The 72,089-nt window shown below is 48.3% G+C and overlaps 3 protein-coding genes across 4 annotated transcripts; 2 read left to right on the top strand and 1 right to left on the bottom strand.

Moving 5' to 3' along the window:
- Positions 1-32,342: 32,342 nt before the first annotated feature.
- On the bottom strand, positions 32,343-42,648 carry SLC2A10 (solute carrier family 2 member 10). Of its 2 annotated transcripts, none has more exons than XM_069952794.1 (6): positions 42,587-42,648; positions 41,190-41,268; positions 38,584-39,834; positions 37,510-37,632; positions 36,888-37,023; positions 32,343-32,550 (listed from the first exon to the last, which is right to left on the bottom strand). In XM_069952794.1, exons 2-6 carry the CDS (start codon positions 41,221-41,223, stop codon positions 32,433-32,435), a joined length of 1,662 nt encoding a protein of 553 aa, XP_069808895.1. In that variant the 5' UTR covers positions 41,224-41,268; positions 42,587-42,648; the 3' UTR covers positions 32,343-32,432. The 2 variants fall into 2 exon arrangements, with proteins under 2 accessions (XP_069808895.1, XP_069808896.1); XM_069952795.1 differs by having other exon boundaries at positions 41,220-41,268.
- Positions 42,649-48,346: 5,698 nt separating this feature from the next.
- TP53RK (TP53 regulating kinase) lies at positions 48,347-51,178 on the top strand. The gene is made up of 2 exons (XM_069952614.1): positions 48,347-48,626; positions 49,918-51,178. Exons 1-2 carry the CDS (start codon positions 48,383-48,385, stop codon positions 50,385-50,387), a joined length of 714 nt encoding a protein of 237 aa, XP_069808715.1. The 5' UTR covers positions 48,347-48,382; the 3' UTR covers positions 50,388-51,178.
- A 4,540-nt stretch (positions 51,179-55,718) lies between these two features.
- Positions 55,719-66,639, top strand: LOC138772848 (signal-regulatory protein beta-1-like). The gene is made up of 7 exons (XM_069953568.1): positions 55,719-56,691; positions 56,844-57,188; positions 58,085-58,405; positions 60,838-60,942; positions 62,239-62,595; positions 65,633-65,941; positions 66,221-66,639. The coding sequence occupies exons 1-7, from the start codon at positions 56,559-56,561 to the stop codon at positions 66,637-66,639; spliced, it is 1,989 nt and encodes a 662-aa protein (XP_069809669.1). The 5' UTR covers positions 55,719-56,558.
- The last annotated feature ends 5,450 nt before the right edge of the window (positions 66,640-72,089 follow it).

Genomic DNA, 72,089 nt, shown 5'->3' with positions numbered 1-72,089 from the left:
CTCTTACATAGTGTTAGTGTACAGTTCTCTTACATGGTGTTAGTGTACAGTTCTCTTACATGGTGTTAGTGTACAGCTCTCTTACATGGTGTTAGTGTAGCCAATCACAAGATGTTTCGGTCGCTTTTACCTTTTTCAGCCAAGTATACAATTCCATGGTGCAGAGAAGAGAAAATGAATAGAATGGCTGAGATGTGTATGAATCAGCTAAGATGGTGGCCGGAGATGGTATTAGTGATGGTGGTCATGATGATGATGATGATGATAAATATGATATTAGTGGTGGTGGTGGTGATGATGATGATGATAAATATGATATTAGTGGTGGTGGTGATGATGATGATGATAGAGATTATATTAGTGGTGGTGGTGATGATACTGATGATGATTATAGAGATGATATTAGTAATGATGATGATTGATGATAGAGATGATGTTAGTGGTGAAGATGATGAAAGAGATGATGTTAGTGGTGATGATAATAGAGATTATGTGTGTGGTGATGATGATGATGATGATGATGGTGATATTATTGGTGGTGGTGGTGGTGGTGGTGATTATAATAAAGATGGTATTATTGGTGATGATGAAGGTGATGATAGAGATTATGTTAGTGATGATGATGATGGTGATATTATTGGTGATGTGGTGATGATGATGATGATGATGATAATAGAGATGGAATTATTGGTGGTGATGATGATGATATAGATGATGTTAGTGATGATGATCATGATGATAGAGATAATATTATTGGTGATGATGATAGAGATGATATTAGTGGTGATGATGATAATTAGTGATAGTTATAATCTTAGTTCAGCTGGTGTCAGTGATGATGGCAATGATAGTGATAGTAGTGTAGATACAGGTGTTGGCGGTGAGTGATGATATATGGAGAGTGATTATAACAGTGGACATAGCAACAATGATGGTAATGGGAAGGAAAATTGAGAAATTATTGTGGTGATGTCAGACATGATAATGAAAGGAAAGATGGTGGTGATAATGATGATAATAAAACTGATGATGATGATGATGATGATAAGGATATTGAAGGATATAGTGGTGACAAAGATGATGATATGGGTGATAAAAGTGATGATACTAATGGCAGTAATGATAATGAAGGTGATATGGGTGATGAAAGTGATGATACTAATGGCAGTGATGATGATGATGGTGGTATGGGTGATGAAGGTGATAATACTAATGGCAGTGATGATGATGGTGGTATGGCTGTTAAAGCTGATGATACTATTGGCAGTGATGATGATGGCGGTATGGGTGATGATACTAATGGCAGTGATGATGATGTTGGTATGGGTGATGAAGTTAAGGACACTAATGGCAGTGGTGATGATGGTGATATGGGTGATGAAGGTGATGATACTAAAGGCAATGATGATGATGGTATGGGTGATTAAACTAATGGCAGTGATGATGATTGTGGTATGGGTGATGATGGTTGTATGGGTGATGATGATGGTGGTATGGGTGGTGAAGGTGATAATACTAATGGCAGTGATGATGATTGTGGTATGGGTGATGAAGGTGATGATACTAATGGCAGTGATGATGATGGTGGTATGGGTGATGATACTAATGGCAGTGATGATGAAAATGGTGGTATGGGTGATGACAATGATGATGGCTTAGGTGATGAAGCTGATGATGCTAATGGCAGTGATGGTGTTAGTATGGGTGATGAAACTAATGGCAGTGATGATGGTGGTGGTATGGGGGATGAAGGTGATGATACTAATGGCAGTGGTGTTATGGGAGATGAAGGTGATGATACTAATGGCAGTGATGATTATGGTGGTATGGGTGATGAAGGTGATGATACTAATTGCAGTGATGATGATGATGATAATGGTATGGCTGTTAAAGCTGATGATACTAATGGCAGTGATGATGATGGTGGTATGGGTGATGATGGTGGTATGGGTGATGAAGGTGATGATACTAATGGCAATGATGATGATGGTAAGGGTGATAGGGGTGATGATGGTCTTGATGATGACATACAGCAGCTGTGGACAGACTATCCTGCATCTGTGTTACAGGAACAGATTATCTGGCAGATTATTGAAGCCAAAGCCAGTAATGGATCTGTAGGGAGGAGAAATCTCAGTCTTTCCTTTCTGACCTGTTCTGTGTATAGTCTGTTCCTGGCTTTGGCTTCAATGATCTGTCAGCTATCTAGCAGGTCCCTTAGTATGCTGCCCTGTGTGTGCTATGTGTGATGGGGCCCGGGTGATGCTGGGGCCCCTGCTGGCAGCCATCACATATGAGTGGGCATCTGGTTGTGCAGGAATGTTGCTGTACTCCGCCTCTCTGGCCGCCCCATCCTCATGTGTTTTTCTTGGCAGTGGTGGGTCCATTTGTGAGACCCTCGCAGCATTTGGCTTACGGCTCCGGCACTAATTAGATTATAGCATTAATGTGGCTGATAGTGCGGCAGCGGCTGTGTGAGGAGCGAGCGCTCCGCCATGCAAATCCGCACCTAATCCTTCCCAACCCTGTCAGTCAGCACCACACAATCTGCAAGATCCATGAGGGGAAGCCGGGCCAGGAAAAACACACCTGAGACATGCCAGCAAGGGACGCACTGATTGGTTCCCTGCACCGAGGTCAGAGGTCACCTATGGGGCCCCAAATATGGACAAAGCAACACAGATGAGGGCCCCATCTCCATTATCCCGCACCCAAACCCCATACAGAGTATCATGACTTATGTATATACGCTCCACCCTGTATATACTGTACCTAAGCTCCTCATATATACCCCTCTAATATATCAGCTCCACCCTGTATATACTGTACCTAAGCTCCTCATATATACCCCTGTAATATATCAGCTCCACCCTGTATATACTGTACCTATAGTCCTTATATATACCCCTGTAATATATCAGCTCCACCCTGTATATACTGTACCTAAGCTCCTCATATATACCCCTCTAATATATCGGCTCCACCCTGTATATACTGTACCTATACTCCTCATATATACCCCTCTAATATGTCAGCTCCACCCTGTATATACTGTACCTGTCCTCCTCATATATACCCCTCTAATATATCAGCTCCACCCTGTATATACTGTACCTATAGTCCTTATATATACCCCTCTAATATGTCAGCTCCACCCTGTATATACTGTACCTATAGTCCTTATATATACCCCTCTAATATGTCAGCTCCACCCTGTATATACTGTACCTGTCCTCCTCATATATACCCCTCTAATATGTCAGCTCCACCCTGTATATACTGTACCTAAGCTCCTCATATATACCCCTCTAATATATCGGCTCCACCCTGTATATACTGTACCTATACTCATATATACCCCTCTAATATGTCAGCTCCACCCTGTATATACTGTACCTATAGTCCTCATATATACCCTTCTAATATATCAGCTCCACCCTGTATATAATACTGTACCTATCCTCTTCATATATACCCCTCTAATATGTCACCTCCACCTTGTATATAATACTGTACCTATCCTCTTCATATATACCCCTCTAATATGTCAGATCCACCCTATAATACTGTACCTATCCTCCTCATATATACCCCTCTAATATGTCAGATCCACCCTTTATATAATACTGTACCTATCCTCCTCATATATACCCCTCTAATATGTCAGATCCACCCTATAATACTGTACCTATCCTCCTCATATATACCCCTCTAATATGTCAGATCCACCCTATAATACTGTACCTATCCTCTTCATATATACCCCTCTAATATGTCACCTCCACCTTGTATATAATACTGTACCTATCCTCTTCATATATACCCCTCTAATATGTCAGATCCACCCTATAATACTGTACCTATCCTCCTCATATATACCCCTCTAATATGTCAGATCCACGCTATAATACTGTACCTATCCTCCTCATATATACCCCTCTAATATGTCACCCCCACCCTGTATATAATACTGTACCTATCCTCCTCATATATACCCCTCTAATATGTCAGATCCACCCTATAATACTGTACCTATACGTGGTGTACCCCCAGGGTGTTGTGTCAGAGGAGCTGCCAGTCACTTGCTAGGTGGTGAAGTGTGACGCCACTCCGGTGGTGGATGGCCGAGATACAGCCGATCCTTAAGATGTTATGTCATAACGCCAGTGCCGGTTGGGCACACAGGTGTGATGGCACGCCTGCTTTTAGTTTAGAAGGCCGGTTGTACCTCTTTCAAGTGGTGCAGTGACTCCCGGACTCTTGGTACCGTCACCCACAGAAAGGGAAAATGTCCCAAAGATGTAGTGTGCAATGTGTTGGTGCTGGGTGAAGAATCGCAAAGTCTCTTTATCATAAATAATCTCTGGTTTACTGTGAAAGTACTGGTGTGCAGCAGAAAATACAGTTTTCTCTTGACAGAATATGGTTCTCTTGAGAAAACACTTGATAGTACACTCGGTAGGACACTTGGTAATACAGGACCCAGTTCTGTGATAGGAGTATAGTGAGAAGTACAGTCGTGCTCAGGGTCGGACTGGGCCACCGGGGGACCGGGGAAACCCCCGGTGGGCCCCGAGCAGGAGTAGGCCCCGCCCCCCAGTCAGTGCACACGGTCCCCCGCAGCGGGGGCCCCTGTGCTCCTGGGGGGCCCACTCAGCTGCCGATAGCTGGCCCGCACCATCCATTCCTTGTGATCGCAATCTTGCGATCACAAGCGTGCTGCCGCCGCCGCCGCCCCGACAGATGAGCAGCTGCTGGTCCCGGCAGCGTCATCACCACTGAGCTCTGTGCGGCTGCTAGGACTTCCGGTTCACGTAGCGCATACCGGAAGTCCCAGCCGCTGCGGCGCGCATGGAGCTCAGTGTTGATGGCGCTGTCCAGGATCAGGAGCTGCTCATCTGTCGGGGAACAGAGGAGAAGAGACCAACGACGGGGGAGTGTGTTGACAGGTGAGTTGTGTTTCGGTTTTGTTTTTTTATCATAGGGGGGAGATGGACAACATGAGGGGGGTGGGGGAGAGATGGACAACATCAGGGGGGAGAGATGGACAACATGAGGGGGGAGAGATGGACAACATGAGGGGGGAGAGATGGACAACATGAGGGGGGGTGAGAGATGGACAACATGAGGGGGGGAGAGATAGACAACATCAAGGGGGAGAGATGGACAACATGAGGGGGGGTGAGAGATGGACAACATGAGGGGGGGGAGAGATGGACAACATGGGGGGGGGAGATGGACAACATGAGGGGGGGGAGATGGACAACATGAGGGGCGGGGGGAGATGGACAACATGGGGGGGAGATGGACAACATGAGGGGGGAGAGATGGACAACATGAGGGGGGGGAGAGATGGACAACATGAGGGGGGGGGAGATGGACAACATGAGGGGGGGGGAGATGGACAACATGAGGGGGGGAGAGATGGACAACATGGGGGGGAGAGATGGACAACATGAGGGGGGGGGAGATGGACAACATGAGGGGGGGAGAGATGGACAACATGGGGGGGGGGGGGAGATGGACAACATGAGGGGGGGGGGAGATGGACAACATGGGGGGGAGAGATGGACAACATGAGGGGGGGAGAGATGGACAACATGGGGGGGGAGATGGACAACATGGGGGGGGGAGATGGACAACATGGGGGGGGGGAGATGGACAACATGGGGGGGGAGATGGACAACATGAGGGGGGGGAGATGGACAACATGGGGGGGAGAGATGGACAACATGAGGGGGGAAGAGATGGACAACATGAGGGGGGGAGAGATGGACAACATGGGGGGGAGAGATGGACAACATGGGGGGGGAGATGGACAACATGAGGGGGGGGATGGACAACATGGGGGGGGAGATGGACAACATGAGGGGGGGAGAGATGGACAACATGGGGGGGGAGATGGACAACATGAGGGGGGGAGAGATGGACAACATGGGGGGGGAGAGATGGACAACATGAGGGGGGGGAGATGGACAACATGGGGGGGGGGAGATGGACAACATGAGGGGGGGGAGATGGACAACATGAGGGGGGGAGATGGACAACATGAGGGGGGGGAGATGGACAACATGGGTGGGAGATGGACAACATGAGGGGGGGATGGACAACATGAGGGGGGGAGATGGACAACATGAGGGGGGGAGATGGACAACATGCGGGGGGGGAAGAGATGGACAACATGAGGGGGGGGAAGATGGACAACATGAGGGGGGGCTATGGGGGGATGGACAACATGAGGGGGCTATGGGGGGAGATGGACAATATGAGGGGGCTATATATATGGGGATGGACAGCATAAGGGGGGTACCTATATGGGGGATGGACAATATGGGGTGCCATTTATAAGGGGGACAAGACAGGGGGGACCATATACTGTAAGGGATATATATAGATATATATATAGAGTGAGGGCGTACAGGGGCCAATACAGATGTGCTCTTTGTAGAGAGATGAGGATGGTGACATAGTGAGGAGCCTAATATGTTTCTCTGGCAGATTCTGTGGATTCGTGGCTCATAGAAGTTCTCATAATGGCCCAGGACGGATGGAGAAGATGATGAAAAGGAAAGAACTCCGATCAGAAAAGACGTCTCCTGTGAGTCACCTGATATAACTGCACTGTAATGTATATGGTGTATAGAGCCTGTGTAGAGCTGGGGCCACCTCTATATGACTGGATGAGGTGATGGTGATCTGTGTACAGTGAATCTTATTCAGTAGCAGCGGTGGTGTTAGTCAGTATGTAGTGGTGTTAGTCAGTATGTGGTGGTATTAGTCAGTAGCAGTGGTGGTGTTAGTCAGTATGTGGTGGTATTAGTCAGTATGTGGTGGTATTTGTTGCTTGTAATCCGGTACTGTGTTTTATTGGTCTTAGTATACTAGATTTGGTCAGTAACAATATAGGGATGGTATTGGTTGTGGTGTGGCGGTAATATTTTCCCCTTGTATACTGGTATTATTGGTATACAGGATTTGGTCAGTAACAGTATGGCAGTAATATGTATGGTGATAATATTTCCCTCTGATATACTGGTATTATTGGTAATATCACTCTCAGTATACAGGATTTGGTTAGTAACAGTATGGCGGTAATTGTGGCGGTAATATGTATGGTGATAATATTTCCCTCCTATATAATGGTATTATTGGTAAAATCAGTCTCAGTATACAGGATCTGGTCAGTAATAGTATGGCGGTAATATGTGTGGGGATATTTGCTCTTTATATACTGGTGTCATTGGTAGCTGTATGACTTTTGTATCTAAGTATACAGTGTTATCATACAAAGGAAATTGTCTTATAGCCCAATTACACCGGCCAATTATCGGTAACAAGCGCTCCTAGGAAGCCCCATGTAAAAGTGTCAGAGATCAGCTGACAAGCAAATACCCGATAGTCGGCTGATTTGATCTTTTGTGCGGCTGTAAAAATCATTGCTGTCGGCTGCACATCTCTGTGTATTCCTGCCCTGCTGATTAGCAATCGTTTGCACCCCCATACTGCCCCATATCGTGCCGTGTTAATGGACCCTTATTAATGTTACCATAGATAAGTGCGGTGGCTGAAGGGTGGGCCCCAAGAATGATTTCCCCTGGTGGCACAAGGCACTCCAGTCCGACACTGGTCGTGCTGACTAAGTTGCGTGCTGAGAGATACAAAGAATCAGAGTAGCAGAGAGGAGGATGTCATGAGAGTCCCAACTCAAGTAGTGGAGGATGAGGTAGAGGAATACTTAGAAGAAGAAGAGAATACCTTGTGCCCGTGTTTTGGTGGGTCTTCGCACCACCAAATGCCCACCAGTGTCAGGTGACCCATCCTATGAGGGTTACACATGGCCCCAGACCTTGTTACCTGGGATGAGCAGAATGCTGAGGGTTCCCAGCTTATAACCGTGCTGCAAGATAGAGTTTACTCTATCCGGATCGGTTTCTAGCTTACTGCTGTCTGTGGATACTGTCCTGCACTGTGACTCTTCTAGTCCACGGCGTGGGTTGGCGTTGTCTCTGACTTGTCCTCTCCTGTGAGGAATTTAACACTGCAAAGTGTTGTGTAGAATAGACTGAGAAGAGACTCTTAGCTGTGTCCTGTCTTGCTTCCTACCCATACGAGGATCTGACTAAGACTACTCTTCAAGCAAGGGAGACCTGGCAGAGGGCGCTAGGGAGCTTTCTAGCTTGTGTCCTTCCTCTACAATGTCCAACACAAAAGACTAATACACTTCCTCCACCCATGTGACTTCCTTCCCCAGCGTATCTAAAGTGCGCTATGAGTGGGTGAAGAGTGCATCAGAAGAAGTAAAGAGAGAGATGATAGGAGAGAAGAAGAAAAGACTCCTATAGGTTCACAGAACCACGCGACACACAAATAAACAATAACCCTTTACATACTTACACATAGCTATAACAGCGACATCTAGTGGCGAAACTTTATCACTACTGACTAACAATAAGTACAGGCTTTTACGAGGGGTGTAACCAATAGCAACACCAGTGGTGGGACACCACATATATACCCCTCTAATAAGTCAGCTCCACCCTGTATATACTGTACCTATACTCCTCATATATACCCCTCTAATATGTCAGCTCCACCCTGTATATAATACTGTACCTATAGTCCTCATATATACTCCTCTAATATATCAGCTCCACCCTGTATATACTTCACCATGCGGTTGTTGTGGATGTGGGGTCTCCTGTTCCGCCTGTGTTAGTTGTAGGTGTGATAATGTTTTTGGGGTAATGTTCTCGGTGTTCCCGGGGTCGGCGGCTCCAGCGACAGCTGCTCCTTATCTCTCTAATTAAACGCTCCACGTTCTCGCTGTCACTCTGACCTTCGGTTGTTTATTTTTTCTAAATCTCATTTATTTTAACAACTGGATTTTTGGGAGCCCCCAGGGATCCGATGTTTTTGGAGGCCGGTTATTTCATTGTGACACGGGGCTCTGTAAAGCTCCGTCTTCCTGAGGATCCTGCCACATATAATATACCTCTTATAAACACGCTCCACCGCCGCAGCCGCCGTCATGTGACTGAGCAGTAATCGCATCCAGATTCGCAGGAATGAAATCACCTCTAATGGGCGGGGGGGGGGGGGGGGGGTTACGTAAATTTTGCGTCTACTTCTTAGATGGAGTTGCGCTATTGTTTCTGACATCTCAAGCACTTTGAGCATTCCCACCATGTTTTTTTTTATAGTTTGTGCACATACACTTTATACACTTTACTCAGTAGGTGGAATAAAAAAAGGAAAGAAAGCAGAAAAGTGCAAGTAAAAGAATGGCAGAAAAAAACATAAAAATATTGGTGCGTGGATTTCCCAGCGTTATCCCCGGAGAGTCTTTCTGGACAGCGGCGGTAAATTCCAGCTCCCATTTTTAATATACTTTTTTCTGCGATTACGACTACGGGCCCCTGCTGGGAGCATCCCGTCTGTGGTACATCAGCTGCTTTCGGTCTATCAGACGCCCCGTTGACCTTTCAGAGCTACATTGGACCAAGGGATCGTATAAGCCCATCTACCCCCTGCGGACCAGCTGGGGGGGGGGGGGGTTCATAAAGCTCAAGGGGCAAATAGGTGAGCAAATATACACCCCTCCTAGGGTAATACACAAGGCCCATGGGCCCTCTCTCTTTTTTTTCTCTCTCCTCCTACAAAAATGTGAAAATTTATTATACAATGCTCGACAACTTGTGCAACTAAAACTGAAGAGAGTGCGAGCAGCACAATAACAGTGTAGAGATCCTCAGTGCAGTAACAGTGTATTCAGGGAGGATCCCATTCACCTTTAAAATCTGAACACTGCTAACACAAGACACACCTATCCTGTACACTGTTACATCACCACCACTAGACACACTTGTCCTGTATACTGTTATACCACCACCACTAGACACACTTGTCCTGTATACTGTTATACCACCACCACTAGACACACTTGTCCTGTACACTGTTATACCACCACCACTAGACACACTTGTCCTGTATACTGTTATACCACCACCACTAGACACACTTGTCCTGTATACTGTTATACCACCACCACTAGACACACTTGTCCTGTATACTGTTATACCACTACCACTAGACACACCTGTCCTGTACACTGTAACACCACCACTAGACACACTTGTCCTGTATACTGTAATAGCACCACCACTAGACACATCTGTCCTGTATACTGTTATACCACCACCACTAGACACACTTGTCCTGTATACTGTTATACCACCACCACTAGACACACTTGTCCTGTACACTGTTATACCACCACCACTAGACACACTTGTCCTGTATACTGTTATACCACCACCACTAGACACACTTGTCCTGTATACTGTTATACCACCACCACTAGACACACTTGTCCTGTATACTGTTATACCACCACCACTAGACACACTTGTCCTGTACACTGTTACATCACCACCACTAGACACACTTGTCCTGTATACTGTTATACCACCACCACTAGACACACTTGTCCTGTACACTGTTACATCACCACCACTAGACACACTTGTCCTGTATACTGTTATACCACCACCACTAGACACACTTGTCCTGTATACTGTTATACCACCACCACTAGACACACTTGTCCTGTATACTGTTATACCACTACCACTAGACACACCTGTCCTGTACACTGTAACACCACCACTAGACACACTTGTCCTGTATACTGTAATAGCACCACCACTAGACACATCTGTCCTGTACACTGTTACACCACCACCACCACCTCTGCTGTACACTGTAACTCCAGTATATAATATCACTATATATACACACACACACCAGTATATAATATCACTATATATATATATTTACACACACACTCCAGTATATAATATCACTATATATACACACACACACACTCCAGTATATAATATCACTATATATACACCCCAGTATATAATATCACTATATATACACACACACACACTCCAGTATATAATATCACTATATATACACACACACCCAGTATATAATATCACTATAAATACACACACACTCCAGTATATAATATCACTATATATACACACACACTCCAGTATATAATATCACTATATATACACACACACTCCAGTATATAATATCACTATATATACACCCCAGTATATAATATCAATATATATACGCACACACTCCAGTATATCATATCACTATATATACACACACTCCAGCATATCATATCACTATAAATACACACACACTCCAGTATATAATATTACTATATATATATATATATATATATACACACACACACACTCCAGTATATAATATTACTATATATATATATATATATATACACACACACACACTCCAGTATATAATATCACTATATATACACCCCAGTATATAATATCACTATATATACACACACACACACTCCAGTATATAATATCACTATATATACACACACACCCAGTATATAATATCACTATAAATACACACACACTCCAGTATATAATATCACTATATATACACACACACTCCAGTATATAATATCACTATATATACACACACACTCCAGTATATAATATCACTATATATACACCCCAGTATATAATATCAATATATATACGCACACACTCCAGTATATCATATCACTACAATGATACCATGGTGGCGGGGCTACTGACGCCACTCTGCTCACCTTTCTCCTTTATCATTGTAGGGCATGGACAGGGAATAGTCCCCCCTTATATTTTGGGTGACGACTTCTTAATTCATGGGTCGTCTCGGGACCTCCTGACAGAGAGCCATGAATAAGGGCAAGAGAGCCCGAAACGCGTCGGTCTTTTAAACATTATACAATAAAGGTTTAAAAGTAATCAAGCGAGCTGGAGAGTACTTTCGTGCTTATACCTTGTTGGATGCCCTTGGGTCCGGGGGTTTTTTCTCGCGTGCTCGTGGAGAGGCATACAGCCATAATAAGAACACCACATTCCATCTAAAGGGACTTTTATGTTGTGAGTGCTGACCACTCTTTGTTTTTTGCATGTATCATATCACTATATATACACACACTCCAGCATATCATATCACTATATATACACCCCAGTATATAATATCACTATATATATATATATATATATATATATATACACACACACTCCAGTATATAATATTACTATATATATATATATATATATATATATATATATATATATATATATATATATACACACACACACTCCAGTATATAATATTACTAGATCCTGAACTTTTTACGTTTTCCATAAATTTCACCAGCAAGCCAACTACTGGGGTCTGTGTGAGTAGTGTGTATGATGGTCACCAGTGTGCCCCCCCCTGTACATGGACCCCAGAGAGCGGCAGCCCATCAATCTGTCTCGTGTTTCCCCCGTTCACTACATAACGGGAAGGCGACTCCACAACGCACAAACGTCTCCTTTAAACTTAAGACTTTCCACTAGTAAAACAATCACCCCCAAGTGGCCGATAATGACCCCCCCCCCCCCCCCCCCCCTCCTTACATAATACATGGCCCCTCTCCTCTGATGTCCTCTGCTTTCATCTATATTATACTATCAGTGATAGCAGAGCACCGGCTGCTCCCGGATCATGTGACCCATAGCCTGCATGCTGCAAGGACCAGGGATGATGGGAGTGATGATACACTGTGTGATAGGAGATTAGAGTGTCAGCTCCTGGGGTCAGGGATGATGGGAGTGATGATACACTGTGTGTGATAGGAGATTAGAGTGTCAGCTGCTGGCGTCAGGGATGATGGGAGTGATGATACACTGTGTGATAGGAGATTAGAGTGTCAGCTCCTGGGGTCAGGGATGATGGGAGTGATGATACACTGTGTGTGATAGGAGATTAGAGTGTCAGCTGCTGGCGTCAGGGATGATGGGAGTGATGATACACTGTGTGATAGGAGATTAGAGTGTCAGCTCCTGGGGTCAGGGAGGAGGATGGGAGTGATAATACACTGTGTGTGATAGGAGATTAGAGTGTGAGCTCCGGGGGTCAGGGATGATGGGAGTGATGATACACTGTGTGTGATAGGACATTAGAGTGGGAGCTCCTGGCGTCAGGGATGATGGGAGTGATGATACACTGTGTGTGATAGGAGATTAGAGTGTCAGCTCCGGGGGTCAGGGATGATGGGAGTGATGATACACTGTGTGTGATAGGAGATTAGAGTGTGAGCTCCTGGCGTCAGGGATGATGGGAGTGATAATACACTGTGTGTGATAGGAGATTAGAGTGTCAGCTCCTGGGGTGAGGGATGATGGGAGTGATGATACACTGTGTGTGATAGGAGATTAGAGTGTCAGCTCCTGGGGTCAGGGATGATGGGAGTGATGATACACTGTGTGTGATAGGAGATTAGAGTGTCAGCTCCTGGGGTCAGGGATGATGGGAGTGATGATACACTGTGTGTGATAGGAGATTAGAGTGTCAGCTCCTGGGGTCAGGGATAATGGGAGTGATGATACACTGTGTGCGATAGGACATTAGAGTGGGAGCTCCTGGCGTCAGGGATGATGGGAGTGATAATACACTGTGTGTGATAGGAGATTAGAGTGTCAGCTCCTGGGGTCAGGGATGATGGGAGTGATGATACACTGTGTGTGATAGGAGATTAGAGTGTCAGCTCCTGGGGTCAGGGATGATGGGAGTGATGATACACTGTGTGTGATAGGAGATTAGAGTGTCCGCTCCCGGGGTCAGGGATGATGGGAGTGATGATACACTGTGTGTGATAGGAGATTAGAGTGTCAGCTCCGGGGGTCAGGGATGATGGGAGTGATGATACACTGTGTGTGATAGGAGATTAGAGTGTCAGCTCCTGGGGTGAGGGATGATGGGAGTGATGATACACTGTGTGTGATAGGAGATTAGAGTGTCAGCTCCTGGGGTCAGGGATGATGGGAGTGATGATACACTGTGTGTGATAGGAGATTAGAGTGTCAGCTCCTGGGGTCAGGGATGATGGGAGTGATGATACACTGTGTGTGATAGGAGATTAGAGTGTCAGCTCCTGGGGTCAGGGATAATGGGAGTGATGATACACTGTGTGCGATAGGACATTAGAGTGGGAGCTCCTGGCGTCAGGGATGATGGGAGTGATAATACACTGTGTGTGATAGGAGATTAGAGTGTCAGCTCCTGGGGTCAGGGATGATGGGAGTGATGATACACTGTGTGTGATAGGAGATTAGAGTGTCAGCTCCTGGGGTCAGGGATGATGGGAGTGATGATACACTGTGTGTGATAGGAGATTAGAGTGTCCGCTCCCGGGGTCAGGGATGATGGGAGTGATGATACACTGTGTGTGATAGGAGATTAGAGTGTCAGCTCCGGGGGTCAGGGATGATGGGAGTGATGATACACTGTGTGTGATAGGAGATTAGAGTGTCAGCTCCTGGGGTCAGGGATGATGGGAGTGATGATACACTGTGTGTGATAGGAGATTAGAGTGTCAGCTCCTGGGGTCAGGGATGATGGGAGTGATGATACACTGTGTGTGATAGGGGATTAGAGTGTCAGCTCCTGGCGTCAGGGATGATGGGAGTGATGATGCACTGTGTGTGATAGGAGATTAGAGTGTCAGCTCCTGGGGTCAGGGAGGAGGATGGGAGTGATAATACACTGTGTGTGATAGGAGACTAGAGTGTGAGCTCCTGGGGTCAGGGATGATGGGAGTGATGATACACTGTGTGTGATAGGAGATTAGAGTGTCAGCTCCTGGGGTCAGGGATGATGGGAGTGATGATACACTGTGTGTGATAGGAGATTAGAGTGTCAGCTCCTATGTATGTGTGTGAGTGTATGTATATACTGTATCTGTGTATGTGTGTGTGTGTGTGTGTCAGTACGTGTATATACTGTATCTGTGACTGTGTGTATACGTCCAACAGTCCCAACAATTTAAGGGAATATTCCACTCAAACATGACTGTTCATATGTTGCTGCCCATGGTGAGACTAACAATTCCTTCCATACTTGTTATTATCTATTCAGTTTCCTTGTAATGCTGGGAGGGATAATCACACTGAGTTCATCAGCAAACCGACCTCAGAATAACCCTCCCAGTCGGCCAGGGACTTACATGGGTATACATAATCTGTCTCAGAAGGAAGAGGGGAGGAGGAGGAGACAGAGAGAAAAGCTCACACAGATTTTTTGTGTCTTCAGCAAAAAGCAGCAGCTGAGAACTAAGGGAAGGAGACTGAATAGATAATAACAGGTATGGAAGGAATTGTTAGTCTCACCATGGGCAGCAACATATGAAAAGTTCACCCAGCTTTCCCAGCATCTTGTAAAATAGTCAGTATGATGGAGGTCACCCAGCTTTCCCAGCATCTTGTTAAGTAGTCAGTATGACGGAGGTCACCCAGCTTTTTAGCATCTTGTAGTCAGTATGATGGAGGTCACCCAGCTTTTTAGCATCTTGTAGTCAGTATGATGGAGGTCACCCCGCTTTCCCAGCATCTTGTAGTCAGTATGTTGGAGGTCACCCAGCTTTACCAGCATCTTATACTCAGTAAGATGGAGGTCACCCAGCTTTACCAGCATCTTGTATAGTAGTCAGTATAATAGAGGTCACCCAGCTTTTCAGCATCTTGTTTAGTGGACAGTATAATGGAGGTCACCAAGCTTTCCCAGCATCTTGTAGTCAGTATGATGGAGGTCACCCAGCTTTCCAGCATCTTGTAGTCAGTATGATGGAGGTCACCCAGCTTTCCAGCATCTTGTAGTCAGTATGTTGGAGGTCACCCAGCTTTCCAGCATCTTGTAGTCAGTATGATGGAAGTCACCCAGCTTTCCAGCATCTTGTAGTCAGTATGTTGGAGGTCATGCAGCAGCTGAGAACTAAGAGAAGGAGACTGAATAGATAATAACAGGTATGGAAGGAATTGTTAGTCTCACCATGGGCAGCAACATATGAAAAGTTCACCCAGCTTTCCCAGCATCTTCTAAAATAGTCAGTATGATGGAGGTCACCCAGCTTTCCCAGCATCTTGTTAAGTAGTATGATGGAGGTCACCCAGCTTTTTAGCATCTTGTAGTCAGTATGATGGAGGTCACCCAGCTTTCCCAGCATCTTGTTAAGTAGTATGATGGAGGTCACCCAGCTTTTTAGCATCTTGTAGTCAGTATGATGGAGGTCACCCAGCTTTCCCAGCATCTTGTAGTCAGTATGATGGAGGTCACCCAGCTTTTCAGGCTTCTTGTAGTCAGTATGATGGAGGTCACCCAGCTTTTCAGCATCTTGTAGTCAGTATGTTGGAGGTCACCCAGCTTTTCAGCATCTTGTAGTCAGTATGATGGAGGTCACCCAGCTTTCCCAGCATCTTGTAGTCAGTATGATGGAGGTCACCCAGCTTTTCAGCAACTTGTAGTCAGTATGATGGAGGTCACCCAGCTTTTCAGCATCTTGTAGTCAGTATGATGTAGGTCACCCAGCTTTTCAGCATCTTGTATAGTAGTCAGTATAATGGCGGTCACCCAGCTTTTCAGCATCTTGTAGTCAGTATGATGGAGGTCACCCAGCTTTTCAGCATCTTGTAGTCAGTATGATGGAGGTCACCCCGCTTTCCCAGCATCTTGAAGTCAGTATGATGGAGGTCACCCAGCTTTTCAGCATCTTGTAGTCAGTATGATGGAGGTCACCCAGCTTTACCAGCATCTTATACTCAGTAAGATGGAAGTCACCCAGCTTTTCAGCATCTTGTTTAGTGGACAGTATAATGGAGGTCACCAAGCTTTCCCAGCATCTTGTAGTCAGTATGATGGAGGTCACCCAGTTTTTCAGCATCTTGAAGTCAGTATGATGGAAGTCACCCAGATTTCCAGCATCTTGTAGTCAGTATGTTGGAGGTCATGCAGCTTTCCAGCATCTTGTAGTCAGTATGATGGAGGTCACCCAGATTTCCAGCATCTTGTAGTCAGTATGTTGGAGGTCACCCAGCTTTCCAGCATCTTGTAGTCAGTATGTTGGAGGTCACCCAGCTTTCCCAGCATCTTGTAGTCAGTATGATGGAGGTCACCCAGCTTTCCAGCATCTTGTAGTCAGTATGATGGAGGTCACCCAGCTTTCCAGCATCTTGTAGTCAGTATGATGGAGGTCACCCAGCTTTCCAGCATCTTGTAGTCAGTATGATGGAGGTCACCCAGCTTTCCAGCATCTTGTAGGGTATTACCTGGGGGGGGGGGGGCATCTATATGGGGTATCACCTGGGGGGGGGGCATCTATACGGGGTATTACCTGGGGGGGGCATCTATAAGGGGTATTACCTGGGGGGGGCATCTATAAGGGGTATTACCTGGGGGGGCCATCTGTAAGGGGTATTACCTGGGGGGGGCATCTATAAGGGGTATTACCTGGGGAGCCATCTATAAGGGGTATTACCTGGGGGGGCATCTATAAGGGGTATTACCTGGGGGGGCATCTATAAGGGGTATTACCTGGGGGGGCATCTATAAGGGGTATTACCTGGGGGGGCATCTATAAGGGGTATTACCTGGGGGGCCATCTATAAGGGGTATCACCTGGGGCGGGGCCATCTATAAGGGGGAAACTTGGGGGCCATCTATAAGCAGGGATACATGGGGGCCATCTATAAGGGAGATAACACATGCAGGGTAGATGGAGAAGAAAATGAAAAGGGAAGAACTCCGATCAGAGAAGACGTCTTCTGTGAGTCACGAAATCTATCTGCACTGTAATGTATATGGTGTAAAGAGTCTGCGTAGAGCTGGGTCTCCCTCTATGTTGACTGTATGAGATTGTATGTGATAGTGATCTTTGTACAGTGGATTTCATTCAGTAGACGCGTGGTGTTAGTCAGTATGTGGTGGTGTTAGTCAGTATGTGGTGGTGTTAGTCAGTATGCAGTGGTAATATTTGTTACTTGTAATCTGGTACTGTGTTTTATTGATCTTAGTATACAGGATTTGGTCAGTAACAATATGGTAGTGGTTGTGGTGTGGTGGTAATATTTGCCCCTTACTGGTATACTGGTATTATTGGCAATATTGGTCTCTGTATACAGAATTTGGTCAGTAACAGTATGGCGGCAATATTTGTGGTGATATTTCCTATATACTGGTGGTATTGGTAATATCTGCCTTGAGATTTTATCTATCTATCAATAGCATCACTTGGAAAGGGGGAGGGGAGCTGACCTCTTGCACCAGGGCCAAGGAGACATTAGCTACGTCCCTGCATGTAACTACTGTATCTGTGTGTGTGTCAGTGAGTGTATGTATCTACTGTATCTGTGTGTGTCAGTGAGTGTATGTATCTAAAGTGTCCGTGTGTATACTGTATTTATGTATACATGTGTGTCAGTGAGGGTATATATTGTATCTGTGTGTATGTGTGTCAGTGAGTGTTTACACTGTATCTGTATCATATATAATAATCCAGGGGCGGGTACTGCCACTACTTGTCACTGTGACAAAACCAACCCCAAACTCCAGAAGCCCACCTGCAACCTCTATACTCGTGTGCAACAACCAGGGCCACGGTACATACACTGACACACACACACACAAAGATACACTAGATAAATACACTCACTGACATAGCTCCAGAGGAGGATTATTATACATGATCAGGCCGCTCACTATAGAACCTCAGCTCCGGAGGAGGATTATTATACATGATCAGGCCGCTCACTATACATCAGCTCCAGAGGAGGATTATTATACATGACCAGGCCGCTCACTATAGAACCTCAGCTCCGGAGGAGGATTATTATATATGATCAGGCCGCTCACTATAGAACCTCAGCTCCGGAGGAGGATTATTATATATGATCTGGCCGCTCACTACAGATCAGCTCCGGAGGAGGATTATTATACATGATCAGGCCGCTCACTATAGATCAGCTCCGGAGGAGGATTATTATACATGATCAGGCCGCTCACTATACATCAGCTCTGGAGGAGGATTATTATATATGATCAGGCCGCTCACTATAGAACCCCAGCTCCGGAGGAGGATTATTATACATGATCAGGCCGCTCACTATAGATCAGCTCCGGAGGAGGATTATTATATATGATCAGGCCACTCACTATAGAACCTCAGCTCCGGAGGAGGATTATTATACATGATCAGGCCGCTCACTATAGATCAGCTCCGGAGGAGGATTATTATATATGATCAGGCCGCTCACTATAGATCAGCTGCGGAGGAGGATTATTATATATGATCAGGCCGCTCACTATAGATCAGCTCCGGAGGAGGATTATTATACATGATCAGGCCGCTCACTATAGATCAGCTCCAGAGGAGGATTATTATACATGATCAGGCCACTCACTATAGATCAGCTCCGGAGGAGGATTATTATATATGATCAGGCCACTCACTATAGATCAGCTCCAGAGGAGGATTATTATATATGATCAGGCCGCTCACTATAGAACCTCAGCTCCAGAGGAGGATTATTATACATGATCAGGCCGCTCACTATAGAACCTCAGCTCCGGAGGAGGATTATTATACATGATCAGGCCGCTCACTATAGATCAGCTCCGGAGGAGGATTATTATACATGATCAGGCCGCTCACTATAGATCAGCTCCGGAGGAGGATTATTATATATGATCAGGCCACTCACTATAGAACCTCAGCTCCGGAGGAGGATTATTATATATGATCAGGCCGCTCACTATAGATCAGCTCCGGAGGAGGATTATTATATATGATCAGGCCACTCACTATAGATCAGCTCCGGAGGAGGATTATTATATATGATCAGGCCGCTCACTATAGATCAGCTCCGGAGGAGGATTATTATATATGATCAGGCCGCTCACTATAGATCAGCTCCGGAGGAGGATTATTATACATGATCAGGCCGCTCACTATAGATCAGCTCCGGAGGAGGATTATTATATATGATCAGGCCGCTCACTATACATCAGCTCTGGAGGAGGATTATTATACATGATCAGGCCGCTCACTATAGATCAGCTCCGGAGGAGGATTATTATACATGATCAGGCCGCTCACTATAGAACCTCAGCTCCGGAGGAGGATTATTATACATGATCAGGCCGCTCACTATAGAACCTCAGCTCCGGAGGAGGATTATTATGTCTCTATCTCCCATCATCTTCCATCTGCTTAACGCTTAACTTCTCTTTCTCTCGGCAATGCTGCAGGAGAGATTAAGGCGAGGAGGAAGTCGTTCATGTTCTAGAAGCTTCTCAGCCAAAGTCAACACCAGGACGAAGATTACGCTTCATCAAAACGTTCAGATCCGACCCAAGTCAAACAATTGAGCTGTGGTTGTGGGGCTGGAGGATGAGCCATCACTGGAGCCTTCAGAGCTGCATTCCTGAGCTGCTTCAGTCCCATCAGCGGATTTCATCAGATCCAAGAAATCAGCAGCTCGAGACGTGAGAACCGCGACCCCCCCATTCACAGACTACAGAATGTATATCATCTGCTATAACACAGGGAGAGGTACAGAATGTATAACACAGTCATCTGCTATAACTTAGGGAGAGGACTACAGAGTGTATAACACAATCATCTGCTATAACATAGGGAGAGGTAAAGATTGTATAACACATTCATCTGCTATAACATACGGAGAGGTACAGAATGTATAACACAGTTATCTGCTATTACATAGGGAGAGGACTATAGAATGTATAACACAGTCATCTGCTATAACATAGGGAGAGAACTACAGAATGAATAAAAAGCTATAATATAGGGGAGTATAACACAATCATCTGCTAGAACATAGGAGGAGATACATAGAATTAATCACAAGTCTTTTAGAGTGAGAATGTTACAGAATATATAACAGAAGCCTCAGTTATCCGCTATAACATAGGAGATATATAATAGAGTGTTACAGAATATACTGTATTACGGAAGCCTCAGTTATCTGCTATAACATAGGAGATATATAATAGAGTGTTATAGAATATACTGTATCACAGAAGCCTCAGTTATCCGCTATAACATAGGGAGGCTATTACAGAATAGACCCTACAGGCTTCTGTTATCCGCTATTATTGCGGTGTGTTGTACAGAATTATATGTTATCTCACAGACGGAGGATGGCAGAATGTTTAACACAAGCCTCTTATCTGCTATAACATAGGAGGAGCCTTACAGGATTTATCACACTTCTTGCGGTTTAACATCCAGCAGGTTAACATGAGTCATTGGTATAGATCCAGCAGAGCTGAGAGTGCGTGGCCTGCCTGGGGCCACAGCACCACCTGACACCCGTCCTGTCCCCATTACCACAGTCTCTTCTCACACTCAGGCTGTGAAAATCTTCATCACAAAAGACACAGAATTCCCTTCAGGGAAAGAGACTGAAATGAGACGTCTCCGGGGATTCACACAGCACCGAGGAAGAAAGACTGAAGAAGTTCCCATCACCTCCACCCTCAGGCCTCACCTGGACACAGGCACACGCTGCTATAATCAGAGCGATTGGGCACCTTCTCCACACCATATCTATAATAATATAAGGTGATACCCAGGTTATACCAGCTGTACATATATAATTATATACAGTATATACCCAGGTTATACCAGCTGTACATATATAGTTATATACAGGAGATCCCCAGGTTATACCAGCTGTACATATATAATTATATACAGGAGATCCCCAGGTTACACCAGCTGTACATATATAATTATATACAGGAGATACCCAGGTTACACCAGCTGTACATATATAATTATATACAGGAGATACCCAGGTTACACCAGCTGTACATATATAATTATATACAGGAGATACCCAGGTTACACCAGCTGTACATATATAATCATATACAGGAGATACCCAGGTTACACCAGCTGTACATATATAATTATATACCGTATATACAGGGCTGTATTAACAGCTGCTGTTGCCCTAGGCACTAAACCTGGAGACGCCCCATCTTCACACACCTATTGGCGATACCAGACCTGACCAATACCACCATACCCCCCACCCCCCTGGAAAAGACACCAGATTTACTGGCAAGTCTAAACAGGAGAAGGAAAACTAAAAAATTTAAAACAAAAAAATTAGTTTTTTTTCTGTCCCCCTGCTCCCTGGTGCTGCCCCCCTGCAAGGTGCTGCCCTAGGCACCGGACCACGGGTGCCTAGTGGTAAATACGGCCCTACGTATATACCCAGGTTATACCATCTGTACATATATAATTATATACAGTATATACCCAGGTTAAACCAGCTGTACATATATAATTATATACAGTATACACCCAGGTTATACCAGCTGTACATATATAATTATATACAGTATACACCCAGGTTATACCAGCTGTACATATATAATTATATACAGGAGATCCCCAGGTTATACCAGCTGTACATATATAATTATATACAGGAGATCCCCAGGCTATACCAGCTGTACGTATATAATTACATACTGTATATACCCAGGTTATAGCAGCTGTACATATATATTATATACAGTATATACTCAGGCTATACCAGCTGTACATATATAATTATATACAGTATATACCCAGGTTACACCAGCTGTAAATATATAATTACAGTATATACAAGAGATACCCAGGTTATACCAGCTGTACATATATAATTATATACAGTAGATCCCCAGTTTATACCTGCTGTACATACACTCACCGGCCACTTTATTAGGTACCCCATGCTAGTAACGGGTTGGACCCCCTTTTGCCTTCAGAACGGCCTCAATTCTTGGTGGCATAGATACAACAAGGTGCTGGAAGCTTCCTCAGAGATTTTGGTCCATATTGACATGATGACATCACACAGTTGCCGCAGATTTGTCGGCTGCACATCCATGATGCCAATCTCCCGTTCCACCACATCCCAAAGATGCTCTATTGGATTGAGATCTGGTGACTGTGGAGGCCATTGGAGTACAGTGACCTCATTGTCATGTTCAAGAAACCAGTCTGAGATGATTCTAGCTTTATGACATGGCGCATTATCCTGCTGAAAGTCGCCATCAGATGTTGGGTCCATTGTGGTCATAAAGGGATGGACATGGTCAGCAACAATACTCAGGTAGGCTGTGGCGTTGCAACGATGCTCAATTGGTACCAAGGGGCCCAAAGAGTGCCAAGAAAATATTCCCCACACCATGACACCACCACCACCAGCCTGAACCGTTGATACAAGGCAGGATGGATCCATGCTTTCATGTTGTTGACGCCAAATTCTGACCCTACCATTCGAATGTCGCAGCAGAAATCGAGACTCATCAGACCAGGCAACGTTTTTCCAATCTTCTACTGTCCAATTTCGATGAGCTTGTGCAAATTGTAGCCTCAGTTTCCTGTTCTTAGCTGAGCGGAGTGGCCCCCGGTGTGGTCTTCTGCTGCTGTAGCCCATCTGCCTCAAAGTTGGACGTACTGTGCGTTCAGAGATGCTCTTCTGCCTACCTTGGTTGTAACGGTTGGCTATTTGAGTCACTGTTGCCTTTCTATCAGCTGGAACCAGTCTGCCCATTCTCCTCTGACCTCTGGCATCAACAAGGCATTTCCGCCCACAGAACTGCCGCTCACTGGATGTTTTTTCTTTTTCGGACCATTCTCTGTAAACCCTAGAGATGGTTGTGCGTGAAAATCCCAGTAGATCAGCAGTTTCTGAAATACTCAGACCAGCCCTTCTGGCACCAACAACCATGCCACGTTCAAAGGCCTCAAATCACCTTTCTTCCCCATACTGATGCTCGGTTTGAACTGCAGGAGATTGTCTTGACCATGTCTACATGCCTAAATGCACTGAATTGCCGCCATGTGATTGGCTGATTAGAAATTAAGTGGTAACGTGCAGTTGGACAGGTGTACCTAATAAAGTGGCCGGTGAGTGTATATAATTATATACAGGAGATCCCCAGGTTATACCAGCTGTACATATATATTATATACAGGAGATCCCCAGGTTATACCAGCTGTACATATATATTATATACAGGAGATCCCCAGGTTATACCAGCTGTACATAAATAATTATATACAGGATATACCCAGGTTATACCAGCTGTACATATATAATTATATACAGGAGATCCCCAGGTTATACCAGCTGTACATATATAATTATATACAGGAGATGCCCAGGTTATACCAGCTGTACATATATAATTATATACAGGAGATGCCGAGGTTATACCAACTGTACATATATAATTATATACAGTATATACCCAGGTTATACCAGCTGTTCATATACAATTATATATTGGAGATCCCCAGGTTTACCAGCTGTACATATATAATTATATACAGTATATACCCAGGTTATGCCAGCTGTATATATAATTATATACAGTATATATACAGGTTATACCAGCTGTTCATATATAATTATATACAGTATATACCCAGGTTATACTAGCTGTACATATATAATTATATACAGTATATACCCAGGTTATACCAGCTGTACATATATATACAGTATATACCCAGGTTATACCAGCTGTACATATATCATTATATACAGTATATACCCAGGTTATACCAGCTGTTCATATACAATTATATATAGGAGATCCCCAGGTTTACCAGCTGTACATATATAATTATATACAGTATATACCCAGGTTATGCCAGCTGTACATATATAATTATATACAGTATATACCCAGGTTATACCAGCTGTTCATATATAATTATATACAGGAGATATCATCCTCTGATCCGCACCACTGATGAAAAGTAATTGTTGGTATAGAAGAGCAAAAACTGAAAAACCAAAGAGTGATGTGAGGAGCCTAGAAGGATAATTGTAGAGCATGGGTCTCCAAACTGCAGCCCTCCAGCTGTTGCAAAAGTACATTTCCCATCATGCCTGGACAGCCACATCCAAAGCTTTAGCTGTCCAGGCATGATGGGAGTTGTAGTTTCGCAACAGCTGGAGGGATGCAGTTTGGAGACCCATGTTGATGGCGCCACCTGCAGGCTGCAAGAATTATTGTAGTGGATGGCGCCACCTGCAGGCTGTAAGAATAATGCTAGTGGATGGTGCCACCTGCAGGCTGTAAGAATAATGCTAGTGGATGGTGCCACCTGCAGGCTGTAAGAATAATGCTAGTGGATGGTGCCACCTGCAGGCTATAAGAATAATTGTAGTGGATGGCGCCACCAGCAGGCTACAAGAATAATTGTAGAGGATGGCGCCGCCTGCAGGCTACAAGAATAATTGTAGAGGATGGCACCGCCTGCAGGCTATAAGAATAATTGTAGAGGATGGCGCCGCCTGCAGGCTATAAGAATAATTGTAGTGGATGGTGCCACCTGCAGGCTATAAGAATAATTGTAGTGGATGGCGCCACCTGCAGGCTGTAAGAATAATTCTAGTGAATGGTGCGATGGTTTGTATTATGTGTATCACACCTGTGTATTATGTGTATCACACCTGTGTATAATGTGTATCACACCTGTACATTATGTATATCACACCTGTGTATTATGTGTATCACACCTGTGTATTATGTGTATCACACCTGTGTATTATGTGTATCACACCTGTGTATTATGTGTGTCACACCTGTACATTATGTATATCACACCTGTGTATTATGTGTATCACACCTGTGTATTATGTGTATCACACCTGTGTATTATGTGTATCACACCTGTGTATTATGTGTGTCACACCTGTGTATTATGTGTGTCACACCTGTGTATTATGTGTATCACACCTGTGTATTATGTGTATCACACCTGTGTATTATGTGTATCACACCTGTGTATTATGTGTATCACACCTGTGTATAATGTGTATCACACCTGTGTATTATGTGTATCACACCTGTGTATTATGTGTATCACACCTGTGTATTATGTGTATCACACCTGTGTATTATGTGTATAATACCTGTACATTATGTATATCACACCTGTGTATTGTGTATCACACCTGTGTATTATGCGTATAATACCTGTGTATTATGTGTATCACACCTGTGTGTTATGTGTATCACACCTGTTTATAATGTGTATCACACCTGTGTATTATGTGTATCACACCTGTGTATTATGTGTATAATACCTGTACATTATGTATATCACACCTGTGTATTGTGTATCACACCTGTGTATTATGCGTATAATACCTGTGTATTATGTGTATCACACCTGTGTGTTATGTGTATCACACCTGTTTATAATGTGTATCACACCTGTGTATTATGTGTATCACACTTGTACATTATATATATATCACACCTGTGTATTATGTATATCACACCTGTGTATTATGCGTATAATACCTGTACATTATGTATATCACACCTGTGTATTGTGTATCACACCTGTGTATTATGTGTATCACACCTGTGTATTATGTGTATCACACCTGTGTATTATGTGTATCACACCTGTGTATTATGTGTATCACACCTGTGTATTATGTGTATCACACCTGTACATTATGTATATCACACCTGTACATCATGTGTATCACACCTGTACATTATGTGTATCACATCTGAATATTATGTGTATCACACCTGTGTATTATGTGTATCTCATCTGTATATTATGTATATCACACCTTTATATCACACCTGTGAGGGAAGTTTACCTGCCCACGTGCGGGGTCCAGGTGCACATGATCGCATTTTATAGGTTAGGATAGGAGGAGGCCACAGCTCGGGTGAGATACAGGTATACTCCCCCCTGTATGAGTGAGCTCACCCCCCTGCACAAGTGAGCTCACCCACCTGCACCCCCCTGTATGAGTGAGCTCACCCACCTGCACCCCCCTGTATGAGTGAGCTCACCCACCTGACACCTGCCCCCCCCTGTATGAGTGAGCTCACCCACCTGACATCGGCATCCACCTGTATGAGTGAGCTCAATCAACTGACACCTGCCCCCCCCCCTGTATAAGTGAGCTCACCCACCTGACACCTGCCCCCCCCCTGTATGAGTGAGCTCAATCAACTGACACCTGCACCCCCCTATATGAGTGAGCTCACCCACCTGACACTGGCACCCCCCTATATGAGTGAGCTCACCCACCTGACACTGGCACCCACCTGTATTAGTGAGCTCACCCACCTGACACCTGCCCCCCCCCCCTGTATCAGTGAGCTCACCCACTTGACACCTGCCCCCCCCCCCGTATCAGTGAGCTCACCCACCTGACATCGGCATCCACCTGTATAAGTGAGCTCACCCACCTGACACCTGCTTCTTCCCTGTATGAGTGAGCTCACCCACCTGACACTGGCACCCCCCTGTATGAGTAAGCTCACCCACCTGACACTGGCACCCCCCTGTATGAGCGAGCTCACCCACCTGACACCTGCACCCCCCTGTATGAGCGAGCTCAATCACCTGACACCGGCACCCCCCTGTATGAGTGAGCTCACCCACCTGACACCTGCACCCCCCGTATGTGTGAGATCAATCAACTGACACCGGCACCCCCCTGTATGAGTGAGCTCACCCACCTGACACTGGCACCCCCCTGTATGAGTGAGCTCACCCACCTGACACCTGCCCCCCCCCCCTGTATGAGTGAGCTCACCCACCTGACACCTGCACCCCCCTGTATGAGTGAGCTCACCCACCTGACACTGGCACCCCCCTGTATGAGCGAGCTCACCCACCTGACACCGGCACCCCCCTGTATGAGTGAGCTCACCTACCTGACACCGGCACCCCCTGTATGAGTGAGCTCACCCACCTGACACTGGCACCCCCCTGTATGAGCGAGCTCACCCACCTGACACTGGCACCCCCCTGTAGGAGTGAGCTCACCCACCTGACACTGGCACCCCCCTGTATGAGTGAGCTCACCTACCTGACACTGGCACCCCCTGTATGAGTGAGCTCACCCACCTGACACCTGCACCCCCCTGTATGAGTGAGCTCACCCACCTGAGCGCCCATCATCGGTGTGGCATGTTGGGGCATGTGCTCCTGCAGCCACCGAGGCGCCAGCACTTCACCTAGACAGGTCTGCGCTGACACGACCCGGCCCCGCATCACTTTCCTCATCCGCCAGGATTAACCAACAAGACGACGGTGACGAGAGAACAAAGCAGGATTTGACAATTAGCAGCCGCCTCTATGTAGGGGATTAGCGGGTGGTGTTGGCCGCATCAGTCACTGAGGATCACCGGGCTTTTAGCTCCACATCAGCCACTTAAAAAGCAAAGATTATTGTCTTAAGCTCTTAAGAAAAGGTTGAGCTGCCGAGAAGAGGTTCATGTCATGGGAAGAGGGGGGCAGGGTGTTACAGTGGCCCCAGCAATGGGGGAGCAGGACCCCCAGGATATACATGGACCGTCTCCTATATTAAGGTGTAGGAACAACACCACATCAGTCATTCATGGTGACATCAACCCCTCTAACTCTTACAGCCCATGTTTCTCTATAGAGATCTGCAGCAATCTGACCGACCAATTTTTCTCCACACAGATCTGGATCCATCTGACCGGCCATGTTTCTCCAAAGAGATCGGAATCCATCTGACCGGTCATGTTTCTCCAAAGAGATCTGGATCCATCTGATCGGCCATGTTTCTCCAAAGAGATCTGGATCCATCTGACCGGCCATGTTTCTCCAAAGAGATCTGGATCCATCTGACCGGCCATGTTTCTCTAAAGAGATCTGGATCCATCTGACCGGCCATGTTTCTCCAAAGAGATCTGGATCCATCTGACCGGCCATGTTTCTCCAAAGAGATCTGGATCCATCTGACCGGCCATGTTTCTCCAAAGAGATCGGAATCCATCTGACCGGCCGTGTTTCTCCACAGAGATCTGGGTCCATCTGATCGGCCATGTTTCTCCAAAGAGATCGGGATCCATCTGACCGGCCGTGTTTCTCCAAAGAGATCTGGATCCATCTGACCGGCTGTGTTTCTCCAAAGAGATCTGGATCCATCTGACCGGCCGTGTTTCTCCAAAGAGATCTGGATCCATCTGACCGGCCGTGTTTCTCCAAAGAGATCTGGATCCATCTGACCGGCCATGTTTCTCCAAAGAGATCGGAATCCATCTGACCGGCCATGTTTCTCCACAGAGATCGGAATCCATCTGACCGGCCATGTTTCTCCACAGAGATCTGAAAATTCACTGCAAAAATTACTGGTGTGTATCAATCTAAAACATAACATGTTTTCCATCAATGGTGCCAGGTCCCGATGTGGATTGTTATCCTTTTCCCAGGGACGTATCTACTTTATGGATAAGCCTCCCGATGAACTCCCTGAGATGTACCTGCTAAGGAGGGGAAACGCGTAGAGGCGTAAGACGGGTTTGTGATAGGGTCACAATTGCTCACCACATGGTGATGTGATCGCTATTTGCATTTCCCTAACATGATTTAATTTTTCATTGGCCTTGTGTTTTGGGACAGGGACAGACTAGGGAGAGTCTGGTCACAAATAAGGGATGACTAGGGCTTTTTCCCATCTATCAAGGTTCTTTTAATTTTGAGGTACAGTAATCAATGTGACTCACTGTGGGATTTTTTGTTTCCCAGACTTTCACTGAATAAGGGGTCGATTGACCTTGAAAACTTCAGAACCGTAGGTTACACTGTCCCTGTCTTTACTCTGCGATATCTATAACTGTTGCCATTGAATAATATGTGGCAGAGTTCTCTAATTCATGTTGTTTTGTAAGTCCATATATTTTAAATGAAGTATTAAAGTTATGTTTTAGATTGATACACACCAATAATATTTGCAGGGAATTTTCTGGACTATAAGGTGTTGTGATTTGACCAATAATATTTTGCTGTGATCCAAAGAGATCTGGTACCATCTAAATGGCCATGTTTCTCCACAGAGATCTGGATCCATCTGACCGGCCACGTTTCTCCACAGAGATCTGGATCCATCTGACCGGCCATGTTTCTCCACAGAGATCTGGATCCATCTGACCAGCCATGTTTCTCCACAGAGATCTGGATCCATCTGACCGGCCATGTTTCTCCACAGAGATCTGGATCCATCTGACCGGCCATGTTTCTCCACAGAGATTTGGATCCATCTGACCGGCCATGTTTCTCCACAGAGATCTGGAACCTTCTGACCGGCCATGTTTCTCTATAGAAATCTGGATCCATCTGACCGGCCATGTTTCTCCACAGAGATTTGGATCCATCTGACCGGCCATGTTTCTCCACAGAGATCTGGAACCTTCTGACCGGCCATGTTTCTCCACAGAGATCTGGATTACATCGGGGAAAAGACACAAGGGTCTGGTAAGCCATGTGACCCCAAATCATCACCACTAGCTCAAGGGCCTGGTCCGCACTGTGACCCCGGATCATCACCACCTGCACAAGGGCCTGGTCCGCACGGTGACCCCAAATCATCACCACTAGCACAAGGGCCTGGTCCACACTGTGACCCCAAATCATCACCACTAGCACAAGGGCCTGGTCCGCACTGTGACCCCGGATCATCACCACCTGCAGAAGGGCCTGGTCCGCACTGTGACCCCGGATCATCACCACCTGCACAAGGGCCTGGTCCGCACTGTGACCCCGGATCATCACCACATGCACAAGGGCCTGGTCCGCACTGTGACCCCGCATCATCACCGCTTGCACAAGGGCCTGGTCCGCACTGTGACCCCGCATCATCACCACCTGCACAAGGGCCTGGTCCGCACTGTGACCCTGGATCATCACTGTCTGCACAAGGGCCTGGTCCGCACTGTGACCCCGGATCATCACCGCCTGCACAAGGGCCTGGTCCGCACTGTGACCCCAGATCATCACCGCCTGCACAAGGGCCTGGTCCGCACTGTGACCCTGGATCATCACTGTCTGCACAAGGGCCTGGTCCGCACTGTGACCCCGGATCATCACTGCCTGCACAAGGGCCTTGTCACCATTGTGACCCCGGATCATCACCGCCTGCACATGGGCCTTGTCACCATTGTGACCCCGAATCATCACTTCGTGCACAGGGGCCTTGTCACCATTGTGACCTTGGATCCCCACCTCTCGGGCCCATTGCTGGCCCTCTCGGCTAGGATTCTTCTCATGCTCTTCAGAGTATTGGTCAGATTCCTCTCCAGGAATATCTGCGTCCTGTGTCATATGACATTGTGAGACTATTACTTTGGCATCACAGAAGAAGATAGTGAGAGAAATAAGGCCTATATCCATAGATCAGAGACACGTGGTCTAATGGCCTTTACTGCGAATTATAGGAACGACAACATCGCCCTCTGGTGGATGAGTCAAGTACTGACAGGTTTAGCCAGTGAAGAACGTTCCAGTGAGACGGCCGCTGCTGCTTTACTTACAGAAAACCAGTAAATGCCGCTAATTTATAATCATTCGGTCATTGTCACCCATCTAAGAGTCTTCAGCAGCTTTCTGTGGCAGTATGAAGGGCTAGGACTCTGCGAATAATCATCCCAAACACCCAAAACCACGGCCACCACAACAAGAAAGATAAATCACATTTATTCTGGATATTTCCCTTATAGAAAAACATTGAAATCAAAGAATACAACATGACCGCCACCACATATAAGGAGACACCGATAACGTCCAGCGTGATGTCATCCCCAGTCAGCACCTACAGCGCCAGACGGCAACTACAAGACACCATACATCATGTGTATGAGGCACCGCGTCCCCCGTGTGTATGAGGCACCGCGTCCCCCGTGTGTATGAGGCACCGCGTCCCCCGTGTGTATGAGGCACCGCGTCCCCCGTGTGTATGAGGCACCGCGTCCCCCGTGTGTATGAGGCACCGCGTCCCCCGTGTGTATGAGGCACCGCGTCCCCCGTGTGTATGAGGTTCGGTGTCCTCCATGTGTATGAGGTTCGGTGTCCTCCATGTGTATGAGGTTCGGTGTCCTCCATGTGTATGAGGTTCGGTGTCCTCCATGTGTATGAGGTTCGGTGTCCTCCATGTGTATGAGGCACCGCGTCCTCCATGTGTATGAGGTTCGGTGTCCTCCATGTGTATGAGGTTCGGTGTCCTCCATGTGTATGAGGTTCGGTGTCCTCCATGTGTATGAGGTTCGGTGTCCTCCATGTGTATGAGGTTCGGTGTCCTCCATGTGTATGAGGTTCGGTGTCCTCCATGTGTATGAGGTTCGGTGTCCTCCATGTGTATGAGGCACCGCGTCCTCCATGTGTATGAGGTTCTGTGTCCTCCATGTGTATGAGGCACCGCGTCCCCCATGTGTATGAGGTTCTGTGTCCTCCATGTGTATGAGGCACCGCGTCCCCCATGTGTATGAGGTTCTGTGTCCTCCATGTGTATGAGGCACCGCGTCCCCCATGTGTATGAGGTTCGGCGTCCTCCATGTGTATGAGGTTCGGCGTCCTCCATGTGTATGAGGTTCGGTGTCCTCCATGTGTATGAGGTTCGGTGTCCTCCATGTGTATGAGGTTCGGTGTCCTCCATGTGTATGAGGAGGCATGTAAGTGTCCTGCACTTTTTCTAGAAGCCACTAGAGGCGCTGGAGTCAGACATGGCGCATTGTTCCATCTTTCTGTAGCGATGACTTGATTTTTGGCTCCTCCCCAATATTCCCCATTTTGGACTTCTGGGAAGAAATCTGCAGGAAAAAAAAACAATAATAGTCCCAGTGAATGTCCCTTAGTTTATATAATATGCCATACAGCATACCCTATATATCACACACCATACAGTATTCCTCCCATGTCATACCGTATATATATCACACACCATACAGTATTCCTCCCATGTCATACCGTATATATATCACACACCATACAGTATACCTCCCATGTCATACCGTATATATATCACACACCATACAGTATACCTCCCATGTCATACCGTATATATATCACACACCATACAGTATACCTCCCATGTCATACCGTATATATCACACACCATACAGTATACCTCCCATGTCATACGCTATATATCACACACCATACAGTATACCTCACATGTCATACCCTATATATCACACACCATACAGTATACCTCACATGTCATACGCTATATATCACACACCATACAGTATTCCTCCCATGTCATACCGTATATATATCACACACCATACAGTATACCTTCCATGTCATACGCTATATATCACACACCATACAGTATACCTCCCATGTCATACCGTATATATATCACACACCATACAGTATTCCTCCCATGTCATACCGTATATATATCACACACCATACAGTATACCTCCCATGTCATACGCTATATATCACACACCATACAGTATTCCTCCCATGTCATACCGTATATATATATCACACACCATACAGTATTCCTCCCATGTCATACCGTATATATATCACACACCATACAGTATACCTCCCATGTCATACGCTATATATCACACACCATACAGTATTCCTCCCATGTCATACCGTATATATATCACACACCATACAGTATTCCTCCCATGTCATACCGTATATATATCACACACCATACAGTATACCTCCCATGTCATACGCTATATATCACACACCATACAGTATACCTCCCATGTCATACCGTATATATATCACACACCATACAGTATACCTCCCATGTCATACCGTATATATATCACACACCATACAGTATACCTCCCATGTCATACCGTATATATATCACACACCATACAGTATACCTCCCATGTCATACGCTATATATCACACACCATACAGTATACCTCACATGTCATACGCTATATATCACACACCATACAGTATACCTCCCATGTCATACGCTATATATCACACACCATACAGTATACCTCCCATGTCATACCCTATATATCAGACACCATACAGTATACCTCACATGTCATACGCTATATATCATACACCATACAGTATACCTCCCATGTCATACCCTATATATCACACACCATACAGTATACCTCACATGTCATACGCTATATATTATACACCATACAGTATACCTCACATGTCATATGCTATATATCACACACCATATACCTCCCATGTCATACCGTATATATATCACACACCATACAGCATACCTCACGTCATACGCTATATATCATACACCACACAGTAAACCTCACGTCATACGCTATATATCATACATTATACCTCCCATGTCCTACCCTATATATCACACACCATACAGTATACCTCCCATGTCATACCCTATATATCATACAGTATACCTCCCATGTCATACCCTATATATCATACAGTATACCTCACATGTCATACGCTATATATCACACACCATACAGTATACCTCACATGTCATACGCTATATATCACACACCATACAGTATACCTCACATGTCATACCGTATATATATCACACACCATACAGTATACCTCCCATGTCATACGCTATATATCACACACCATACAGTATACCTCCCATGTCATACCGTATATATATCACACACCATACAGTATTCCTCCCATGTCATACCGTATATATATCACACACCATACAGTATTCCTCCCATGTCATACCGTATATATATCACACACCATACAGTATACCTCCCATGTCATACCCTATATATCACACACCATACAGTATACCTCCCATGTCATACCCTATATATCAGACACCATACAGTATACCTCCCATGTCATACCCTATATATCAGACACCATACAGTATTCCTCCCATGTCATACCGTATATATATCACACACCATACAGTATACCTCACATGTCATACCGTATATATATCACACACCATACAGTATACCTCCCATGTCATACCGTATATATCACACACCATACAGTATACCTCCCATGTCATACCCTATATATCAGACACCATACAGTATACCTCCCATGTCATACCCTATATATCAGACACCATACAGTATACCTCACATGTCATACCGTATATATATCACACACCATACAGTATACCTCCCATGTCATACGCTATATATCACACACCATACAGTATACCTCACATGTCATACGCTATATATCATACATTATACCTCCCATGTCATACCCTATATATCATACACCATACAGTATACCTCCCATGTCATACCCTATATATCATACAGTATACCTCCCATGTCATACCCTATATATCATACAGTATACCTCACATGTCATACCCTATATATCAGACACCATACAGTATGCCTCACATGTCATACGCTATATATCATACATTATACCTCCCATGTCATACCCTATATATCATACACCATACAGTATACCTCCCATGTCATACCCTATATATCATACAGTATACCTCCCATGTCATACCCTATATATCATACAGTATACCTCACATGTCATACGCTATATATCACACACCATACAGTATACCTCCCATGTCATACGCTATATATCACACACCATACAGTATACCTCCCATGTCATACGCTATATATCACACACCATACAGTATACCTCCCATGTCATACGCTATATATCATACAGTATACCTCCCATGTCATACCCTATATATCATACAGTATACCTCACATGTCATACGCTATATATCACACACCATACAGTATACCTCACATGTCATACGCTATATATCACACACCATACAGTATACCTCCCATGTCATACGCTATATATCATACAGTATACCTCCCATGTCATACCCTATATATCATACAGTATACCTCACATGTCATACGCTATATATCACACACCATACAGTATACCTCACATGTCATACGCTATATATCACACACCATACAGTATACCTCCCATGTCATACCCTATATATCATACACCTTACAGTATACCTCCCATGTCATACCCTATATATCATACACCTTACAGTATACCTCCCATGTCATACAGTATACCTCACATGTCATACGCTATATATCACACACCATACAGTATACCTCACATGTCATACGCTATATATCACACACCATACAGTATACCTCCCATGTCATACCCTATATATCATACACCTTACAGTATACCTCCCATGTCATACCCTATATATCACACACCATACAGTATACCTCCCATGTCATACGCTATATATCATACACCATACAGTAAACCTCATATGTCATACCCTATATATCATACACCATACCTCACATGTCATACACTATATATCATACACCATACCTCACGTCATACCCTATATATCATACACCATACATTATACCTCACATGTCATACGCTATATATATCATACACCATACAGTATACCTCCCATGTCATACCCTATATATCATACACCTTACAGTATACCTCCCATGTCATACCCTATATATCACACACCATACAGTATACCTCACATGTCATACGCTATATATCACACACCATACAGTATACCTCCCATGTCATACCCTATATATCATACACCTTACAGTATACCTCCCATGTCATACCCTATATATCATACACCTTACAGTATACCTCCCATGTCATACAGTATACCTCACATGTCATACGCTATATATCACACACCATACAGTATACCTCACATGTCATACCCTATATATCATACACCATACCTCACATGTCATACACTATATATCATACACCATACCTCACATGTCATACCCTATATATCATACACCATACATTATACCTCACATGTCATACGCTATATATATCATACACCATACAGTATACCTCCCATGTCATACCCTATCATACACCATACAGTATACCTCACATGTCATACCCTATATATCATACACCATACCTCACGTCATACCCTACATATCATACACCATACAGTATACCTTCCATGTCATACCCTATATATCATACACCATACAGTATACCTCCCATGTCATACCCTATATATCATACAGTATACCTCCCATGTCATACCCTATATATCATACACCATACAGTATACTTCACGTCATACGCTATATATCATACACCATACAATATACCTCACATGTCATACGCTATATATCATACACCATGCCTCACATGTCACATCATTCACCTCTTCTCCAGAAACAGCTCATCGATCTCCCGCAGCGTGCGGCCTTTGGTTTCAGGAATGAATATGTAGATAAATATTGTGGCTGCGACTCCCATGATACCGTACAGCAGGAAGGTCATGGACAGGCCTATGGATTCTGGAGAGGAAAGTAAGAGCACAGTAGTACAGAGACGTGGCCAGACATCTGGTGGGTCACTGGTCACATGACTATGTACAGGAGCCAGACCCCTGCATTGTATTCTATAGGGGAGGGGAGGTCTAAGGCCCTCAGATTGTGCTGCCCCTCTGGCCGTGGGCAGGTTACCATTAGAATGTGTCAGTACTCAGTGACCCTTCATCTTCTACCCTCAGCAGGATGACATCATCACTGCTTAACTCTAAGCCCCACCTTTTATTGGAACCCCGCCCCTTGGTCAGTCTCATTATAATAGGAAACATCTTTCTACACAGAGAGCAGAGCTGTAGTGTAAAGCATAGAGGAGGGGACACAGCAGCTCATCTGGGGTCACTGATCCCCCAGACTTATTAGAGCAGAGCTGTAGTGTAAAGCATAGAGGAGGGGACAGAGCAGCTGATCTGGGGTCACTGATCCTCCGGGCAGCTGCTGTGTTGTGTCACTCACCGATGACATCCAGGAAGGACAGGGTGATCAGCAGGTTGGTGGCCCAGTTCAGGCTGTTACAGAAGGCAAAGGCCCGACCCCGGATGTCAGTGGGGTAGATCTCACTGAGGACCAGCCAGGTCACTAAGGAGAGAGAGTGAGAGAGCGGTGTGTGAGAGAGCGGTGCAGGGTGGGGTCACCAACAGCAGATCTAATACTTATATATAATGTCCAGCTTCACTGTACGTGGACAGTCAGATGTCCACGGGCCCCCAAGCATCTTCACAGGATACAGATTTCCTTCTTTACTAGTACCTGACCTCCATATCTGATCCTTCACTCACTAATTGCTGGCAGGAATTGATCCTCTGGATGTACGACAGCTGATGAGAGGAGATCCTGCTCCCCTATATCTCTGTAGCACACCCTGAGAAAGGGAGGAGATCCTGCTCCCCTTTATCTCTAAAGCACACCAATAGGAGAGAGGAGATCCTGCTCCCCTATATCTCTAAAGCACACCAATAGGAGAGAGGAGATCCTGCTCCCCTATATCTCTAAAGCACACCAATAGGAGAGAGGAGATCCTGCTCCCTTAAATCTCTATAGTACACCCTCAGAAGAAAGATCCTGCTCCCCTATATCTCTATAGCACACCCTCAGAAGAGAGGAGATCCTGCTCCCCTATATCTCTAGAGGACACTCTCTGAGGAGAGGAGATCCTGCTCCCCTATATCTCTATAGGACACCCTCTGAAGAGAGGAGATCCTGCTCCCCTATATCTCTATAGCACACCCTCAGAGAAGAGAGGATCCTGCTTCCCTATATCTCACCCTCAGAAGAGAGGATATCCTGCTCCCCTATATCTCTATAGGACACCCTCTGAAAAGAGGAGATCCTGCTCCCCTATATCTCTATAGCACACCCTCAGACGTTTATTTGTTTCTAGTAGGAATAACAAGAAGGGCACAATGGGGAAAGAAGTCAGGGGGCTGAGCCTGGCACTCCCCTCCACGTGTGACTCTGTATGTTCTGGGCCAGACCTGACTAATCCACAAATCCCTATAATTCTTATGCACTTATTTGCTCTTCACTTACTTGGTCCAAATCCAACAGAAAAGGCGCTGACAAAGGCCATGAGACTCAGGAGGGTAATCCAATTCAACACCGCGTGAGTGTAGAGCGGGCCGGCCCTGACCGTGGGGTCCCTGCTGGCAATGGTCACTCCTAAGGTTAACGCCTCCATCTTTGGGTCCCTCATCTGAGCCTGAAGAGGCGCAGTCAGGTCACCAATGGTTTCCAGTCGTAAGCTGGAGTTTATGAGAAGAGCAGACACATTGACCTGTGCCGGGGACTCGCAGCTCTTGTGAGGATCCAACTGGACCAGAAAACTTGCACATCCTATGGCGGTTACTGACACGGTCATCATGACGCAGCCGGTGAGGAGCAACGCTCTCCGCCCGGCCTTGTCTGCACAGCTCATGGCCACCAGCGTAGAGAGAACCTTGACGGCACCGAGCCCCACAGAGGCCAGCATGGCCGAGGAATCACTCTGAAAGCCGACCGAGCGAAAAATGGTGGAGGCGTAGTACAGGACATTGGGCTGGCCGGTCAGCTGCTGGAACAGCACCAGGCCCACCCCCACCAGAGTCCGCGTCCGCATGTTGTCCCTTCTCCCAAACAGGTCAAGGAAAGAGTAGGCTTTTTTGGATGAAGACGTCTTAGGATCTTCCACCTCCTTCAGTTCCTGCAGCTGGATTAGTCCACTATGGGATTCCGAGTCCCAGGGATTTCCCTGAGGTTTGGATGGAAGAAACAAGATGGTGATAAACTGTAAGAGTGCCGGAGAAATGGCCAATCCGAACATGTACTTCCATCCGGACAGAAAGTAGTTCATCCCATAGGAGAGTAGGATGCCCATGGTGATGCCAGTCTCATAGAGGGACACCAGCATGCCACGTTGGTGAGGCTCGACCATCTCAGACACGTAGATGCAGCAGGCCATGGAAGAGATGGAGATGGCAAAGCCAACTGTCATGCGGCCGACCACCAACCACCAGAAGGATCCAGAACAGACCAGGATGACGCTGCCGCTCAGAAGCACCACATTGCTGGCCAGTATACATGTCCGGCGACCAGATCGGTCAATCAGGAAGCCGCCCACCAGGGAAGCCGCCAGGGCCCCCACCAGGACGGAGCTGACCAGGGCCTCCTGCTGGAAACAGCTAAGGACAAAGTCATTGTTCAGCTGAAGGAGAGCCCCGGAGATGATCCCCAGCTCGTATCCGAATATGATGCCACCCAGGAGCGATACTGCAGCCGCCAGGAGGAGGGTGACCGCCGGGACACCTGGAGAAGGAAAAGAGAAGCATGAGGTCACACGTAGAGTAGATACACATCCCGGGTACAGGGGCATGTCCTCACCCGCACACAGGTGTATATACATCCCAGATACAGGGATGTGTCCTCACCCGCACACAGGTGTATACACATCCCAGATACAGGGATGTGTCCTCACCCGCACACAGGTGTATATACATCCCAGATACAGGGGCGCGTCCTCACTCACACACAGGTGTATACACATCCCGGGTACAGGGGCATGTCCTCACCCGCACACAGGTGTATATACATCCCAGATACAGGGGCGCGTCCTCACTCGCACACAGGTGTATACACATCCCGGGTACAGGGGCATGTCCTCACCCGCACACAGGTGTATATACATCCCAGATACAGGGGCGCGTCCTCACTCGCACACAGGTGTATACACATCCCGGGTACAGGGGCATGTCCTCACCCGCACACAGGTGTATATACATCCCAGATACAGGGGCGCGTCCTCACTCGCACACAGGTGTATACACATCCCGGGTACAGGGGCATGTCCTCACCCGCACACAGGTGTATATACATTCCAGATACAGGGGCGCGTCCTCACTCGCACACAGGTGTATACACATCCCGGGTACAGGGGCATGTCCTCACCCGCACACAGGTGTATACACATCCTAGATACAGGGGCAGGTCCCCCCGCACACAGGCATATACACATCCCGGATACAGGGGCAGGTCCCCCCGCACACAGGCATATACACATCCCGGATACAGGGGCGTGTCCACACCAACTACAGGTCTGATGACCCAAGCCGATAGGTTGGGCCAAAATACACCTATGTGATGTCAGCCTCATCTATATCATACAAAGTCAGGAGTATGAGGGCATGCCGAAAGAGGTCAGATTCAGGAAGGTGGAAATATCCACTCTTTGTCCTCCAGAGCTGCATTCACTATTCTACAGTTACATCATGTCTCATCCTCCAGAGCTGCATTCACTATTCTACAGTTACATCACGTCTCATCCTCCAGAGCTGCATTCACTATTCTACAGTTACATCATGTCTCATCCTCCAGAGCTGCATTCACTATTCTACAGTAACATCACGTCTCATCCTCCAGAGCTGCATTCACTATTCTACAGTTACATCACGTCTCATCCTCCAGAGCTGCATTCACTATTGTACAATTACATCATGTCTCATCCTCCAGAGCTGCACTCACTATACTGCTGTTACATCATGTTTATCCTCTAGAGCTGCACTCACTATTCTGCTGTTACTGTGAGGATTAGACCTGGGAGACTCCCCCCCCCCCCCTTATTCCCAGATGTTGGATACAGGACATGGAGAATAAGTGCTATATACCTGTATACAGAAAGACTTGGTGACACCTACCCATACCGGAGCGGCACTCACTGACTGCGTCCTCACATCGCAGGTAAAGCTGAAAATAAGAAAAAGTAACAGTGAACAAGTGAAGAGGACAGAAGAGCAGAGTCCAGAGAGGACAGAGGAGCAGGGTCCAGAGAGGACAGAGGAGCAGAGTCCAGAGAGGACAGAGGAGCAGAGTCCAGAGAGGACAGAGGAGCAGGGTCCAGAGAGGACAGAGGAGCAGGGTCCAGAGAGGACAGAGGAGCAGGGTCCAGAGAGGACAGAGGAGCAGGGTCCAGAGAGGACAGAGGAGCAGGGTCCAGAGAGGACAGAGGAGCAGGGTCCAGAGAGGACAGAGGAGCAGGGTCCAGAGAGGACAGAGGAGCAGGGTCCAGAGAGGACAGAGGAGCAGGGTCCAGAGAGGACAGAGGAGCAGGGTCCAGAGAGGACAGAGGAGCAGGGTCCAGAGAGGACAGAAGAGGAGAGTCCAGAGAGGACAGAAGAGGAGAGTCCAGAGAGGACAGAAGAGGAGAGTCCAGAGAGGACAGAAGAGGAGAGTCCAGAGAGGACAGAAGAGGAGAGTCCAGAGAGGACAGAAGAGGAGAGTCCAGAGAGGACAGAAGAGGAGAGTCCAGAGAGGACAGAAGAGCAGAGTCCAGAGAGGACAGAGGAGCAGAGTCCAGAGAGGACAGAAGAGGAGAGTCCAGAGAGGACAGAAGAGGAGAGTCCAGAGAGGACAGAAGAGGAGAGTCCAGAGAGGACAGAAGAGCAGAGGACAGAAGAGGAGAGTCCAGAGAGGACAGAAGAGGAGAGTCCAGAGAGGACAGAAGAGGAGAGTCCAGAGAGGACAGAGGAGCAGGGTCCAGAGAGAAGAGCAGAGTCCAGGGAGGGAGTGCCGGGATCTTGGCTGTCACTCCTGCCAGCATGTCACTGTCCAGCTCAGCAGCTGCAGGGGGAGGAGGGACCTGCAGTCCTATGTAAGAGGAGCTGAGGGAGTAACAGGTTCTGTGAGTCTCTGATAGACTTGGTGCCTCCAGGTCTCTTCTTGCTGTCACTGCTGAATCTCTACAGTTCGAACAGTTAGTTACAATGTAACAGTCTCAGCTCACAGGATTAGATACAAGTGTAGCCAAATGTATCCACCAGTATGTTACTGTGCGGCCCCCAGCAGTCACATCAGGGCACAGCACTACTTCCCTGGGGCACAGCACTACTTCCCTGGGGCACAGTACTACTTCCCTGGGGCACAGTACTACTTCCCTGGGGCACAGCACTACTTCCCTGGGGCACAGCACTACTTCCCTGGGGCACAGCACTACTTCCCTGGGGCACAGTACTACTTCCCTGGGGCACAGTAGGTAGATGAGGAAACCCAGGTGAGTGCTACTTACAGGCAGAGGGAGAGCAGGAGCGGCTGCAGGAAGTGGGAGGAGGAGGTGGCAGCTGCAGCTTCTCTCCTCCCAGAGTGCAGGAATGTGAGGAGCTTAACCCCATCCTCCCAGCCTGATCCCCCACCCCAGGCTCACACTCACTCAGGCTCTGCTTATACTAACCCCCACCCCTTGCTCACACTCACTCAGGCTCTGCTTATACTAACCCCCGCCCCTTGCTCACACTCAGGTTCTGCTTATACTAACCCCCGCCCCTTGCTCACACTCACTCAGGCTCTGCTTATACTAACCCCCACCCCAGGCTCACACTCACTCAGGCTCTGCTTATACTAACCCCCACCCCTTGCTCACACTCACTCAGGCTCTGCTTATACTAACCCCCGCCCCTTGCTCACACTCACTCAGGCTCTGCTTATACTAACCCCCACCCCTTGCTCACACTCACTCAGGCTCTGCTTATACTAACCCTCACCCCTTGCTCACACTCACTCAGGCCCTGCTTATACTAACCCTCACACCTTGCTCACACTCACTCAGGCTCTGCTTATACTAACCCCCACCCCTTGCTCACACTCACTCAGGCTCTGCTTATACTAACCCCCACCCCTTGCTCACACTCACTCAGGCTCTGCTTATACTAACCCCCGCCCCTTGCTCACACTCACTCAGGCTCTGCTTATACTAACCCCCGCCCCTTGCTCACACTCACTCAGGCTCTGCTTATACTAACCCTCACCCCTTGCTCACACTCACTCAGGCCCTGCTTATACTCACTCTGACAATTCCCCTCAGGCTCTGCTCACACTCACTCAGGCCCTGCTTTATACTCACTCTGACCCTTTCCCCTCAGGCTCTGCTCACACTCACACAGGCCCTGCTTATACTCACCCTGCCCCCCTTCCCTCCAGGCCCCTTTCACACTCACTCAGGCTCTGCTTATACTCACCCTGATTCCCCCCTCAGGCTCTGCTCACACTCACTCAGGCCCTGCTTATACTCACCCTATCCACCACCCCGGCTCTGCTCACACTCACTCAGGCCCTGCTTATACTCACTCTGACCCTTTCCCCTCAGGCTCTGCTCACACTCACTCAGGCCCTGCTTATACTCACTCTGACAATTCCCCTCAGGCTCTGCTCACACTCACTCAGGCCCTGCTTTATACTCACTCTGACCCTTTCCCCTCAGGCTCTGCTCACACTCACTCAGGCCCTGCTTATACTCACTCTGACCCTTTCCCCTCAGGCTCTGCTCACACTCACTCAGGCCCTGCTTATACTCACTCTGACAATTCCCCTCAGGCTCTGCTCACACTCACTCAGGCCCTGCTTATACTCACTCTGACAATTCCCCCCCGACTCTGCTCACACTCACTCAGGCCCTGCTTTATACTCACTCTGGCCCTTTCCCCTCAGGCTCTGCTCACACTCACTCAGGCTCTGCTCACACTCAGGTAACAGAAATATTTACTGTTAATGTTACAGAAATAAAAAACAAAGAACATTTTACATTTAAATTAAAACATTTATGTAAAAAAACCACCTTATAATTCTCCCCTCCCCCATAATAAAGAGCTCCCCCGCCTCTGATACCCTGCACACCCCATTTCTCTACTTGCTGGCAGTGAGTGATTCCCTCTTTACATCTAGTATAGTACAGACCCAACACTTTTCACATCTGAGGGTCTGTTAGAATTGTATCCAGTCCAGGGACGGACGGCTGATCATTGGGCCCCCAGCAGTGGTGGGGGTCTGTATCAGCATTGTGGCCCCCAGGACCGCTCCCCCAGGGGCTGTCACTCAGATTTCCTGGGCTCCTGAATATTCTCTGCACCTTCCCAGCAGTTGTACAAAGCTGCGGTGTTGTTCCCTTGCAGAAGGTCACATAATATTTTGTAGAGGAGCGTACCTGTCGTCACTCACCTGGACGGGTCTCATCATATCGCCAGCATCCTCAGAGCGCAGCATCATCACAGCCGCACAACAAAGAGCCTGTGACGGATTATAGAGAGGAATCACTGCAGCTATAGCAACATCCTCTATAGTGGTAATGAGCCGGGCGGAGGAGAGTTTATGGTGTAACTGCAGAACAGCGAGTGCAGCTCTGGAGGATGAGACATGATGTAACAGCAGAATAGTGAGTGCAGCTCTGGAGGATAAGACATGATGGAACAGCAGAATAGTGAGTGCAGCTCTGGGGGATGAGACATGATATAACAGCAGAATAGTGAGTGCAGCTCTGGAGGATAAGACATGATGTAACAGCAGAATAGTGAGTGCAGCTCTGGAGGATGAGACATGATGTAACAGCAGAATAGTGAGTGCAGCTCCGGAGAATAAAACATGATGTAAAAGCAGAATAATGAGTGCAGCTCCGGAGAATAAAACATGATGTAAAAGCAGAATAGTGAGTGCAGCTCCGGAGAATAAAACATGATATAACAGCAGAATAGTGAAAGCTCTGGAGGATGAGACATGATGTAACTGCTTGATGTAACAGCAGAATAGTGAGTGCAGCTCTGGAGGATAAGACATGATGTAACAGCAGAATAGTGAGTGCAGCTCTGGAGGATGAGACATGATGTAACAGCAGAATAGTGAGTGCAGCTCTGGAGGATGAGATGATGAAACAGTAGAATAGTGAGTGCAGCTCTGGAGGATAAGACATGATGGAACAGCAGAATAGTGAGTGCAGCTCTGGAGGATGAGACATGATGTAACAGCAGAATAGTGAGTGCAGCTCTGGGGGATGAGACATGATATAACAGCAGAATAGTGAGTGCAGCTCTGGAGGATAAGACATGATGTAACAGCAGAATAGTGAGTGCAGTTCTGGAGGATGAGACATGATGTAACAGCAGAATAGTGAGTGCAGCTCTGGAGGATGAGACATGATGTAACAGCAGAATAGTGAGTGCAGCTCCGGAGAATAAAACATGATGTAAAAGCAGAATAGTGAGTGCAGCTCCGGAAAATAAAACATGATATAACAGCAGAATAGTGAGTGCAGCTCTGGAGGATGAGACATGATGTAACTGCTTGATGTAACAGCACTAAAACACTTACCGGCCACTTTATTAGGTACACCTGTCCGACTGCACGTTACCACTTAATTTCTAATCAGCCAATCACATGGCGGCAACTCAGTGCATTTAGGCATGTAGACATGGTCAAGACAATCTCCTGCAGTTCAAACCGAGCATCAGTATGGGGAAGAAAGGTGATTTGAGGCCTTTGAACGTGGCATGGTTGTTGGTGTGCCAGAAGGGCTGGTCTGAGTATTTCATAAACTGCTGATCTACTGGGATTTTCACGCACAACCATCTCTAGGGTTTACAGAGAATGGTCCGAAAAAGAAAAACCATCCAGTGAGCGGCAGTTCTGTGGGCGGAAATGCCTTGTTGATGCCAGAGGTCAGAGGAGAATGGGCAGACTGGTTCGAGCTGATAGAAAGGCAACAGTGACTCAAATAGCCAACCGTTACAGCCAAGGTAGGCAGAAGAGCATCTCTGAACGCACAGTACGGCCAACTTTGAGGCAGATGGGCTACAGCAGCAGAAGACCACCCGTTACTAGCATGGTGTACCTAATAAAGTGGCCGGTGAGTGTAGTGAGTGCAGCTCTAGAGGATAAGACATGATGTAACAGCAGAATAGTGAGTGCAGCTCTGGAGGATGAGACATGATGTAACAGCAGAATAGTGAGTGCAGCTCTGGAGGATGAGACATGATGTAACAGCAGAATAGTGAGTGCAGCTCCGGAGAATAAATCATGATATAACAGCAGAATAGTGAGTGCAGCTCTGGAGGATGGGACATGATGTAACAGCAGAATAGTGAGTGCGGCTCTGGAGGATGAGGCATGATGTAACAGCAGAATAGTGAGTGCAGCTCTGGAGGATGGGACATGATGTAACAGCAGAATAGTGAGTGCAGCTCTGGAGGATGAGGCATGATGTAACAGCAGAATAGTGAGTGCAGCTCTGGAGGATGGGACATGATGTAACAGCAGAATAGTGAGTGCAGCTCTGGAGGATGAGGCATGATGTAACAGTGTGGTGACCACTGGGAGGGAGATGTTATCAGTCGTAGGATAGAGCTCAGCCAGGGATGGTCATTGTCAAGATGTCAGTTATAGTCCAGCACACAGGTGTGATGTTGGTTTCTGCTTTGTATTGTGGGTGACTGTGTTCCACTGAAATGGTCGGTGACCTGCCGGGCTGTGATGGGTCCCTTGGGCTCTTGTCACGGTAGTCCTGAATGGCAATTGACTCACCCGGACTATCGGTACCGCCACCCACAGAACGTGGAAAAACAGCTAGTGTGTATAGGTGCTGGTGCGGAGGAAAGGATGACTGAGTCCTAGTGATGGAAAAATAGAACAGCTTGACTGTGCCGTCTATGAATAATACAGAACACTCTTGCAGAAATAGATAAATCTTTTAACAGACTTTAGTGCTTAACTTGGTTTGTCTGAAAACGCAGAGTAAAGTAGAGGTAGTTGTAGTGGTGCTTGAAAGTTTAGAGTAGAGGAGAGTAGTTTGTCAAGGGAGTCCCAACCCAATGTAGTGCTGTGCTCTGGCGGAAGTCTGAACAACTTTTACCCTAGAGTGTTGAGGTACTCGTCCTAATAGGGTGATACAAGCCCCAGCCTTGGTTACCTGGGTGAAGCTAAGTTTCTGAGCCTTCGTGGTTACCTGCGTTGCGAGATAGAATACTTAGACCTTGTGGTAACTTTATTCTATCCAGGCTAGTTCCTGTGTATCAGGATACTGCCCTGCACTTTGTATAGTGGTTCTCAGCGTGGGCTAGGATGATCCCCGACTTTTCTCCCTTTGTAGTTCCTAGCACTGCATCATAGATATAGTAGATAGACTGGAGGAACTGAGTGTCTGGTTGCTTCTGCATACACTTTTGTCTCATCAACTCACTTACACACTGTCTAAACTGACTTGTCCTAGACAAGGGTCCCGGCAGAGCCAGGCCCTGGCTTGGCCACAGCAGAGACACTCGCTCTGTGTTTCCTCTCTCTGTGAGAGTCTGGATAAAACTGAAGCTACCCCTCCTCCCACCAAGTAACTACTTCCTACAGGGGATGTGTTATCTACCCTGTAAGTGGTGGGAAGGAATGTGTGCAAGAGAAAGAAAGAGATAGGCTGAGAGTAGAGGGCATCTCCCATATGTTAGAAAAAGCACATGGTATACATAAAACAATAACCCTTTGGTAGCTTCAGCTGTGCCATACACAAGAGCCTACACATAAAATACTGACATCTTGTGGTGAAACTGTACAATACCTTCATCACCACTTACCCTGGAGAAAAAGCTTTTGTGACAGGTGTAAGAAACACAAAACACCCGTGGTGGGATACCACAACAGCAGAATAGTGAGTGTAGTAGAGAGTATCTGGAGGATAAAACACAATGTAAGAGCAGAATAGGGAGTGCCGCTCTTGAGGATAAGACATGATGTAGTAGCAGAATAGTGAGTGCTGCTCTGGGGGATGAGACACCATGTACATTGTTTTGGCTGGTCACATGTAAGTAGAATGTGTGGACGGGGCCTTAGTTAACCCCTTGGTGCCTGTTTTTGCGATCATTGCGCATATATATTGTTGTAGCTGTAAGTTGATCAACCCGGAACTTTAGTTTCCGGTGTTATGTTTGCTCCCGGACATTATTTTATGCTGGACTCGCTCTTTACGTTCTTGTGGATTCTTCATGGTGTTTGCGCCGCGCAGTGACGTGTCGCTCTAAAAAGTTGCGCTGCTTACGCTCTTTACGTAGCGTCTGTCAGCATGGAAGTCATGGAGAACGGCGCGGAGAGCAGCAGCCGGGAGCGGACACGGCGGTACCTGGCGGGGCTGCGGCTGGTAAAGCAGGGAGCCGAGGCGCGGGTTTACAGGGGCAGCTTCCTGGGCAGGCCGGCTGTGGTGAAGGAGAGGTTCTCAAAGACCTACAGACATCCCGCCCTGGACGAGAAGCTGACACATAGGCGGACGGCGCAGGAGGTGCGCTCCATCCTCAGGTGCAGGAAGGCAGGTGAGCCACCAGGGGCGCTGTGACTGAGGGACACTGTCAGCAAGCAGGGGCGCTGAGACTGAGGGAAACTGTCAGCAAGCAGGGGCGCTGAGACTGAGGGAAACTGTCAGCAAGCAGGGGCGCTGAGGGAAACTGTCAGCAAGCAGGGGCGCTGAGACTGAGGGAAACTGTCAGCAAGCAGGGGCGCTGTGACTGAGGGAAACTGTCAGCAAGCAGGGGCGCCGAGACTGAGGGAAACTGTCAGCAAGCAGGGGGCGCTGTGACTGAGGGAAACTGTCAGCAAGCAGGGGTGCCGAGACTGAGGGAAACTGTCAGCAAGCAGGGGTGCCGAGACTGAGGGACACTTATCAGCAAGCAGGGGCGCTGAGACTGAGGGACACTAATCAGCAAGGAGGGGCGCTGAGACTGAGGGAAACTGTCAGCAAGCAGGGGCGCTGAGACTGAGGGAAACTGTCAGCAAGCAGGGGCGCAGAGACTGAGGGAAACTGTCAGCAAGCAGGGGTGTTGTGACTGAGGGAAACTGTCAGCAAGCAGGGGCGCTGAGACTGAGGGAAACTGTCAGCAAGCAGGGGCGCTGAGACTGAGGGAAACTGTCAGCAAGCAGGGGCGCTGAGACTGAGGGAAACTGTCAGCAAGCAGGGGTGCCGAGACTGAGGGAAACTGTCAGCAAGCAGGGGCGCTGAGACTGAGGGACACTTATCAGCAAGCAGGGGCGCTGAGACTGAGGGAAACTGTCAGCAAGTAGGGGCGCTGAGACTGAGGGACACTAATCAGCAAGGAGGGGCGCTGAGACTGAGGGAAACTGTCAGCAAGCAGGGGTGTTGTGACTGAGGGAAACTGTCAGCAAGCAGGGGCGCTGAGACTGAGGGAAACTGTCAGCAAGCAGGGGCGCTGAGACTGAGGGAAACTGTCAGCAAGCAGGGGCGCTGAGACTGAGGGACACTTATCAGCAAGCAGGGGCGCTGAGACTGAGGGAAACTGTCAGCAAGTAGGGGCGCTGAGACTGAGGGACACTAATCAGCAAGGAGGGGCGCTGAGACTGAGGGAAACTGTCAGCAAGCAGGGGTGTTGTGACTGAGGGAAACTGTCAGCAAGCAGGGGCGCTGAGACTGAGGGAAACTGTCAGCAAGCAGGGGCGCTGAGACTGAGGGAAACTGTCAGCAAGCAGGGGCGCTGAGACTGAGGGAAACTGTCAGCAAGCAGGGGCAGGTGAGCCCTGGCTGGGGTTGTGCTATGTGGGGGGAGGGGTATACTCGCCCCGCTCTGGCTGAAGTCTCTCTCTGTCTCGCAGGTATCGCCGCCCCGGTGGTCTTCTTTGTTGATCACATCTCTCACTGCATCTACCTGGAGGACATAGAGGGGTCAGTGACCGTCCGGGACTTTATAATGGCAGCGCAGGCAGATGGCGGCAGCCTGTACAGCCTGGCGGAGAGGATGGGTCAGGTGCTGGGGCGGATGCACGATGAGGATGTCGTCCATGGTGACCTGACCACCTCTAACATGCTGCTGCGCCCCCCGCACCCCAGCCTGGACCTGGTGCTCATCGACTTTGGCCTCAGCTTTATCTCTGCTCTCCCTGAGGATAAAGGCGTGGACCTGTACGTCCTGGAGAAGGCGCTGCTGAGCACCCACCCCGGCACCCAGGACCTCTTCAGGACCCTCCTCCAGAGCTACAGCGCCACCTCCAGGAGGGCCGGCCCCGTCATCAAGAAGCTGGACGAGGTCAGGCTGCGGGGCAGGAAGAGGTCCATGCTGGGCTAGAGGGACTCCTCCGGACTATAGGATGAGATACAGTGTATCCATGGTGTATCCCCCTCCCCCAGAGGTCCATGCTGGGCTAGAGGGACTCCTCCGGACTATAGGATGAGATACAGTGTATCCATGATGTATCCCCCTCCCCCAGAGGTCCATGCTGGGCTAGAGGGACTCCTCCGGACTATAGGATGAGATACAGTGTATCCATGATGTATCCCCCTCCCCCAGAGGTCCATGCTGGGCTAGAGGGACTCCTCCGGACTATAGGATGAGATACAGTGTATCCATGATGTATCCCCCTCCCCCAGAGGTCCATGCTGGGCTAGAGGGACTCCTCCGGACTATAGGATGAGATACAGTGTATCCATGATGTATCCCCCTCCCCCAGAGGTCCATGCTGGGCTAGAGGGACTCCTCCGGACTATAGGATGAGATACAGTGTATCCCCTACCCCTAGAGGCCAGGCTGCTGGCTGTATCAGACCAGGGACCCTCCTGTAGAGCAGTATCACAACCTGTGGCGCCCGGACGTGCTGGGAGTTGTGGTGCAGCAGCTGGAGGGGCACAGGCTGAGGATCACTGGTCATAGCCTTCAGAGTAACAGCAATGCATTGTGGGGGAGGGGCTGGAGGCCGCAGACCCCTCCTCATCCTCTTCTCTATAATAATCACATGTGGCAGTTTTGGATAAAGTGAAGTTTCTTCTCCCGACTCTTTTTCTTTCCGTGTTTCCTGCGCTCCTGGCAGCGGCGGCCATGTTGCTTTGTATGAGGTTTAGTGCTGATCCTCGGTCCTAGTTCTGTAGGAGGGGCCATAGGACCACCACAATAATACCAGCCCATCCGATATACGTTATATACATCCTATACACACAGGGGCGGCCGGGGCGTTACATACATCCTATATAAATTATATACAGCAGTGCTGGTGGGATGTTATATACATCCTATATACATTATATACACAGGGGCGGCCGGGGCGTTATATACATCCTCTATACATTATATACACCAGTGCTGGTGGGATGTTATATACATCCTATATACACAGGGGCGGCCGGGGCGTTATATACATCCTATATACATTATATACACGTCCTATATACACCAGTGCTGGTGGGTGTTACATACATCCTATATACATTACCCCAGTGCTGGCAGGATGTTACATACATCCTATACACCAGTGCTGGCTGCATTTGTAATCACATTGTCTTGTTCCCTTTGTCCTGACCCTCTGGGGTGAATCTGGGATTCTGGGTCTAGTCCTCAGGTGACCCCAGGGTCAGAGGCTCCTGATGTGTGCCTATGGGGCTGCAGAGGAATCACCGCTATAATGGGGTCTGCTCCTGCACTCATGGCATCTGCTGCCAGAGGATGGTCCTCATATATATATATAGGGACACTGGGAGGAGCCCTAACATCTCAGGATTCAGAGACCCCCAGGGCCATGAGGGTCCTAATGTATCACAGGAGGAAGAAGGGACATTATCAGCTATAGGCTACAGCACAGGGGTCTTACCTGTTGACTGTTCAGGCATAATGGGAATTGTAGTTTAGTAAGAGCTGGGAGGAGGCTGGTTCCCCATCCCTGGTCTACAGGAAGGACAGTCCTCAATGAGTAGAAGCCAGGAGAATTAGCCCACATTCCTGTAGCAGAGGATGAAGACATGAAGTCCTTCTAGGTGAGTGGATCACTCCTGTCAGGATGGGTAAGCCCAGGGGAGTAAAAACAACTTAAAGTGACTCTGTCCCCCCCCAAACCACTTGTACCTTCGGATAGCTGCTTTTAATCCAAGATCTGTCCTGGGGTCCATTCGGCAGGTGATGCAGTTATTGTCCTAAACAACAACTTTTAATCCTGCAGCCCTGTCTAACGGCCGGGGCTTACATTTGTATATGCATTAGGCTGGCACACCCTCTTCGTCCTTCCTCCCCACCCTCTTCATCATTAGGAATGCTCCAGGCAGATTGCTTCCTATTCCCCACCTGTGTGTATAATGAACATGGGCTGGAGCGTTAATACACCTGTGCAAAGCTCAAACAGCAGTAAATGTTCCTGGATCACTCCTAATGTTGAGGTGGAAAGAAATTTCATAGTGTAAGTCCACAAAGCAACCACAAGATGGCAGCACCGTAGCAGAAGATCTATAACTAAGGTAAATATATAAGGACCACCTAGATGGAGGCAAAATCCACTGCAAGTGGCGAGTTCGGGACCCTTATAGACGAGTGCTGCAAGAAAGTAAAAGCTATAAACCAATCACTGTGCCATCTGGAACAAAACTGTGTCCATAATATACCCAAAACCTCACGTACAGTACAGTATACAGGGGAGGAGGGTGTGTTAGATCAGCAAAATCCTCTCCTGACATCCTCTGTGCTGCTGGGGACCCAGATCAGCCTGTGACCTTCGCTATGACCTGGTTGGCCTCCATGACAGGCTGTCGCTCAGATTCTTGCTCTTGCCGTGTTCCCCCTCCTCCCAGGCACCATTGTCGCCAGATCTTGATCACCTCTCACACTTCTGAGACATCCCTGTGCAGCCTTCTGTAGTATTATAACTGGCTGCAGGGAGTTCTGCTCTGGAGTGAGATCATGTGACTGTAAGAAGCTGTAGTGGAGGGTGAGGTGTCTTGTATGTGAGACTTGGTGGGTAGAGCTGCCGTCTCTAATGGTGCGTTTTTACAGAGAGATTTATCTGACAGATTATTGAAGCTAAAGCCAGGAATGGCTGTGAAAAGAGGAGAAATCTTTATAACCTGTTCTCTGTTTATAGTCTGTTCCTGGCTTTGGCTTCAAAAATCTGTCAAATCTCTCTGTGTAAAAGAGTGTGGAGTCCCTCTCCCTAGCCTAGTGCTGTGTATTTGCACACTTGCTAGACCAGTACATGTGTCAAGTGGCTGATTCTCCTCTTGTGAAATTGTGGTTCCAAGGATATTCTACAGACAGAACATTTCCTGAAGGATCACGATGAGCGCAACCAGCAGCTCTACACCCTTCTGATGATGTCACAGCTACTAATGACATCACACAATTGAAATAAGGTGCATTACCTGGCCCCTTTCCCGTATACCGATCACTAGAGAAAGTAGATTAAAAGTGTAGATTCAGTAGTCAAAAAAACTAACACTGATACTACGACCTGATAGACCTGGAACCTGACAGAGCCGGAACCTGCTCAATCTATGAGCTGATGAACCTGGAACCTCATAAACCTCATGGACTTATGACCTGCGACATGATTAGGGATGGTCCGAACCTGCCGAGGTTCGGGTTCGTACAAACCCGAACTCTCGGCAATGATTCCCGCTGTCTGCCCACTCCGTGGAGAGGGTGGATACAGCGGGAGGACCGCCTGGAAAACTGGGATACAGCCACAGCCATAGGAGTGGGCGGATAGCGGGAATCATTGCCGAGAGTTCGGGTTTGTACGAACCCGAACCTCGGCAGGTTCGGACCATCCTTAGACATGATGAAACTGGAACCTGATGGATCTCCAACCTGTTGGATATGCGATGTGATAAACCTGGAACCTGATGGACCTGAAACCTGATGGACTTGCGCTCTCATGACCTTATGGCTCTGGGACTTGATTGACCTGGAACCAGATGGACCTGCAATCTGATGAACCTACGACCTGATGAGCCTGATAGACCTGATAATCCTGGAACCTGATGGACCTGCAATCTGATGAACCTGGGACCTTATGTACCTGTGATCTGATGAACCTAGTGCGGTGCACTGCTGTGAGGCTCGACCGGTCACTTGCTAGTTGGTACTGTGTGACGCCACTACTGTGGTGGTTGGTCGAAGTATAGCTCAGCCAGATCTTGTACTGTCGTGACACCAGTGTCAGGTAGGCACGTGGGTATGGAGGCAAACCTGCTTTTTTTTAAGACTGGCAAGCTATACCCTTTCCCCAGTGGTCGGTGACCTACCGGGCTGTGACAGGGGCCCTTGGGCGCTCATTATGGTGGTCCAGAGTAGAGTTGTGACCCACCTGGACTGTCGGTACCACCACCCCCAGAAAGGGGAGATGACCCAAGGAAGATGCAATGGCTGTGTCGGTGTTTAAGTAATGAGTACTATTACATAAGGGTGGTCGGGAATATATCACTAATAGGACACTGGCCCTATTACATAAGGGTGGTCGGGGGATATATCAGTAATAGGACACTGGCCCTATTACATAAGGGGGGGGTCAGGGAATATATCAGTAATAGGACACTGGCCCTATTACATAAGGGTGGTCGGGGAATATATCAGTAATAAGACACTGGCCCTATTACATAAGGGTGGTCGGGGAATATATCAGTAATAGGACACTGGCCCTATTACATAAGGGTGGTCGGGGAATATATCAGTAATAGGACACTGGCCCTATTACATAAGGGTGGTCGGGGAATATATCAGTAATAGGACACTGGCCCTATTACATAAGGGTGGTCGGGGAATATATCAGTAATAGGACACTGGCCCTATTACATAAGGGTGGTCGGGAATATATCAGTAATAGGACACTGGCCCTATTACATAAGGGTGGTCGGGAATATATCAGTAATAGGACACTGGCCCTATTACATAAGGGTGGTCGGGGAATATATCAGTAATAGGACACCGGCCCTATTACATAAGGGTGGTCGGGGACTATATCAGTAATGGGACACTGGCCCTATTATATAAGGGTGGTCGGGGACTATATCAGTAATAGGACACTGGCCCTATAACATAAGGGTGGTCGGGGAAAAGTTGTCGGTCACTATTTGGCAGTTTGTTTCTGAGCTGGAAGAGTCCACTGTGTGGGGGGAGATCTGTGCTGTTCTCTTCCTGAATGCTGGATGACTGTATATGAGCAGCAGTGAAATATGAAGATATCCTGTGTAGGGATGGTCCGAACCTGCCGAGGTTCAGGTTCGTACAAACCTGAACTCTCTGCAATGATTCCCACTGTCTGCCCGCTCCGTGCAGCGGGTGGATACAGCCGGAGGACCACCTGGAAAACTGGGATACAGCCATAGCCATAGGCTGTATCCCAGTTTATCAAGCGGTACTCCGGCTGTGTCCACCCTCTCCACAGAGTGGGCAGACAGTGGGAATCATTGCAGAGAGTTCAGGTTTGTACGAACCTGAACCTCGGCAGGTTCGGACCATCCTTGATCCTGTGTAATATAAAGGAGGAGGAGAAGACATAAGTAGTGTAGCAGTAACCTCTGTCCTCAGTGTGGTGTTTTCTCTCTGGGAGAAGATTGTGTGTTTTTCTTCAGTGTTCAATGGCTGCAGGTGTGTGTGTGTGTGCGAGGCGCTATGGCTGCAGTAGGCTGTGTGTATGTGTGCTATGGCTGCAGCTATGGTTCCTCTCTGTACAGGAACCAGACTAGACTGTGTAAGATTACACTTCCTATCCACATGTAGCAACTCCCTACAGGGTATTTAATACCTGCTGTGAGTGGGTGAGAAGAGAGTGCAAAGAAGAAAGAAGAACAGACATAGGTGGAAAAGAGAATTCTCATTGGTGTACAAATCGCAAAACAATAGCCCCTTGAGTACTACAGCTGTGCAATACATAGACACAAGACATACATACTAGCGACATCTAGTGGCAAAACTTTGGTACAACTCGATCACCACTTTTAATTAGAATACAGGCTTTTACGAGGGGTGTACAAACTAGTAACACCCGTGGTGGGATACTACACTAGAACCTGATGGACCTGCAACATGATAGACCTGTGGGCTGATTGACCTGTGACGCAATGAACCTGCGACCCAATGGACCTGGGACCTGGTGAACCTGGAACCAGATGAACTTGTGACCTGATGGACCTGGGACATTATGAACCTGCGACCTAATGGACATCCAACCTGTTGGGCATGAAACCTGATAAATCTGATGGACCTGGGACCTTTAGAACCTGCGACCTGATAAACCTGGAACCTGATGAACTTGGAGCATGATGTACCTGGCACCTGACGAAGAGAGGAGTATCTTTTGGAAACATGTCCTTTCTACGACTACTTGACTTTATTGTGCAGTTCCCGCTGCTGTATCTTTCTTCTATGGAGATATTGTGACTCCGCTGTATACAGAGGGCACATCAGGTGCGGGTGTGCCCCACCCATATGCGCTGTTATTGGTGCCTGATAAGATTTGCTGGTGTGAAGTGATGGCGGCGGGTCATGTGGCGTCTTCTTCTCTTGCTCCCACTGTTCTGGGTTCTAGGCTCTGCTGCTTCCTGTCTCCTCCCAGGTGCAGAGTCCGGCTGGCTGATGGCGAGGATCATTGTTCTGGGCGTCCTGTGTGCGCTGACAGGTGTGTATACCGAGCTGTATATATACTCAGGCTCAGTGCTGGATATGGCGCCTGCAGTAATGGCCCCCGTCTGTAGGATGATGACCTCGGGTATGGGGGTCAGGCTGATACCTGTAGTTCCTGTAGCTTCTCTTATCTTTATTTCCTTTTAGAATCCCTGGAAGTGAGAACGTCCGTGCCGCAGCCCCAGGCTTTGGTGGACGGAGATGTTTTGCTCCATTGTTATTTCACCGTTCCGGAGCCCATCAGAGCTGAGGATGTTGCTGTGAAGTGGTCGGTGAGGCGCGGCGAGGGGCGGGGGAGGACGGTCTACATGTTTGATGGAGTCAATATCAATTCCCTGCGACCAGATAGCTCCATCAATCACCGACTCCTGGAAACAGGCAACGCCTCCCTATACCTGCCGCGCCTGACGATAGAGGATGAGGGCGAATACACCTGCACAGTGCTCATATCTCCAGAGGTTGCGGAGGCCACGCTGGTCCTGACACTGACAGGTGAGCTCCCGGAAGAGGTCCATGTGTCCTCATCACTTATCTCCTGCAAAATGGGCACCAGCTCTAATTCTGCTAGGAGAATTAAAGAAGTACCACAGTGAAAATCTTTTCCTTTCAATTTAATTGGTGGCAGAAAGTTATATATATTTGTAATTCACTTCTATGTAAAAATCTCCAGTCTTCCAGTACTTATCAGCTGCTGTATGTCCTGCAGGAAGTGATGTATTCTCTCCAGTTTGACACAGTGCTCTCTGCTGCCACCTCTGTCCATGTCAGGAACTGTCCAGAGCAGCAGCAAATCCCCATAGGAAACCTCTCCTGCTCTGGACAGTTCCTGACATGGACAGAGGTGGCAGCAGAGAGCACTGTGTCAGACTGGAGAGAATACACCACTTCCTGCAGGACATATAGCAGCTAATAAGTATGAGAAGACTGGAGATTTTTCAATAGAAATAAATGACAATTCTATATTACTTTCTGACACCAGTTGATTTGAAAGAAAAATATTTTCACTGGAGGGCCCCTTTAAGCTCTGAAGCCAGCCGAGTTGTGACTGCCGCTCTGAAATATAGTGCAGTCTTTAACTAACTGTCAAAGCATCTCCTACAGTACTACCTCTTTCCATAGATTTTTAGGAGAACTAACTGGTGAGCAGCAGAATTGTGAGTGCAGCTCTGGAATACAGTACAGGCTATCATGCAGGATCAGAGTCCCCTGTACCATACTGCTCCTATCCTCAGCATAGTCACTGGCTGCATAAAGATTTAGGAAAGATGAGGCTACCTGAGAGCTAGTTTATAAGCAACAGAATAGTGAGTGCCGCTCTGAAGGTGACTGTAGTATTTATAGAGTGGTGTAGCGTGGAGATGATAACCTGTGTCCGGTCTTGTGTACAGCGCAGCCGGCCATTACGCTGCTCCCGGAGAACCCGCACCTGAGCAGCGGAGAGATGAAGACCTTTATCTGTAAGCTCAGTCATTTCTACCCACGAGACCTCGATGTCCAGTGGATCCTGGAGAAGGAGGAAGGAGAGACAGTCCTGAAGAAGGACATCTGCACTGGGGTCCCCGTCCAGGGGGAGAATGGGACCTACACGGCCGATAGTCAGGTCTCCATCGTGGTAACCGAGGAAGATGATGGCGGTGCGATCCTGTGCGAGGTCCGACACCAGTCACTGACCGAGCCGCTGAGGAGAGGAACCAACATCCACCTCACCGGTAACCAAACTCAGGCCCCTGGGAGTGACCGTGGGGCCTGTGCAGTGACTGTGGGGCCTGTGCAGTGACTGTGGGGTCTGTATAGTGACTGTGGGGCCTGTATAGTGACTGTGAGGTCTGTGCAGTGACTGTGAGGTCTGTGCAGTGACTGTGAGGTCTGTATAGTGACTGTAAGGTCTGTGCAGTGACTGTGGGGCCTGTGCAGTGACTGTGGGGCCTGTGCAGTGACTGTGAGGTCTGTGCAGTGACTGTGGGCTCTGTGCAGTGACTGTGGGGCCTGTGCAGTGACTGTGGGGCCTGTGCAGTGACTGTGGGGCCTGTATAGTGACTGTGGGGCCTGTGCAGTGACTGTGGGGCCTGTATAGTGACTGTGGGGCCTGTATAGTGACTGTAAGGCCTGTATAGTGACTGTGGGGCCTGTATAGTGACTGTGGGGCCTGTGCAGTGACTGTGGGGCCTGTGCAGTGACTGTGAGCTCTGTGCAGTGACTGTGAGCTCTGTGCAGTGACTGTGAGGTCTGTGCAGTGACTGTGAGGTCTGTGCAGTGACTGTGGGGCCTGTATAGTGACTGTGGGGCCTGTGCAGTGACTGTGGGGCCTGTATAGTGACTGTGAGGTCTGTGCAGTGACTGTGAGGTCTGTGCAGTGACTGTGAGGTCTGTGCAGTGACTGTGGGGCCTGTGCAGTGACTGTGAGGTCTGTATAGTGACTGTGAGGTCTGTGCAGTGACTGTGAGGTCTGTGCAGTGACTGTGAGGTCTGTGCAGTGACTGTGAGGTCTGTGCAGTGACTGTGAGGTCTGTGCAGTGACTGTGAGGTCTGTGCAGTGACTGTGGGGCCTGTGCAGTGACTGTGGGGCCTGTGCAGTGACTGTGAGGCCTGTGCAGTGACTGTGGGCTCTGTGCAGTGACTGTGAGGTCTGTGCAGTGACTCTGGGCTCTGTGCAGTGACTGTGAGGTTTGTGCAGTGACTGTGGGGCCTGTGCAGTGACTGTGGGGCCTGTGCAGTGACTGTGGGCTCTGTGCAGTGACTGTGAGGTTTGTGCAGTGACTGTGGGGCCTGTGCAGTGACTGTGGGGCCTGTGCAGTGACTGTGGGCTCTGTGCAGTGACTGTGAGGTCTGTGCAGTGACTGTGAGGTCTGTGCAGTGACTGTGAGGTCTGTGCAGTGACTGTGAGGTCTGTGCAGTGACTGTGAGGTCTGTGCAGTGACTGTGGGGCCTGTGCAGTGACTGTGAGGTCTGTATAGTGACTGTAAGGCCTGTGCAGTGACTGTGGGCTCTGTGCAGTGACTGTGAGGTCTGTGCAGTGACTGTGGGCTCTGTGCAGTGACTGTGGGGCCTGTGCAGTGACTGTGGGGCCTGTGCAGTGACTGTGAGGTCTGTATAGTGACTGTGGGGCCTGTGCAGTGACTGTGAGGTCTGTATAGTGACTGTAAGGCCTGTGCAGTGACTGTGGGGCCTGTGCAGTGACTGTGAGGTCTGTATAGTGACTGTAAGGCCTGTGCAGTGACTGTGGGCTCTGTGCAGTGACTGTGGGCTCTGTGCAGTGACTGTGGGGCCTGTGCAGTGACTGTGAGGTCTGTGCAGTGACTGTGAGGCCTGTGCAGTGACTGTGGGCTCTGTGCAGTGACTGTGGGCTCTGTGCAGTGACTGTGAGGTCTGTGCAGTGACTGTGGGGCCTGTGCAGTGACTGTGAGGTCTGTGCAGTGACGGTGGGGCCTGTGCAGTGACTGTGAGGTTTGTGCAGTGACTGTGGGCTCTGTGCAGTGACTATGAGGTCTGTGCAGTGACTGTGGGCTCTGTGCAGTGACTGTGAGGTCTGTGCAGTGACTGTGGGCTCTGTGCAGTGACTGTGAGGTCTGTGCAGTGACTGTGAGGTCTGTGCAGTGACTGTGGGGTCTGTGCAGTGACTGTGGGCTCTGTGCAGTGACTGTGAGGTCTGTGCAGTGACTGTGGGCTCTGTGCAGTGACTGTGAGGTCTGTGCAGTGACTGTGGGGTCTGTGCAGTGACTGTGGGCTCTGTGCAGTGACTGTGAGGTCTGTGCAGTGACTGTGGGCTCTGTGCAGTGACTGTGAGGTCTGTGCAGTGACTGTGAGGTCTGTGCAGTGACTGTGAGGTCTGTGCAGTGACTGTGGGGTCTGTGCAGTGACTGTGGGGCCTGTGCAGTGACTGTGGGGCCTGTGCAGTGACTGTGGGGCCTGTGCAGTGACTGTGGGGCCTGTGCAGTGACTGTGGGGCCTGTGCAGTGACTGTGGGGCCTGTGCAGTGACTGTGGGGTCTGTGCAGTGACTGTGAGGTCTGTGCAGTGACTGTGAGGTCTGTGCAGTGACTGTGGGGCCTGTATAGTTATGATCTGTGGCTGATACCAGACGTGGCACACATGTGGTGTATGGAGTCGACTCTGATGATAACTCGGGCTCTTCTCTCTGGCAGTGGTGCGGGTCCCCAGCAGTGCGTTGCTCATTGTCTCTGTCCTGATGGGGGCGGCGATGCTCCTCCTGGTGTCTGCACTTTTATACTGGAAATTTTTGGCATCAGGTAATGATCCTCCACACATCACATCCTATGTGACTGATATCAGCCACTCCTTATATAACGCTCCAGTACTGATATAACCTCCTATTACATTATATGTGACTGATATCAGCCGCTCCTCTTATAACGCTCCAGTACTGATATAACCTCCTATTACATCATATGTGACTGATATCAGCCGCTCCTCTTATAACGCTCCAGTACTGATATAACCAGAGACATTACATCATATGTGACTGATATCAGCCGCTCCTCTTATAACGCTCCAGCACTGATATAACCTCCTATTACATCATATGTGACTGATATCAGCCACTCCTCTTATTACGCTCCTGTACTGATGTAACCTCCTATTACATCATATGTGACTGATATCAGCCGCTCCTCTTATAACGCTCCAGTACTGATATAACCTCCAGACATTACATCCTATGTGACTGATATCAGCCGCTCCTCTTATAACGCTCCAGTACTGATATAACCTCCTATTACATCCTATGTGACTGATATCAGACCCTCCTCTTATAACGCTCCAGTACTGATATAACCTATTACATCCTATGTGACTGATATCAGCCACTCCTCTTATAACGCTCCAGCACTGATATAACCTCCTATTACATCCTATGTGACTGATATCAGACGCTCCTCTTATAACGCTCCAGTACTGATATAACCTCCTATTACATCCTATGTGACTGATATCAGCCGCTCCTCTTATAACGCTCCAGCACTGATATAACCTCCTATTACATCCTATGTGACTGATATCAGCCGCTCCTCTTATAACGCTCCAGTACTGATATAACCTCCTATTACATCATATGTGACTGATATCAGCTGCTCCTCTTATAACGCTCCAGAACTGATATAACCTATTACATCATATGTGACTGATATCAGCCGCTCTTATAACGCTCCAGTACTGATATAACCTCCTATTACATTATATGTGACTGATATCAGCCGCTCTTATAACGCTCCAGTACTGATATAATCTCCTATTACATCATATGTGACTGATATCAGCCGTTCCCCTTATAACGCTCCTGTACTGATATAACCTCCTATTACATCCTATGTGACTGATATCAGCCGTTCCCCTTATAACGCTCCAGCACTGATATAACCTCCTATTACATCCTATGTGACTGATATCAGCCGCTCCTCTTATAACGCTCCAGCACTGATATAACCTCCTATTACATCCTATGTGACTGATATCAGTCGCTCCTGTACTGATATAACATGTACGTCCCATTTTGCTGTGTATAATAAGTTACTGATCCTTTCTTGTAGTGCCTCCGCGGGTTTCAGAGCTGATCCTGCCGGAAGTGAATCTTGCAGGTGACAAGATGGCCGCCATATGTAACATCAATGGCTTCCGGCCTAAAGCAGTGGACATTTGCTGGTACATTGAGAGAAGCCGTGGAGAGGCAGGTGGCGGCAGCGGGAGGGATGACCGTCTGCTGCAGGCCACGGACATCACCAGCCTGGCTCAGCACCCGCTCAGCAGACATGACAGTCTGTATAATACCACCTCCCAGCTGTCATACACCCCCTCCATCCAGGATGACGGGGCCACGCTGGTGTGTGCGGTGCAGCACAAGGCGCTGGCAGCTGCCGTCAGGCGGGAGAGCTGTATACATGTGGCAGGTAGGTGTGATCCACCACTGTCAGTGTCCCCGTATCCCGGCCTGAAGTGATTGTGTGGCGGATGAATACTCTTGGCTCTCATATATTTCTCATATATTTTACCTGTCACACAGAGGTATATAGTCCGCGTGGTGTATTGGTCACATGTCAGGAAGGAAAGATTTGGTCACATGACTCGTGAAGTGCATTTTGTGGGCGGAGTCTCTCAGGTCCAACTCAGGGTGGGAGCCAATCACTGCAGAGCTACATCCAGTCCCTCCTCAAAGGGATGTGCAGTAACCCAGGGCAGCCAGGTGGTGGCGTAGGTCTGTGGGTGCAGGAGAACCGTAGAAAACTTCTTAAAGGGAATCTGTCTGCACTCGGGCCCTCCCTGAGGTGCTGACAGTGTGCTGTAGCTGGCAGTCCCCTGAGGGCCCTCCCTGAGGTGCTGACAGTGTGCTGTAGCTGGCAGTCCCCTGAGGACTGTACCTGAGGTGCTGACAGTGTGCGGTAGCTGGCCCCTGAGGTGGTGACAGTGTGCTGTAGCTGGCAGTCCCCTGGGGCCCTACCTGAGGTGCTGACAGTGTGCTGTAGCTGGCAGTCCCCTGAGGGCTGTACCTGAGGTGCTGACAGTGTGCGGTAGCTGGCCCCTGAGGTGGTGACAGTGTGCTGTAGCTGGCAGTCCCCTGGGGCCCTACCTGAGGTGCTGACAGTGTGCTGTAGCTGGCAGTCCCCTGAGGGCTGTACCTGAGGTGCTGACAGTGTGCGGTAGCTGGCCCCTGAGGTGGTGACAGTGTGCTGTAGCTGGCAGTCCCCTGGGGCCCTACCTGAGGTGCTGACAGTGTGCTGTAGCTGGCAGACCCCTGGGGGCCTTACCTGAGATGCTGGCTGTGCGCTGTAGCTGGCAGTCCCCTGAGGGCTGTACCTGAGGTGCTGACAGTGTGCTGTAGCTGGCAGTCCCCTGAGGGCTGTACCTGAGGTGGTGACAGTGTGCTGTAGCTGGCAGTCCCCTGCGGGCCCTACCTGAGGTGGTGACAGTGTGCTGTAGCTGGCAGTCCCCTGCGGGCCCTACCTGAGATGCTGGCTGTGCGCTGTAGCTAGCAGTCCCCTAGTGAGCATGGTAACTTTCAATAATTTATCCGTGGAATGGATTCTGCACAATCTTAGTCAATAAGGAGTTGTGTCTCAGCAATTGTGCCGCACTCTGGCACCCCTCACTACTCCTTCCTCCTCCTCCTTCATGAATAACCTCTTCTGCCCTGCCTCCTGCTCGCTCAGCTGTCAGTCAGTATATGCCAACAGAGGAGTGATCTGCAATCAGATATAGTTATATAGTTTAACCTAGCTGTGGTCTAGGGGTAAATTGCTTGTCTAGATACCAGGAACAGTTTTGTCTTTAGATCAATTCCCCTAATAGAAATGAAAAATGATTTATTTATTTTTTTATTTTTTCTCATTATTGTATAAAAAAACAAAAACAAAAAACAACACTAATTTGGACCTGATTGGGAATTCTTTGCACTTGATACAATAGTAAAAAAAGGAAAAAAATAAAAAAAAAACATATTTCAATCCCTATCAGGGGAACTGAACCAAAGAAAAATCTGTTCCTGGTCTCCAGACAGGTGATTTACCCCTAGACCACAGCTCCAACACAGGCCAGGAGGTTCAACTATATCTGATTACAGATCACTCCTTTGTTGGCAGATACTGACAGCTGAGCGAGCAGGAAGCCGGGCAGCATTGATTATTCATGAAGACAAGGGAGGAGGAAGCAGTGGTGAGGGGTACCAGAGTGCCTCACATTTGCTGAGCCACAGCTCCTCATTGACTCTTCATTACAGTAGGAGACGTGAGATTCCACGGAACAGAAAAATTACTGAAAGGTAACACTAGGGGACTGACGACTACAGCACACTGTTAGCACCTCAGGTAGGGCCCCCAGGGGACTGCCAGCTACAGCACACTGTCAGCATTTCAGGGAGGGCCCGGGTGCTGACAGATTCACTTTAAGGGTGCCTTCACACCTAGCGACTCGCATCGTAAATTACACTGCAAATCTGTCAGGTCCTGGCAGATCACTTTCACTTTTATTATACTGGGTAGCTAAAATACTGCTGTACACAGGTATATACTGTATAAAAGACTGGAGAGAAGTACGTGGGTATATACTGTATAAGAGACCGGAGAGAAGTACGCAGGTATAGGCTATGTTCACATTACGTAAGAGACCGGCCGTGTCACGGAATGGCCGGTCTCTGCAAAGATCATCCCGGCCGGTACTGCAGTGATCTTTCCGGCCGCAGTGTTCTGATGCAGGCGCATCAGAACTCTCATAGCACACATTGCTTCATTGTGTAAACTGGCAGGTCTTTCTGCGGCTGCAATTCACTGAATTGCAGCCGCAGAAAACTGACATGTCAGTTTTTTGCGGCGCCACATAAGATTCCGTCCGGAGCGTATACTATGTGTATACGCTCCGGCCGGGATCCTATAGAAGAATAGGGAATATTTCACACCGTACAGAGTACGGCCTTTGGTGCCGATGGTTTACATAGGCAGATTTATTTGACAGATTTTGGAAGCCAAAGCCAGGAATGGATTTGAAAAGAGGAGAAATTTCAGTCTTTCCTTTATGACCTATTCCCTGTTTTTTATCTTTGTCAGATAAATCTCTCTGTGTAAACGCACCATAAGGCTTCGCACCAGGCCTTAGACCAAACCGAGCCTTAGGCTTCAAACCAGGCCTTAGGATGCACACCGAGCCTTAGATCTTAGCAAGTGTACAGTTCCTGCATGCCTCAGTTCCTGTGACAGTGCATCAGACTTTAGGCCTCTGAACCGTCTCCTCTGAAGTCTCCAGTATCCACAAGAAGGTTAGGCCCACAGTGCAGAGAAAATGTTGCCTCTTGGGGCCCCTGATCCAGTCCGCTAAGAGCAGTGCCAGGTCAGGGTGGCTTTCAGCCTCTGTCTGTAGAGTTTCCATTCACTGGCAATCAGGAATCATTCAAATAACACAGAGAGCTTTAGTTTAATATTTCATTTTTTTTTTTTTCAGTGCGTCCTAAGAAAAGTTCCATGAGCAGCTGGCCGCAGGATCCTCAGGGGGGCGCCACGCTGACCCTGAGCTGTATGGTGGAGCGTTTCTATCCCAAGCCCATAGCCCTTACCTGGCTGAGGAACGGCCAAGTGCAGAGCGGGGCTACGCAGTTTGGGCCCTTCCCCTGTGACAGTGAGTGTTACAGTGTGTGGAGCCAGATGGAGGTGATCCTGAGTGAGGAGGAGGAGGGGGCGCTGTATACCTGTCAGATCAGCCACCCCAGCCTGCGCAGTGTAGATGAGCTGAGCTACGAGGTCAACACACAAGGTACTGTACCCATCCGGTAATCCAGAATCAAAGGGGGCGGGGCTAGCCTATAACAGCAGACAGGACAGTCTACAACATCTCATCACTTCTGCCCCCTAGTGCCAGATTATCAGATAAAACAATCTATAACATCTCATCACTCTTCCCTAGAGTCGGATAATTAGACAGGACTGTCTATAACATGTCATTATTGTTCCCCCTGCTTCGGGCTCACTCCCCAGGGTTTCTGGATTGCAGATTAAAGGAATGTCAGTGTAATAACCCTTTTACTCTCGACAGGGACGCCGCCTGAGGTGCAGTTTATCACCGCTGACCCCGTGACCCCCGTCATCGGACAGGAAACACTCCTCAGCTGCAGGATCGGTAACTTCCTTCCCAAAGACATTGTAGTGGACTGGTTTAAAGATGGCGTCAGACTGCATGAAAGTGCCTGCCGTGCTCTGTGTGTCACAAACAACAAAGGTGTCAATTCCATGTGGAGCTTCCTGAAGTTTACACCTAGTCCTAAGGATGATGGGAGTGTCTTCACATGTTCAGTGCAACACGCCGCCCTGAGGAACCGCGAGGAACGAACTTACACCCTGAGCCTCTTACCAGATGAGACCCTTGTAAAGACCCCATTGCTTCCCACGTCTCATAATAAAGTGGTAGATCCTTTTTGGTGTAGAGGGATGTGTGTGACCACCCCTGCTGACTAACGCCATCATCTGATGAGATAGAAGAACCCTGAATTCTGTACATTAGAGACAGGGTGGTGGCGGGGGTGCCGGGGACAATGTGCTGGTGATGTAAAAGGGGGGTGGGGAGGGGTGGAGATACCAGGGTCAAGGGGTAAAGGGGAGAGTGGTGCAGGGAGACTTGGGGCAGTGGGAGGATGTAAGGAGGGAGGGGGGTGGAAGGGGCACCAGGGACAGCATTGTGGGTAAGTTGATAAACTGGCTGAAATATGGGGGGGAGCTGGCAGGACAGGAGGAGTGAAGCTAGGACCAAAAGATGTGACAGCAGGAGCAGCGAGGGTAGTAACAGAGATAAGTGGTCTCTGTTATTGTTGTAAAGTAGGGATGGGGAACCTAGGGCCCTCCACATGTTGCAAAAATACACTTCCCATCATGCCTGGAGAACCAAAGCTTTAGCTTTGGCTCAAACAGCGCTATGCTTAGTTAGCAGTTCCTGTAGAGTTGCCACATCACCAGGATGAAGAGACTGGGAGCTGTTAGAGCTGCAGCAGCGGGGATCGGGGGAGGTGAGTATGACTTTCAGTATTGGTGTCAAGACACTGCTGGTGGTCTTCAGTCAGGGAAGGGATGGGGTGGACATAGACTGATAACCCTAAACTGGTCCCCGCCCACTGATCCTGCCTACTTGCCTTGGACAGCCCTAAGTAATTGACAGTGCCTATCTTGAAATACGCGAAACACAGTGTAATGGTTGGTCCAAGCACAAGGAGGTGGATCCCCTGAATCACCGAGGAGTGCTGGCGTTCCTTCCCCGAGCAGTGGAGTCTAAGTAGCTCCAGATTTTCACCCGCGCCTGCTGCAAGGCAGGATGGGCTTCCCAGGTTACTACCCTCAGAGAAGGACCTTAGCGACCACTGACTAAGACTAGATACTATGCGGGCATAGTCTGGGCAAGCAGTCACAAAATCTTTTACATCTTTACAACCAGAGTTGGCCACCAATAATGCCAGGAAATTAGATCAAGGGATCTGCGTACCCCTGAATGGCCAGCTATACAGGAGGCATGACCCCAGGTCAATATCTGTTTCCTAGAGCTTGGCTGCATGTATGTCTTGCCCGGGGGAATCTCTCTCAGTCTTACTGGTGCTGCTGTGACAAGGCACTCTGGGGGAATGATGTATTGCGGATCTGGAACTAAATCTGTGGCGACCAATGCTCTAGATAGTGCGTCCGCCTTGACATTGTTGGCTGCTGGACTGTAATGGAGAGTGAAATTAAAATGAAAAGAAGAGAGACCAGCGGGTCTGACGGGGGCTTAGGCGCTGTATGGTTTGCAGGTACATAAGATTTTTGTGATCTGTATAGATTGTCACTGAATGAGAGTGCCCCTTCCAATAGATGTCTTCAATACTCCAAGGCCAACTTGATTACCAATAGTTCTCTATCTCCTATAGAGTAATTTCTCTCGGCTGTGGATAATGCCTTAGAGAAAAATACGCATGTGACCATTCTGCCCAGGTCATTCTTCTGGACCAGGACTGCTCCAGCCCCAACCGCAGAAGTGTCAACCTCTACATAGAACAGTTTCTCGGTGTTGGGGCGATGGAGCATTCTGGACGAAGCAAAAGTGGATTTTAGTCAACAGAAAGCACTTTCCGCATATGGAGTCCATACACGCAGATTGCTGATCTTTTTGGTGAGGGCAACAATAGGAGCCCCCAGCGATTAGAGGTGTGGAATAAATTGGCAGTAATAATTGGCAAACCTGAAAAAGTGCTGGATGTCTCGAAGACCGACAAAACTAAGATCGCACAACAATGAGAACTAAGACCAGAGGAGTATAAAGAGATGTCATCCAGATAAACTAGCACACTCTTGTATAACATATCCCAAAATATATTGTTAACAAACTCCTGGAAGACCGCCGGGGGTGTTATAAAGCCCGAAGGGCATCACCAGACATTCAAGGTGTCCGTCCAGGGTGTTGAAAGCAGTCTTCCTTTCATCGCACTTACGGATTAGTATAGGGGTATAGGTGTTTAGTGAACATCTTGGCACCCCAGATCTGATCAAAAAGCTCTGAAATGAATGGGAGCAGATAGCCGTTCTTTATAGTGATCTCATTGAGGCACCTGTAGTCCACAAAGGGCCTCAAGGATCCATCCCTTTATCTCCACCAAGAAGAAACCTGCCCCAACTGGAAATTATGACTTGCAAATGAAACCCCTCTCAAGGTTTCCCTTGATGTAAGCCGACATCACCTCCGTCTTGGGCCGTGAGAGTGGGTAAAAAAGTCTATGGGGCAGTCATATGGCTGGTGCGGTGGAAGAGATTGTGCCTGCTTCTTCAAGAAGCCATCTGCAAAGTCATGATAGGGTGCAGGCAGAGCTGAGGATACAGGACCAGTTGGCTGAAGAGTGGAAGCTCCCACTAGACGAGGTGATCATGGTAGCAAAAGACAGGAACCATGGCATTGGTGTTCCCAGCGTCTCACCTCTCCAGTACTCCAGTTGAGGTTGATATTTCTGTAGCCATGGCAGACCCAGAAGTATGGTATGAATGGAGCCCGGGAGAACCAAAAAAAAGAGATGTCCTCTTGATGGAAACCCCTACCTGCTGTGTGTGGTGCCAGATGACGCAGGAGAGAACCTGCACATTAATAGAGGAGATGGAGAGGGATTTGGCCAGCGGGGTAATAAGTAGATTGTATGGGCAGTAAGCTATGGATGAAGTTGCCATCAGAGTCCGCAAAGGCTGCAACTTGCAGACATGTACCTCAACTCGTACACATGAAACAGTACACGTTAGACCTGCCACTCGCATCTGCAGGATTCAAAACTCCCACCGGGTGATGCAGACAGCAGCGCCACACGTTCCTGGGGTCCCCATGACGTCACCCAGCCGGGTGATTCTTCGAGGCTCAGTATGCTAATGACCTGGGGGCGGCGATCCAGCAGAAGGGGAGGACGTCGTTGGAGCACTGGCAGGTAAGTATATGACTGTTGGGGCTGCCTCCCCTTGCAGTACTAAAATAACAGAGCTAATATTTACCTCAATTGCTTCCCCACAGCTCCCACTGTGGGATTCTCTGGTCCCAGCTGTGCTCTCCTGGCAGCTTTTGTCTTGCTCCCTCAGCTCTGTGATTGGCTTAATAGAGGTATTGGATATTATTGGGAGCTGACAGGAGTGTGGCTGGGACCAGAAAATGTGATGGGGGAGCTTACAGGACAGGAGTATGACCGAGACCAAAAGATGTGACGGGGGAGCTGGCAGGACGGGAGTGTGGCCGGGACTGGAATATGGGATGGGGGAGCATGCAGGACAGGAGTGTGGCCGGGACTGGAATATGGGATGGGGGAGCATGCAGGACAGGAGTGTGGCCGGGACCGGAATATGGGATGGGGGAGCATGCAGGACAGGAGTGTGGCCGGGACTGGAATAAAGGATGGGGAGCATGCAGGACAGGAGTGTGGCCGGGACCGGAATATAGGATGGGGAGCATGCAGGACAGGAGTGTGGCCGGGACCAGAATATGGGATGGGGGAGCATGCATGACAGGAGTGTGGCCGGGACCAGAATATGGGATGGGGAGCATGCAGGACAGGAGTGTGGCCGGGACCAGAATATGGGATGGGGAGCATGCATGACGGGAGTGTGGCCGGGACCAGAATATGGGATGGGGGAGCATGCAGGACGGGAGTGTGGCCGGGACCAGAATATAGGATGGGGGAGCATGCAGGACAGGAGTGTGGCCGGGACCAGAATATGGGATGGGGGAGCATGCACGACGGGAGTGTGGCCGGGACCAGAATATGGGATGGGGAGCATGCAGGACAGGAGTGTGGCCGGGACCAGAATATGGGATGGGGAGCATGCATGACAGGAGTGTGGCCGGGACCAGAATATGGGATGGGGGAGCATGCAGGACGGGAGTGTGGCCGGGACCAGAATATGGGATGGGGGAGCATGCATGACAGGAGTGTGGCCGGGACCAGAATATGGGATGGGGAGCATGCATGACAGGAGTGTGGCCGGGACCAGAATATGGGATGGGGGAGCATGCATGACAGGAGTGTGGCCGGGACCAGAATATGGGATGGGGGAGCATGCAGGACAGGAGTGTGGCCGGGATCGGGAGATGTGACGGGGAGCATGCAGGACGGGAGTGTGGCCGGGACCAGAATATGGGATGGGGAGCATGCAGGACAGGAGTGTGGCCGGGACCGGAATATGGGATGGAGAGCATGCAGAACGGGAGTGTGGCCGGGACCAGAATATGGGATGGGGAGCATGCAGGACGGGAGTGTGGCCGGGACCAGAATATGGGATGGGGGAGCATGCAGGACAGGAGTGTGGCCAGGACCAGAATATGGGATGGGGGAGCATGCAGGACAGGAGTGTGGCCGGGACCAGAATATAGGATGGGGAGCATGCTGGACAGGAGTGTGGCCGGGACCAGAATATAGGATGGGGAGCATGCTGGACAGGAGTGTGGCCGGGATCGGGAGATGTGACGGGGAGCATGCAGGACAGGAGTGTGGCCGGGACCAGAATATAGGATGGGGAGCATGCAGGACAGGAGTGTGGCCGGGACCAGAATATGGGATGGGGGAGCATGCTGGACAGGAGTGTGGCCGGGACCGGAATATAGGATGGGGGAGCATGCAGGACGGGAGTGTGGCCGGGACCGGAATATAGGATGGGGAGCTGGCAGGACGGGAGTGTGGCCGGGATCGGGAGATGTGACGGGGAGCATGCAGGACAGGAGTGTGGCCGGGATCGGGAGATGTGACGGGGAGCATGCAGGACAGGAGTGATGGAGGTAAGTGGTCTTGATTATTGTAGTAAAGCAGGGCTGGGTAATACAGATGAGCAAGCTTTGAGTACACTCGGGTTTATCTGAATTTGAACTATCAGCGTTTGACTCTCAGTAGCTAAAGAGGTTGGATGCATTCCTAAGGCTACCTGGAAAACATGGATACAGCCATATGCTGCCATCCCTAGGGCCGCATCCAACTTCTTCAGCCATCAGTAATGAAATGCTGAGAGTTTGGGTGGAGATGAACCCCAGCGAGAGTCCTCTGACACGCGGTGGAGGAGGTGTTCACATTTGTCTGTAGTATTATGATGATGTATACCGTGGCGTCCTGCGCCATCATGTGATCGCAGGGTACAGAGCCCAGTCTATTAGGGACATTGTTCAGTCCCGTCCCGGTGGGCACCATATTGTGCTGGACTCACAGCTGCGGCCACATAAATCGGTACCACGTGTCCTGTCACAGCGTTCTCTCCACTGACCTCAGTGCGTATGGCGCAGGACGCCGCGGTATATGGCAGCTCATGTGAAATCTCGATGAGTAATGGTGTGTTTACACGGACAGATTTATCTGACAGATCTTTGAAGCCAAAGCCAGGAACAGACTATAAACAGGGATCAAGTCATAAAGGAAAGACTGGGATCTGTCCTCTTT

Source organism: Dendropsophus ebraccatus, chromosome 14 (assembly GCF_027789765.1).
Source record: "Dendropsophus ebraccatus isolate aDenEbr1 chromosome 14, aDenEbr1.pat, whole genome shotgun sequence".
NCBI classification, from domain to species: Eukaryota; Metazoa; Chordata; class Amphibia; order Anura; family Hylidae; genus Dendropsophus; species Dendropsophus ebraccatus.
The sequence above is the reverse complement of the archived record's forward strand: the minus strand, read 5'-3'. Positions and strand labels throughout refer to the sequence as shown.

Bases quoted from the DNA above. Each gene is read 5' to 3' on its own strand.
- TP53RK (XM_069952614.1), top strand. From the start codon at position 48,383: ATGGAAGTCATGGAGAACGGCGCGGAGAGCAGCAGCCGGGAGCGGACA. The intron at 48,627-49,917 runs GTGAGCCACCAG...TCTGTCTCGCAG, and splicing joins CCTCAGGTGCAGGAAGGCAG to GTATCGCCGCCCCGGTGGTC.
- SLC2A10 (XM_069952794.1), bottom strand. From the start codon at position 41,223: ATGGGTAGGTGTCACCAAGTCTTTCTGTATACAG. The intron at 39,835-41,189 runs GTATATAGCACT...TTCCTTCTCCAG, and splicing joins CCAAGTCTTTCTGTATACAG to GTGTCCCGGCGGTCACCCTC. The intron at 37,633-38,583 runs GTAAGTGAAGAG...CTCTCTCCTTAG, and splicing joins TTCTGTTGGATTTGGACCAA to TGACCTGGCTGGTCCTCAGT.
- LOC138772848 (XM_069953568.1), top strand. From the start codon at position 56,559: ATGTGGCGTCTTCTTCTCTTGCTCCCACTGTTCTGGGTTCTAGGCTCT. The intron at 60,943-62,238 runs GTAATGATCCTC...CCTTTCTTGTAG, and splicing joins CTGGAAATTTTTGGCATCAG to TGCCTCCGCGGGTTTCAGAG. The intron at 65,942-66,220 runs GTACTGTACCCA...TACTCTCGACAG, and splicing joins CTACGAGGTCAACACACAAG to GGACGCCGCCTGAGGTGCAG.